This window comes from Amphimedon queenslandica, unplaced genomic scaffold (genome assembly GCF_000090795.2).
Source record: "Amphimedon queenslandica unplaced genomic scaffold, v1.1 AMPQUscaffold_13393, whole genome shotgun sequence".
NCBI lineage: Eukaryota > Metazoa > Porifera > Demospongiae > Haplosclerida > Niphatidae > Amphimedon > Amphimedon queenslandica.
The window spans coordinates 105,845-164,295 of record NW_003546371.1 but is presented as its reverse complement, the minus strand read 5'-3'; the positions used below and the strand labels follow the sequence as shown (position 1 = coordinate 164,295).

The 58,451-nt window shown below is 36.1% G+C and overlaps 2 protein-coding genes and 1 long non-coding RNA gene across 3 annotated transcripts; 2 read left to right on the top strand and 1 right to left on the bottom strand.

Annotated features, from left to right (window-relative positions):
* Window positions 1-11,142: 11,142 nt before the first annotated feature.
* On the top strand, window positions 11,143-11,472 carry LOC109582271 (uncharacterized). The gene is made up of 3 exons (XR_002185005.1): window positions 11,143-11,210; window positions 11,257-11,372; window positions 11,424-11,472. It is a non-coding gene; the product is annotated as an uncharacterized LOC109582271 (long non-coding RNA).
* A 5,201-nt stretch (window positions 11,473-16,673) lies between these two features.
* Window positions 16,674-39,311, bottom strand: LOC105312870 (WW domain-binding protein 11-like). Its single transcript, XM_019996917.1, has 5 exons — window positions 39,017-39,311; window positions 21,464-21,608; window positions 21,240-21,383; window positions 16,723-17,008; window positions 16,674-16,679 (listed from the first exon to the last, which is right to left on the bottom strand). Exons 1-5 carry the CDS (start codon window positions 39,309-39,311, stop codon window positions 16,674-16,676), a joined length of 876 nt encoding a protein of 291 aa, XP_019852476.1.
* A 17,203-nt stretch (window positions 39,312-56,514) lies between these two features.
* On the top strand, window positions 56,515-57,219 carry LOC105312869 (glycine-rich protein 5-like). Its single transcript, XM_011405836.1, has 2 exons — window positions 56,515-56,559; window positions 56,614-57,219. Exons 1-2 carry the CDS (start codon window positions 56,515-56,517, stop codon window positions 57,217-57,219), a joined length of 651 nt encoding a protein of 216 aa, XP_011404138.1.
* Window positions 57,220-58,451: the final 1,232 nt, after the last annotated feature.

Genomic DNA, 58,451 nt, shown 5'->3' with positions numbered 1-58,451 from the left:
CTAAAAAGCTGCTGGAGTCGTCTCTGTTCCGAAGCAGTTGTCCTCTTAATCAGGTCTTTGAAGGAATTGTAGGGACTAGTGCCAGCAGGCTTCAATATCAGATCACGCACTTCCATAGCATACTCGGGAGAAAGGGACGCGATGACGTGCTTGAACTTAGTCTTCTGAACAGTGGTTCCACGGGTAGCAAACTGTGCCTCTATTTGAGCGAACCAAAGTTTGGGGTCCGCTGGCCAAAAGGGTGGGATCATAAGGACAACAGAGGAGACAGTGGCGGTAGTGGGAGCTGGGGAAGTCGATCTAGTTGAGACGGGTCACCAATGTGGTACTGCCAAAGTTGTTGGTAATACCAACTAACAAAGTAGCTAAAATGAGAAGGCTATAGATCAACTCCAGCCTGTTTACCGTGAGGAATAGCACTAAGGCGATAAGATTCTCTTTGATAACAAAAACTAAAGACACAACTGTTACAAAGAAAATATGCTAACACGAGAGAGAAATCTGAGAAAGGATAATGTGTTATGCGCATGTGCACACAAGTTATAATAACAATAACTGTATTTGTAATAATGATAATAATAATAATCGTAACAATAGTAACAGTAATAATAGTTAAATCATCCACTACACTACTTGCCTGCCTTTCACTGTAGCTACCTCTCCAACTGCTACTTCTACAAATATCACTTCATCTACTGAGGCCTTCATTTCATGAACAATTGGCTCATCTGAATGTAAGAAATTATTATTACAGATCAAAAATAATAACTACTAAATACAAATACAAAATACAGTAAAAGATAATGTTGACAGTAATACTTAGAAGACGTCATCCAACGACACAGCCTCACTTATTTCAAGTAAGAAATAATAATTCTAAATTAAGGTCACAAAAGCAATAATAATAATAGTCATAGTAATAAAAGCAATAATAATAACAAGAATAACAGCAAAGATAATAATAGTAATAATAATAGTATTAAATAAGAACAACAACAATAATGACGATAATAATCACTATAATAATAACAATAATCTAAATTTGTTACAGGTCATACCTCTGCAACATCAACATGTAATCCCATCTCCACTACTACTTTTAACTCTTCAACAGCTGCATCATCTGCAAGTAATAATAATAATAAAATTAATAATAATAGTAATAAAACTCATGTCCACAGATCATACTTCTGTTACTGGTACATATAATTCCTCCAATGCCACCTCCTCTGTTACAACTTAGTCTTGAACAACTTGCTCCTATGCAAGTGAGGAAATAGATGTTACTTAAAAATAAGATATTTGTACAGGTCACACCTTTACTGCTACTCCTGAAATTAAATGTGGTACTATTGCTAGTGATTATCCAGTAGATTTTTTAAATTATTTTTTTGATGGAAATTGAAAAAAATACATGAGGAGACTGTACGATATGCTGATTCCTCTATTGAGTCTGACAAGACTCACCTTGATACACACAAGCATGCAAGAGGTAATAAGTGGAGGAGTAATCCCGTAAAAGCTGAGAAGGTCAACCCATTGCTAGTGATGGGAGTTGTTGGCTATCCAACGCAAAGGTAAGACAACAATACAAAAAATATATTACAATGCTGCAATATGTAAACAAAAATGTAACGTAAAATTTCCAATTTTCTAGATCATTCTTGAGTAAAATGTAGCCATTCAAATGTAACATTTTGAATGGCATAATGTCTGGAAGGAGGTTTGAGTTGTTGATGTCACCTGAATGACTCAAAGAAAATGCCAGACAGGGACAGCTCAAACTATGACAAGCTCTATAAAATCCATCCCCTCCTGGATAGAGTAGTCAATGCTTTTAGAAACACCTGGACACCAAGACAAAACTTGTCGGTTGATGAAAGCATTATTGCTGTCAAAGGGAGGCTAAGCTGGGTTCAGCACATGCCTAAATAAACCACATGAAAGGGGAATTATGGCATGGGTATTAGCTAATTCCGGCAATGGATATGTCAGTAACTTCAAGATATACACAGGTAAATTTTCCAAAACAAACTGTAAATTCATAATTGCAGTTAGGAAAGACAGAAGGTACAAGAAAGGGACTTGGTTACAAAGTTGTCAATGATGTTGTATCCTCTTACCACCACATGGGCTACAACAATTACATGGACAACCTTTATAGCTCACCTCAACTTTTTCAGGGGTTAGATAGATAAAGTTTCCAGGCTTGTGGAACTATTAGGATTGATAGGAGAGGACTCAGCAAAATGTTCAAAAAACAAGAAGTTGACTACAGGTATAATTATATAGGCGGTAGCCTATATGTAGGGTTGAGGTTGATTTTTCAAGATGGCGACCAAATTTTTAATTTTCCAATGATTATAACTCTTTTATCTTACTCTGTACGGCCTTATAAATGGCTTAGATGAGTTCTCCTTCACTGAGCGATTCTCCTGGTACCAATAAAGTGTACCGCAATGTAGCGGGAGCAATTCTAGATAACAGGCCCAAATTGAAATTTCTGCAAAATTCTTCAGATTTTTCTTCTTCTTTCATCTTTCTTCTATCAACACTGAAATCTTTTAAACTAGAGAACAGCTTACAATGGCTTTTACACAATTCCTTAGAGCTTGGGTCAATGGACAAGACAAGTGCTTTTATTATCATACTGACTGTAAGTTTAAAAACTAATTATTTGGGCGTGATCTATCACACCCCTTTTTTTCTCAGACGCCATTTTGAAATTAAATGCGCATGCGCAAAGTTGCTATAGCTACATTACTGTTTGCAGTGTGTAGTGACTGTTCGCTCTATACTTCTCTTGGACTTTGTTGAGGCTATCTTATTTGCAAAGAGTGCCCACTACTCAGACTAAGAGATCACCGGTTCTTTTAAGAACTAATAACAGGTAAATAAATCATTAACTTAACTGTAAAATTTAAGATTCATTTTAAAATTAGAGTGAAACTAAGGTTACAGCTGCTCAGTATAAGTTATTTAGTGAGCTGCTTCTGAAGTACTATGTTGTATTCTTGGTACTGCAACAAATTAAGATCAGTGTTTTACAATGATAAGTAACAGCAGAGTTTATGGTGATAATAATGTGCATCCTGCATACTTGGTCTTATGGTACATTTACTTATTTTTAGTTTTAATGTTAGGAGTGATTTTGGTTGCGATAATTGTACAAAAAGGAAGTAAAAAGGGAAGAGTAACTTAACTGGGAATAAAACTAAAAAAAGAAATTCAAAAAATTATGATGATAGAAAGCAAATGGAAGAATTCATAGATAAAAATAGATCAAGCGCCAGAGCATACTATATAAGACAATGTAACAGGGTCAAAAGCAAAGCAAGAATTCCTTATAAAATCAGTAACAAGTATAAGATTGCTTCTGCAAAGGCCTATTCTAAGTAGTTTCATGCATTGAAACCAGGGTATATATTGCAAAAATGTAAAAATTGGTACAATAAAAACAAGGATAGCAAAATTTTAAAATCAACATGCTATTCAAAAACAAATAATTTTATCAATCCAGACCATAAAAAAGAAGCCTCTAAAAAGCATTATCAAAAAAATCCACAAGCAAAGAAAGAAGCCTCTAGAGATCAGTATCAAAAGAATCCTAACTCTCAAAAAAGGAAATCAAAGGAACACTATGAAAAAAATCTGGACCCACAAAGACAAAAATCTTTGAAACGGTATTATGAAAATAGAAATGCAATATTAAGTGCTACGAAAGATAAATTTCTGAGATATAAATACGAAATGGATAAATTAAAGATGGCACTAAATAAAGAAAATAAGAAGTGTTTAAATAAAGATTATTATGAACGTAATTATAGTCACATATTGTATAGATTACGTTCTAATTACTCATTACCTGCACCAAACAGTGAAGCAAAGGAATATTATTTTATGAAAATTATGGAAGCATTATATTACAGCCCTGAAATAGTTGATGCTTTATTACCATCAAGTATGAAAGGGGTAGACTTTAAAAACATATCATATGACAGTAAATGTAATGCTGCATCAAGTATATTGTTAGAATCAGTTTTGAAAAACAGATCCCACAAAGTAGGCGTATTGATACGTGCAGCAAATAGCATTAGGAAATTGAAGTTAAATAGCTTTAGTGATTTTGGTGAGCAATGTAACACAAAAAATAGTGAGCCTTATTTTAATGAATTAGCATATTTGTATCCTAATGATGATTTTGATAGTCAATTAGATAGTCCAATTGCAATCCCTGTTGATACAAATGGCATCAGTTACATAGCAGGGGTTGTTGATGTATCATGTATTGATAGAGTAGAAGAATTTAATGATGATAATGACTCTGAAGATGACAATTTTGATAATAACAATAGAATGTATACTGAAAGCCTACCCTCAAATGCACTGCACAGACAAGTGCAAGCCTTTATTAGAAAGTGACATTAGTTCTATTATTGAAGTTAGACGATAATTTGAGGAACCCATTAAAGAATTGAGGAAGCATTTAGATGCATGTGATAATTGTCCAAATAATTATTATATTTGTCCTTTGTTGAGATGCCTTTTGAAACACTTTTATGTTGCTAGAAATGCCCATTTAACAGCAGATATTATTGATTCTTCCCTTGCTGATGGCAAAATAGCACAACTGATAAATTTTAAAATTAATGAAGCCGATAAGACTGATTTTGATAATGTGTATTACGCTATCAATAATGGCGAAGATGACTCATTTAGAATACCAAACTTAGATAGTGTACTTTATTTTCAGTATTCAGATGCTATTGATGAATTTAAGGAAGCTTTGTCTGATCAGGCAGTTAATGCATGTTGTAGCTGTGAGAGGCTTTTAAGAAAAAATTCTGTCATTGAAGCTAAAAATTTAGATAGCGATGTTTGGAATATCCTATTAGATTACATTAGAGAGAATGATCCTACAGCATTAAATAAAGTTATGTACATTTCTAATCATTGTAAACTTATTATTAGGAAAAATGAAGTTCCAGCACGTTGTGTGCTCAATGGGCTAAAGTGTGAGCCACTACCCAAAGTATTGGAAAATTTGGATCCTTTAAGTTGCCAGTTAATACAGAGGGCCAAGTGTTTTCAGACAATTGTTAGGCTAGGGACACACCTTAAAAAGTGCCTGCCTATAATTCTTTGAAGGCACTTAAAGGTGCAATGTTTTACTTACCCCTTCCATTAGAAAAAACCATGGAAACTTTAAATGAGGTTGGTATAGATTCTAATCATTTGCCTAATCCAGAACTTTATATTATCATTAATGGACAGCCTACTAAATCAAATAATGTCTGGCGTAATTTAGTTGATGTAAATAAAATTAAGAAAACTAAAGAAATAAATTGGCTTTATAGAAACGTAGACGATGATTCAATTGATGAATCGTCTAAAAATGTTATACAAGTAGTTAGCAATACTACTTGTAAAATGCTTGAAAAAGCAAATGATCAAGATTTAGAAGGCCTGCGGCAACACTTACAAATCTTGACAGTAAAATTGTAACTGGTTCTGATATAAGTCAATATAAATTAATGAATGCACCTATTGACAATAGGCAAGAGCATCTTGATATGTTATGCTTTCCTACTTTATTTCCAACTGGACAATATGGAGAGCATCAATCCAGACAGAGCTTTCCAGCACAGACTTTATCATTTAGTGAATACATAAAATCAAGACTTTTAAACAAAGATTTCCGATTTTGTAGAAATCATTCATATTGTTTGCACTATTACAGATTAAAAATTAACAAGGCCTTAAAAACTGGCATATATAATTTATTAAAAACAACAAGAGGCAACGTTGGTCAAACTGTTGCTGAAATAATAGAAAAATAAATGTGTTAGATGAAGAATTTGAGGGCAATTTAAGTACCATGTTTGGCTCCAATACGGGGCACAAATCAATATTGGTTTTGTGTGAATGGTGAAGTCAAAGCAATGATTGCTGAATATGGCTCACGGACACTTTTCCTAACATTAAGTTGTGCTGAATACGATTCAGCTGATATAGCGCAATATTTAAGAAAAGTGAATAATGCACCACAATCATATAGTATTTCTAGATTATGTACTGAGGACCCTGTTTCAGTATGGCGACAATTTTTATACAAGTTCAAGGATTTCTTTAATATAGTCATTCTCCAGAGAGGTGTTTTAGGTAAAGTAGAGCAATATTATGTTAAAAAAGAATACCAAATGCGTGGAGTGCCTCATTATCACATAATCCTATGGATTGAAAATGCTCCTGTTGTTGGTATTGATCGTCCAGAAGAAGTCTGTTCTTTCATACAAGATAGGATAACGTGTCATATACCAGATAGTAATATGTCGCCTGATTTAAATTTCTTGGTAACAAAATACCAAATGCACAAGTGCAGCAAATACTGCAAGCGAAATATTAAAGTCGGCAAGACCTATGTATCTAGATGCCGATTTGATTTTCCTAGACAAGTACGAGATAGTATTTGCATCAATGATGTTGGAAATAGCTTGAAATCATGCAATAAAATATATTATCTCAAATGAAATGAAAAAAGAAGTTTGAGTCAATGACTACAAACCTTTACTGTGAAATTGTGGTGTGCAAATATGGACTTGCAATACATAGCAGAGAGGTGTCGTTCCTTAACAGAGTATGTAACTGGATATGTCACTAAAGCAGAAAAGAGTCATGCACAGGACGTATGGGATGAAGTCAGCAGCTGTGACATCATATATAGTAGGCTTTGGAAAATTGGACAAACATTACTTCGAGCTAAAGAAGTAGGACTATATGAAGCTAGCGATGTTCTTCTCGGTGAAAGTTTATACATGAAATCAGTAACCATACAGTACATTAATGTGTACTTGCCTCATAAGAGGAGCAGAAAAATCAAAACGTATTCATATTTAACTGAAATGGATCGATCTTCTAAATACATTTTTAATCCTAGCATAATTAAAGACTTTTATCCAACAAGACCAAATAACATGGAAGATGTATCTCTTTATGAATTTGTTGCTAATTACAAATTTGATAAAATAGGAGAAAATGGAGAAAGAGAATACAAACTTCGATCAAAGCCAGTCCTTCCAAACCATAGGAAATTTAATTCCATGCAAGAAGCGGAATGAGACGATTTTTATTACATGCTAATTTTTTAATTTGTGCCTTATAGAGATGAGAGCACACTTGTAATGGAAAGAGAAACAATGGATGAAGCTTTTATGCATCTCAGAGAAGCATCTATACGTGGCATTAAAAATCATTTTAACAAACTACAGAAATTATTACAAGCTGAACGTAATTGAAAGAAAATAGTCGATGCAAGAAATAAAGCCAGTTTTACTTAAGAACTTCCTGATAACAAGGAAGATGATGAGCCTGAATTACTGGGTAAAATAATGGAAGCAGTAGCTGATATTGCTGACATGCATATAAATGTACCTAATCTAACATTAGAGCAAAGAGAGACAATGCTTAATGTAGATCAAAAAAGAATTTTTGATAAAATTAAGAGTCATTTTATAAGTCAAAAAGAACATGAAGACCTATTAGAGAATGAGTCTTCAAGACTACTTAGATTAGATAATATGAAACCTCTAAGAATGTTTATTAGTGGTGAAGGTGGAACTGGTAAATCATTTTTAATAGAGGTAATAAAATGGCTAGTGGATGACACATGGCATCCAAAAAGTGGTAAAATTATGTGTGCTATAGTAGCACCTACAGGTATAGCCGCATTTAATGTAGGTGGACATAGATTATTTCAGCTACCAATAGAGCATGAGGGAAAGACAGCTGGATATTGGGCTTTGAATAAAGAAGCTCAGAAAAGACATTTAAAAATTTAAAAATTATAATAGTAGATGAGGTATCTATGGTTTTCAATCTAAATCTAGCATACTTACACATGCGCTTAGAAGATATATTTGGAACTGATGAATGGTTTGGATCAAAGAATGTTTTATTTGTAGGTGACCTCTTACAATTGCCACCAATTAATGGTAGACCAGTATTAAAAAAAAATAGCAACAAATTAGTAAAAACTAGACTTGGAGCAGCAAATGCAGTTAAAATATAAAAAGAAACAGTAGAATATGATGAACTAACAATCAATGAGCGACAAAAAGGAGATGAAACTTTCTTTAAAATGCTTGATTCTGTTAGGCATGGCTGTCTGACTGATGAAACTATTGATATGCTTAAGAGTCGCGGATTTAAGGTTTCAATACAAGAAAAATATTAAGAATTGGAAAGTGAAGGAACAAATCCTCCAATTTGCCTATTTTCTAAGGTAGATGCCAGCCAAAAAATCAATGAACTAATGTTAGGAAGTCTAGAAACTGAGAAAATAGAAATACCATGTGTTGACGTTGATGAAAGTGGCAGCACAGCAAAATTTGACAAAAACAAGAAAAAAAATTAGAGAAACTAAAAGATCAACCAAGCAAAACAGCTGGTTTAGAAACTGTATTGTCTTTAGCATTAGGCTGTAGAGTAATGCTAAGACATAATATTGATGTGACAGTAGGATTAGTTAATGGTGCCATTGGTACAGTAATGTGTATTTATGATACACGTATATCAATCAAATTTGATCATATTGATGTACCGTGTGACATAGAAAGGGTTACATCTAGATTTATGCTATCTAAGAATTTGTATATACATAGAAAACAGTTTCCCTTTATACTTTCATATGCTATTACTATACATAAATGTCTGGGCCTCTCACTAGATACAGCCATCATTGATTTATCGACTGTTGTTTTTGGGGATGGTATGGCATATGGTGCATTGTCTCGTGTACATACATTAAATGGATTACATTTATTATCATTTGATCTTCTCTCTGTTAAAGTTAGTAGTCCGTGCATTAATGAAATTAACAGGCTGAGAAGTAAATTTCGAAATGACTTAACTCAAATCAAGAAAAGTAAAGGAAAGAAGAGAAAGATTCAAGTGACTGGTATAATTGATGATAGTGAACCTTGTAGTAAGAATTCCAAAGTGTCTGTAAGTCATGTACAAAGTACTAGTAACAGTACTGTCAGTAGCAATAAATGTAAGAGTACTGATTTACAAAAGTCTAATCGCCCCAAAAAGAGTAAAATTTGTGACGATAATGCTTTAAAATGATAAATTAATTGTTTCAATTAATTTGAAAGGCCTAAAAACCAAATTTAGTGTCCAAGATGATGATAAATGTAGTAGTCTCATTGTATCTATAAAACTCTCAAACATTAAATGTAAACCAAAAGATGATAAAACCAAGTGTGTTGTAAAAAAATGACCATTGTAGTAGTAGTCTGATTGTATCTATAAAACTCTCAAGCATTAAAAAGATGATGATGTCATCTTTACTTATGAAGAGCCTCCCAACCCAGATATTGTGAGGAGACAATGGGATTATGTTTATTACCCTGGTAATGAAGAATTTCAAAGAAGGTGGATTGAGATTTTGAATCTCAAATTTGTCACAGCTGCTAGAATCCTACCTGGTAGTCCAACAACACCATTGTCAGATGTAAGAGTTCGTAATAGTACTCTTGATGTCCCTGGTGATGGGAACTGTTTATTTTATGCCCTTTCATATCTCATTACTGGGTCAATTTCTCAGTATTACAAATTACATAAAGCAATTGTTAGTAATATGCCAAACTTTGAAGAAGAATTGTTTAATAGTACATTAAGTGCAACAAGATATTCAAGCATATATGATTACATAAATAAGTCCAAAATGTATAGAAATTGTGTGTGGGCCACTGACACAGAGATTATTACATTATCTGCAATATTAAGTACAACCATATATTCATATTCACTAACTCCTACTTTTGTTGGCTGGGCTAGATATGGAACCCAAACTTTATATGGCATTTCTTGTGATACTAATACACCTGCTTTGTATTTGAAGCATGTTGTTACTAATCATTTCCAAGCAGTTAAGTCTAGTAATATTTCTTAAGCATTGATTGTTGATGGAAAGTGAGTATGGTGTATAGGAGGTCCATCATCTTAACACATAGGTTGTTTAATGTGACTTATATTTCACTGCATGTGCAATGTGAATGATGTGTGAGTGTGAAAACCATTGGTGCATATCCACCTAGTATTGCTCAGTATGAAGGGATCAAACTGCATTAAGGATGTGGGATAAATCAATGTATAACAGTGAATATTGATTACTTGTTGCTATAATGGACAGGGAGAGGGTGTGAAAGAGGTTTGGTGTTCATTAGAGTTTTGCGTTGACTCAAATTTGTGTGACTATCATTTATGTAGGACAGGGTTAGAAAGGGAGGAAGATGTCATTATCAAATCTGGATCTTGTTTGTGGCTTGTACTACATGTTTATTACAAATAACAGGTGCTTATGGATCTGGGCTCTGCTAAAAAATTTTGAAGTCCTGACAAGAAAAATTTTTGACTAACATTAAAATTTGTTATTATACATGTAGTATTATTCAAGCAGTCATTCTGTACATATAATAATGATCATCATGCATGTTAATGCTGCCATCAATGCTGTGCCCATTACATATATGTAAATGCTTGCCAGCTGATGTTGCGCATAATGCTGCCATCAATGCTGTGTGCATTATTAAAGGGTAACTGAAATGATTTTTTGACCCCCTCTTTTTATTGCCCCAATACAAAGTATTGTATTTTTTACTCCTTATTCTTGAGTTTCATTTGCAAAATTCGAATCAGTGCTGAGATATAATGCTTCAAAGTCAAGCTTTTTACTTCCTGCCATTTTACTTCCTGTTTGTGGGCGTGGTCACGTGTGACATCATTTGGGGCATATGCAATTGCAGCAGTGCATGCAGTGTACAGCAACTTTTAGTCTTTTACTTTCTTGAACATGCCTAAGAGATGTGTAGCAGCTGGATGCAACAACACTGTGGAAAATGGTGTTAGTGTTTATACTTTTCCTAAAGATGAGGCATTGAAGAAGAAGTGGATAGACCAGGTCAAAAGAACAAGGGATTGCTGGACAGTCTGCTACAGTAAACTCAGTTCTCTGCAGTGAGCATTTTACTGAAGATTCTTTCGAGGAGAGCTATAATTTACATAAGTCTTTTGGTCTGAAAAAGTACAAAATGCTTAAAAAGGGCGCAGTACCAACTATTTTTAAAAGAAAGGCAGAAGAAAATGTTGGAAGTGTGCCAGTGTCCAAGAGACCAAGATCAGCTTATAAGAAAAGGGAACAAAAGAGAGTAAGTCAAAAGAATTTAAGTTTAGAAATGATTCAAATTTCATTAGATTATAGCGAACTTGATGACAAAAGACAATACAGAGCCAGAAGCCCTCATGGACACAATCACTGTTTCTTCAGATACTTGTGATGTAGGAACTGAACCGGAGCCGATTTTAACACAGTAAAATACAACTGCATAGTAAATATAAGTTATAAATACCTGAAATTGTAGATGTGCCAGCACTCAAATAGAAATTTTGCATAGAAATGCAAAAACTCAGACTACTCCTAAGTTAACAAAATCGAAAGGTATTGCAGCATTTCAATATACAAATTACTGTATTATCATTGCATCTAGGCTGTCAAACAACAACTACTTTCTACAAAGATGTTGGTATACAGTGTAGTTTGTTAATGCCAGAGCCTTGTGAGAGCTTTGACAGTGATGTATATGAATCCCTTGATGATGATGATGATGTTCAAGATAAAAGTATTAATTATGAAGGCATAAATCATGTAAAAGAAATGGATGCCAATGATAAAAGGCATGTAAAAGACTAAACAGTTAACACTTTATCGTTATAATTATCTTTCAGCTTTAAGAACCAGATAAAGTACATAGTTTTCGAATGTGCTCTGCTCACTCTTTTCCAGTTTTGTATCAAATGCCAACTGCCCACTCCATCAATTACTAAACTGGTCAATGGGACGTTCATAAGAATAAAGCAGTGGTGTCAGAACTGTGAGGCTGAAAGGATTTGGGACAGTCAGCCTTTTATTAATAATATTCCTGCTGGTAATTTGCTGTTGTCTTCAGCCATTCTGCTAACTGGTTCTCTTCCTGAACAGTCACTTCGTGTATTGCAAACAGTTGGGTGTGCATCCATTACTTCTAGAACTTACTTTAATCATCAACGCTGGTTTTTATTCCCAGCAATTTCCAAGACATGGAACATGTATCATGAAGCTCTTGTGGCAATGCTGCAGTCAGACAACGCTACACTTGTACTTGGAGGTGATGGGAGAGCTGACAGTCCCGGTCATTCAGCCAAGTATGGGACATATACACTGATGGAGCTATCCCATAACATTATTCTTGACTTACAACTTGTACAGGTAGTAGTAACTCTGAAAATTTTAATATATTTCCAATTTTCTATTCATACAGAGTAATGAAGTAGGTGGGAGTTACTATATGGAACTGGAAGGGCTGAAGCGAGGAATTAGGGAATTAGAACAATATGGATTGACAATAGGAACATTAGTAACTGATCGGCATGTACAAATTGCTAAATGGGTTAGGGATGAGTTACCATCAACAATGCATCATTTTGACGTGTGGCATTTGGCAAAAGGTTAGTTATATATATACACATGTACACAACCAATTATAGAGATTCATTACTTTTTAAAGGGTTACGTAAAAAATTAAATGCAATTGCTAAGTTAAAAGATTGTGAAATAGTAGGAGAATGGACACAGAGCATAGTGAATCATTTTTACTGGTGTGCTATGTCAAGCAGTGGTTCTAGCTCAAATGAAGAAATGATTCGGTCAAAATGGTTATCACTATCTAACCATATTCATAACAAACACACACATAAAGGCATTTTTAAAAAGTGTGCTCATAAATCTTTAAATCAAAACAGGAGAAAGAAGAAGTGGTTCAAACTAGGTATATATTATGTTTTCTACAAATGAATATAATGTGTTAAAATATTGATACATCTTTGTAGGCACTAAAAGCAGTGAGAAAGTAACTGATCTTATCACTAATGCCAGATTTTGCAATGCTGTCTGTAAAATGTCTCCTTCATATCAAACTTCATGTCTGGAGGCTTTCCACAGTGTTGTCAATCAATTTGCACCCAAATCAGTTGCCTTTTCATATGAAGGAATGCTTGCAAGGTTGGTAAAAATTTAGAATTACACCAACTATTTTTTATCGACTTAATATTAAGATTGCAGTTGGCTGCACTTCACTTCAATGAGAATTGCAATAAGAAACAAGCAAGAGACAAACAAGGAACTCTTAGGTACTCATTGTCTTATCCCAAGTACAAGAAAGGCGGGCACTTTATCAGGCAGATTAAAGCATCTTCTGCATATGGTAATAATATTATATAATTTAAAAAGTACAATGTTGACTTGAAATATTTATTCCTACAGATTACGTTAGTGAATTGATTGATAGTATAATAAAAGAAGCTATTGAAGGAAACCAGAATCAGTCAAAGAAAGTACATGTACCTCCACCTCTATGTCATTCATATGAGCGCCCTCTGAAATCAAAGGCTATTACTGATCATAAGAGTAGATTTTCTTTAATGTCACTTAAAAAAAGGAAATAAATAGTATTAATTCATTAAGGGGGTTCAAGAAATCCAGTATATGGTACATTTGTATCATTAGGAAATGCTTTGCGTATTGCAGTTACAACACCAACGTGTGAATTGTCGATAGGCTATGTACCTTAGTTTTCTAATATAACGATAATTTTGACAGATTTAATTTATACACTACTTACTGATTTTGCCCATGTTGTAGTCCATACTGTTGGCGATACTGAAAATATGCTGTTTGTAAAACCCAAACATCTAAACAAACTGTATTAAATCCAGGATGCTCTGTGATGCATTGCATTGCTACTGTGGTCATCCTAATTTTATTTACAACTTGAGCTACTTCTTGGCAGCAAAGGCACTCCTGAGATGTTGGCATGATAATACAACAAGAACATTGGCACCTAAGAATTATAAAACCTGAAAGGTGTCATATATGGTATGCATGCCTGATGTACCAAGCAGTATCTTGCAGCCTTGTTTCATCATCATCTTCACTAGAGTCAGAAGACTCACTTGTGGATGGCTGAAACTGGTATGGCTGTATTCCATAATCATCTTGTTCATCTGACAATGATTCATCCTCATGAGATGCTGCTTGTAGACTTGCCATGCTTTGCCCCAAATGATGTCACACGTGACCGCGCCCACAAACAGGAAGTAAAATGGCAGGAAGTAAAAAACTTGACTTTGAAGCATTATATCTCAGCACTGATTCGAATTTTGCAAATGAAACTTGAGAATAAGCAGTAAAAAATGCAATACTTTGTATTGAGGCAATAAAAAAGGGGGGGGTCAAAAATCATTTCAGTTACCCTTTAAGTTAATGCTTGCCGGCTGATGTAGCACATTGGAATGATGCTGCCATCAATGCTGTGCGCATAATAAATGCTTGCCAGCTGATGTTGCGCATATTTTATTGATGATTGTTGTAACATGTGCATGTTCTCATTAACAAAAACATATTGTTTACACATTGGAAATTCTTCATGTACACAATGTTATTATTTATTAAGCAGGTCAAGAAAGTATCTTAACTGAGGATAGCATTAGTAAGCAATATTACATGTATGTCTAAAATACATGCATGCACATATATGTATCATCCAATCAGGAACATTGTAGATGCTACCATTATCATTATTAGTTAGTACATGTATGTCACATTCACAATTTATACAGGTACATGTACTTACTTGGCACAAGGACTACAATGTGGTGCTAAAGAGTGAGATCAGACTTAGAATGAGACTGAAAAGTGAAGCAGATGTTCCTCTATGTGAGCACCTGTATCTTGTTGGTAGTTTGTTATGTATGATTGTGACAAAAATAAGGTATATCACGCATATATACATGTATATGTTTAGAATAGTGTACATGTAGTGGATTATTGATGCATTTATTGTGCTTGTAGTGTTTGATGATTATCATGCATGAATTGCATCCTTTTATAGTTTGTTGTATAATCGAGTTACAAGGAATACAAAAGTTTTATGTGATTGGTAATAAAGTTTGTTCACCATTACTGTTTGTACTATTGTTATTATTAGCCCGTGTGTTTATATTGCTTGCGTTTGATGTGTTTCTGTTACTATGCTTTACAGGTATTGACAGCTGGAAAGGATTTGATTTAAAAAGATTGCTTGACATACTTAATTTGAACTGTAATTGAAGTTATTTTAGATTGTCTTGTTGTGAGATGACGGCCAAAAGATTCTTTAGCTGTTTGCTAACGGGGAATACAAAAGTTCCATGTGATTGGTAATAAAGTTTGTTCACCATTATTGTTTGTACTATTGTTATGATTAGCCCGTGTGTTTACATTGCTTGCATTTGATGTGTTTCTGTTACTATGCTTTACAGGTATCCTTCTTGTGTCTTTCATTCAGTGTAATCAACTGATCTTCAAGAATTTCTTTAAGATAACAAGGAGCAGGGAATCCCACTTTAATGTATTGAAGTAATGGATGAATAAATATTGAATTATAGAAACAGTGTGCTGCTTGACTCCATGAAGGCTGGAATGAATTATTAAGAGACAAACAATTTATATCCAATAGCTTGATTGTTTTATGTACCTGAAGCATGTTTGTAACATCAGGAAGTAGGTGTTCAAAAAATAGTGCTGTCATTTTTGTTTTCTTTTCTTCTTGAGCAGCTTGACTCCATCGATTGCTTGACATACTTAATTTGAACTGTAATTGAAGTTCTTTTAGATTGTCTTTTTGTGAGATGACGGCAAAAAGATTCTTTAGCTGTTTGCTAACATAAAGTTTGTTTACCATTTCTGTTTGTACTATTGTTATTATTAGCCTGTGTGTTTACATTGCTTGTGTTTGATGTGTTTCTGTTACTATGCTTTACAGCTTTACAGGTATTGACAGCTGGAAAGGATTTGATGAGTCAGCAATACTTTTACTTGATATTGGAATGTGCAATTACTGCAATATAATTAAAGGCTATTCTGGTTTTAGATTCATGTAACTAAATTAATTTCTTTTTACATGTAGCTAAATTTTTTGTTGTAGGTCCTTGATCATTAGTTTATCACATTGCAGGAGGCAACAGTTTTTAGCCTTATTGGTTTCACATCATTGTAGTCTCAGCAATGGATTATGTAGCAAGATTGTATATTGTGTGATTACAAAGTGTCTTATGTATTTTGTAATAGGTAATGGTTCAATGTTACATCTATATTCTTTTAATGGTTATGTCATGAACTGTGGCCACCGTAAGTAGTGTAAATGATGTATTATTAATATGTATGTATCTATTATTGTAGGAAGGTGGAATCTAAAGGTATTAAAGCAGTTTGCCTTGCTGAGCAATTCATCATTTTGAATATTTTACTATTGTATTTTTGATTTTGCTTTTTGCGCTGTAAAATAATTGACTTTTTTGTTATTAAAATACTATTTATAATAGAAAAGTTTAAGTTAATAAAAGTTATTGTTTTTGGTAATGTTTCCTCCACCCCTTCTGCCACTGCCAGCGCCACGGCCTCTTGGTCCTCTGGGTAAGTTCATGTACTAAAATGGAAAGAGATTATATATATAATAAAGTATTGTCAAACCTTACGATTTGCCTATTGAAGCTCCTGAGTTGCCTCAGAACAAGCAGCCTCTGCTGCTGTAGAGCACCTATGGCTACAGGTGCATGAGGTGGTGGAGCACCTCCAAAACCACCAGCCAATGGTTGTGGTGGTGGACCTCCACCACCACCAGCAACTGGTGGTGATTGAGGACCTCCAAGACCACCTGCAACTGGCGGTGGTGGTGGTGGAGGACCTCCATGCCCGCCGGCTACAACCGGTGTGACTGGTGGTGGTGGTGGTGGAGGAGGATCATGACCACCAGCAACATGTCCTGGTGGTGGTGGTGGAGGACCTCCATGACCTCCACCGGCTGCAACTGGTGGTAGTAGTGGAGGAGGACCTCCATGACCATCAATTACTGGTGCAGTAACATCCATATTCCTACAAAAAGAGAAATGAGGTAGCTATAGCTACAAGTTTTCAAACTAACTTTATACAAAAATAAACTTTCCTGAAAGAGAGAGAGAATGAGAGAGTGAGAGGCTGAGAGGGAAGATATTAGAGAGAGCGGATTTAAATTTGTAATGAGAAAAAAATTAAGGAACTTAAATAGGTTTTGATGTCTCAGTAATGAATAATAATTAGTGTAGTTATAACTAATAATTAATGATTCAAATTTTTAAAATTGTAATTATAAAATTGTTTTTATGGTTCTTATGGCTTTTATTTCAAAAATTCTTTTCTTCCAATAATGAACTAATGAACATTTAAACCTATAAATGAATGTCAAATTTATTATTATCAATAAAATGAATTATTAATAATTAATAAATACAATTTTATGAAAAGGATGGAAACAAGTAAATAAAAAAAAATTCTATTAAATAAGACAAAGTAGGGTTGTCAAAAAAATGAAAGAAACAAGGGGTTGAGTTCAACCATAATAATAATAATAGTTCAATTAATAATAATAAACGTTAATTAATAAAAAATAATAATTCATAAAAATAGTACAAAGATTTCAAAACCCTACTTTGCAGAATTTTATGAATGAGTATTGTTTCCTTTAAAATGAATAAATTTAATGAAAGAATGATAACCAAACTGCTTAGTTCTGCCTACACAACTGTGGCGAGTCCAATTACAATTCTTATACATTAATCTTTTAATTTTTAGATATTGTACTGAATCACAAACATTAAAAAATGCAAAAGCCAAATAATTATCTATAATTTAGATGTTTTAATTGTAATGACAGTAATTTATTCAATCAATACTAGCTGAAAAGTTTAATTTATACTTAACTTACATCATAGAAATGTAGTAGAGCAATCAATAGGTACAAAGGCATAATTATTATTGAAATTATTTCTTCCTATTATCATTTTCTGCAAAGTAAGGTTTGAAATCTTTGTACTATTTTTATGAATTATTATTTTTATTAATTAACGTTTATTATTATTAATTGAACTATTATTATTATTGTGGTTGAACTCAACCCCCTTGTTTCTTTTATTTTTTGACAACCCTACATTTTATTAATAGAAATTTTTTTAATTAACTTGTACATTAACATATCACATAACCACCTTTAGAACAGAAGTATAAAGTGAAACAATTGATGGCCATCTACTTTGCCTAAAATGGAAAGATAAAAGGGAAGTCAATCTGATATCTACTTTCCATGGCACAGAAATGATAGACAAGAAAAGGAGAAAGGACGTAGCAGGTACTGAAATCATTAAGGCAAGAGTAGTGGAAGAATACAACCAATGGATGAATGGTGTTGATCGATCTGACCAAATGGTACTATATTATGGATATGGGAATAGGTAAATCAACAAGAAATTATTACAGTAACATTTATTTATTATTAGAGCGATAAAATGGTGGAAAAAAATTTTCTACCACTGACTAAATCTCTCTTTGGTAAATGCTAATATCCTGTACAATGGGGATTCAGTGAAACCAATGAATCACAAGGATTTCAGGATAGCTGTAGCAAAAGGATTATTACAGGGGCACATATCTATATCCCAGCAAAGAGTCACACTTAGTCACTTACCAACACGGCTTACCGGAATGTGCTTCTTAGAACTGATTCCAAAGAAGACACAATATGCTGGTCTTCATCAATGTGTTGTATGTAGCTCTAAAGGCAAAAGAAGCCAAACAAGATATTGATGCAAATATTGCCTAGTAGCACTTCATGTAGTAGAGTGCTTTGAAAGTTACCACACAAAACTAGATTATTCAAAGTAACTATAGTGTAAACTATCTATGTATAATCTACTTAAAATGCTATACAGGTAATAGGTTAAGAATTAAAAAATCCAGCAGCCAGGATCATAGACAGACAGATACCCCCAGTTTGGCAGATTCAATGTTGAAAGTAGCACCAATAAGAAGTAGTTTGAAAGCATATTTGAAGATTGATATAGATGATCTTGCTAACTTAGTGCAATATGTAGTGACATTTAGTTTGTGCACTACATAGGGTTGCAAGCAAATTGGGAAAGCCATGAGTACTTCAACAACTGCTGTTTTGGGAGGACTCACTCTTTTTCTGAGTCATTCTACAGTTTCAACGGAAAAAATGATAAGACTGCACCAGTGATTTTTTGGGTATCTGTTGGTATGCCTACCGGTAGTGGGATGTCAGCCTTGATTAAACTGTTGACTTGTATTGTGGCTGACACCTGTCATAAATTAAAATTGATAGAAATAAGCAATGAATCTTCGACAATGGATGAAGCTTTGTTCAAAAAATGAGTGCTATGATGGCAGAAACTGATGGCAGGCTATCACGAGTCTATGACAAGCTCACTACATTCCCCAAGCAAATCAATCTTTTCAAAGGAAAAGGCATATCTGAATCTCATAATTTTGCCTTGTTTTTGCAATTATAAAATGGATTTGGATAGTCAAGGAAAACAGGTAATGTCATAATTTGTCACAATTATAAGTGTCAGTTGCACCTTATGTAACAACACTACCTCAACACCCAACTTGTCACACTCCTTGCTAGTAACATGTTCATTATTAGTACACAAAGACTACTTCATATCTAATTATAATCAATAATGCTATGGAAGTGCAAGGTGAGTGCTTCGTTCGCTGCTGTAAATGTTAAAAAGTGAAACTGTTGCGCTGGAAAACTTTCTCGGTATTGTCATTAGTCCAACAAACAACAGCGTAATGATTTAAAATAGTGGTTACTTTGCTTGTACTTCTTAATGCAACCATCTGTCAACATACATGAACTAATTTGATTCTGTATTAACTTTTCTTTGTAATGCTAATTTTTTTATGGAATGTACTTCACCTACAGTAGGTGCAATCGCACAGCAATGTGTTGCAATGCCACTTTTTGAACAAGCAAGTACTGACTAAGGGCTCACTCAACACTGCCTATCGATTATTTCTGAACCTTCATTTAGTGATGAGACAACTCTTGAACCTGTTGACAGGAATTTTAAAATGACACTGGTAAGTTTTGGTGTTTTAAAATAGGAGAGCTAAAAACAACCAATCTCCCAACAATTATGCAAAAGCCAACTTATCTGAAAAATATTCTCATTTTTTGTATGGTTGTCCTCTGACTGCAACTGGCTCCTTATTTTTGGTCAATTAATCTTTCTGCTATTGGTTAACCTATATTACTTATGTGTGTTGAGATAACAACAAAGACATAGCCTGTACAACATGAGTCATTTAACATTTTATTTGTTTTAGTAAATTTATTCGCTCAGTTATTGAAGAACTAGAGTAATACATGTTGAAATCTACAGAAAAGGTTGGAATCTACAGAAAAAGTGCCTATTATTTGTTAAAAAGGTCAATTGCATCCAAGGCCAGTAAAAAAGTATGTGAGGCCATTATGATTTTTTGATAGGCCTGTTAAGGAAGCAAAAGGGTCATATATTACGTGTCTGCTGTATACAACATGCTTTTCACCTTTGATTCTGGAGAAGGAATTGAATGTGACATAAGTGAAGCGCAAGCTGCAATAAGCTTTACTAGCATTTGAGACACACTATGAGAAAACGAGGCTATCTGCGAGATTTTGGCAAAATCAGTTTTTGGTACTCACAGATAGAGAAAAAAAATCCTTTCCACCAGTATCCCGTTTATGACAGTGTGCAATAAAATTTGAAAGTTAGAGACGCTGCTTAGAAGATTGCTCTGGAATACAAATACAGAGTATTTTAAGTTATTTTCAACGTTTCCGTGTCATGCCCTTTTACGTAGTAAATGAAACCATGCCCACCATGTAAAACCACACCCAAATCAAGTAATAAAGGAAGAATGAAAAAAGATGCACTTTATCTTGCTTTTGACAGCATTGCAACTATCTTTTCTAGTATAATGGACATCTCAAGAGTTGTGTAAAGCCCTGCCATTCATGGTGACTTTCAAATACTAGTAAGTTTTTATTAGCAATTTATAGTGTTAATATTACGTCTTCTAGTGTTGAAAGTCATTTTTATGGACTATTTAAACACGAATCATACACATTTTTCAAATCCAGCCATCACTTCTCTTTGAGTTTATAGGTAATAAATGTATATTAATTTTTTTAGAAGAATAATTCTGTTCTATACAAATAGTTGCAGTATCCTATGAAAGATATGTTGTTATTGTTATGCTTAACTGTGTTTCTTTCACTTACTGTTGTAGCAGGGCCTCCTCCTCTTTGGCCCCTTTTTCCTTACTGGCGTCTTCCTTGGCCACCTCCACTTTTTTGGCCACCTTTTCCTTCTTCTCTCCCACCACCTCGTACCTCTTTCCCTTTACCCCTATGTTGCCTCCTCTTCTAACAAAAGAAAAAGAAAAAGTTATTATTATTTACACTAATGCCCTATTGTTACTTTGAATTTCTTTCCCTTCTCTAACCTGTCTCCCCTCCCATGCCTGTGTCTTCTCCCGTCTCTGTTTCTTCTGTCCCCCATGTTTCGCTTCCTGCCCGTTTCTTCCCCACCATCACTGTCCTTTATTTCTCCTCTATTCCTCCTTCCTTCTTCTATTAGTTCTATCTGTCCTTATTTACAATGGCATTAAGTCTTTAATTTACACTTAAATTTTGTTTACTTTAAGAGCTGGCCAAAACTGTTCCAAGTCTTTCAGTTAATAAGTGTGAAATGAAACCACAAGTAATTCCACTATTATTTGATTACCTAAGGGCCTTCTTTCTTTTTGACTAATGTTTGTAATTAAAACTAACCGAAATACAATGCAAAGTTACCTTTTAGTACAATGGTCCTTCTTACATCTGCTTGACAGCAAAAAGTATTAGATTGCAATGATAAAAGTAAGCTTACTTAAGCCGTTTCATTGATTTAAGAACAGTGTCATGTATAGTTGTACGCTTCACCTTTCAATCTTACAATTCTCCTTAGTACTGTCTCCTCTCTCCACTTTGTCTGTATCCCCTTTCTCCTCTGTCCTTTCCTGTGCCTCCTTTCTTGTCTTTGTCCCAGACTTTTTCTGCTATAACTAAAGTTATTTTTTGCTTCTTAATGTACAACACAAGCATACAAACCATTTAATAAGTTCATTTACAAAAATAAAAGGCATTATAGTTATCACAATAAGAGCATAAAATATTTTAAAAAAAGATTAATTAGGATTCCAAACGGCTAACAAAAATAAGAATTGAAAATCCAACTCGTGACACAACTTCTACTCTACATTGTACTTTCAATGTTATTATGTAAAAATTATGGATCACCTTGCATTGTAGAGTAAAATTTGCGTCACAAGTAGGATTCTTCCTTGGCTGTTCGGAATCCTACTTAATTAAAAAAAATTTTTTATGCTCTTCTTTGTGTTAATTTTTTTATTATATTTATAATATTTCTTTAGTTGCCATTGTAGTGCTTGTTAATTTTACACAAACAATAATTTTCTTTATTATTATTATCATTGTCATGACTTTACATCATTTATGAGAGACAGCATTGAATAGACATGCTGAAGTATCAGTATCCTGATGACAAGTGATATTAATACTAGTCTCGACACAAGTCCTTGTTCAATAAGCTGTCAGCTGAAAGTGTTCATCTTCCCTGCAATGTTGCAGCAGAATGCAGCTATTCCTGTTCTTCCAAGCTGTTGTCATTTAAATTATCATTGCATATCATACATTAATAAACACATGCTTCTTTTATTAACAAAATGGTGGCATGCAGCTAAGATGGCTCTATCTAGCAGTCACAGTATCACTTTTTCTTTATGATCTAATGGGACAGGACCTGCACATTGACTGTTGAAGTAGATTTGTGCAAGAATTATCCTTGTAGCACCAACTGATACTGAGATACACACCGACAACTGGATTGACAGGACAAATGACTTGATGATGATGAAGATGAAAAAAGGTGGCTGAACAAAACGGCAGGTTCTCCGAATTTTGGCTTTTCTCCTAGACAAGGTCTAGAGCCATGCTATGGGTACCAATGGAGTCCTCTGGTCAAGATAAGGTCCTCTATAAAGTCTGGTCAGCATAGGAGCTCGTTTTCCAGTATAGCAAGTATGCAGAAGTCATGGGAGCCATTTTTTTGGGGGTGAATCCTACTCAGTAACGCTACTGCATTACTGATACGGTTACACATTCCTAACTTACCATCAGATAGATGGAACTCAAGAGGACATCCTCTATTGGGGCAGCCATTACTTTTTGATTTTTAACTTACAGTTTCAGGTGTCTTGTTTTATATCCTAAAGGTCATGTCGACACTTGGTGTTCTTTGATTGGCTTTCACTGACGCAATGACTTCTATTTCGGCATTCTTCTCCCACACATTTTTATTAGTCCTCTCACCTGTAAAAGTAAACGAATCACCTGCATGATAACTTTGTGACTAACTTTCTCTCGGCCTTCTCTTTTGAGTTAGTAAAATTTAAACAAAATTGAGTGTTTGTGTTTATGTTGACGTCCAATGCACATACTAGTTCCACATCTTTGTTTTCAAAAAGGGGATCCATAGTTTGTATGTCATAGCATTACAAAACAAGTTCGTCTCCTTTAGGGGATCAATAGTTTGAATATTATGGCATTCAAACTAGTTTCACTTCTGTTTCAGGGGATCAATAGTTTGAATGTTTGGAATTCAAACTAGTTCCAATTCTGTTTGAGAGCATCAATAATCTGTTTGTTGTAAACAAACTAGTTCCTCTCTTGTTGAAAGGGGATCAATAGTATTTGCATTACACAAACTTATTTCTGTTATTCACTTACTGATCGCATCGACAAGTTCTTCTACTATGACCAAATTGACCACAATTACTACATTTTTTTTCTGTTGCTGGTGGTTCTAGAGATTGCCTAGGAGAATGTGGTACTTTGATCTCCATTGGTGGATTATCTACACCTGGAGTTGATTGTCGAGTTGATCCTGTTGGTCGAGGTGCATCAGGAAGTGGGTAAGTTATATCTTTACATTTGTATCTGCAAAGCGATCATATCTTTTTGTAAAGGTACCATTTTTGTTCACTTGACATACCCTTTGGTGGTAGTACATTAGGTAGTTCATCTTGTATTATTTGAGCATCCTCTTTCAGAATATTAAATGTGACCATAATTGACAAAAGGTACCTTATGGCGGGTAGTGAAATTTGTCTTTCTAGCCTAAGAAATCCAACTTCCTGAGCCCCAGTTATCATAAAATTACTCCACAGGATGCAAAAAGTTACCATGAAACTTTTAGAAACAATTATTGTCTAACAAAGCACTCACAGGTTGATATTTTCCATTATAACTATCAATTTTAAAATCCGCCATAAGGGCCCTTTTGTCAATTATGGTCACAAATTGTGTGACAGGGCCATCCACAACATGTCTGGCTGCAACTAAACCAGGTGAAGTTGCATTTACAGCAAAGTGTTGATTGCTTTTGATGCCTTTTATTTTCTTAAATAATATAGCAAAGAAACTTAACAAGTCAAATGTTTCTACAATGAGTTCACCATTGCTACTTCCTACAGGTTGGGCTTTGTTTACAGAAAATGATTGTTCTACAACTTTGACGAAGTCATTCACCTCTGCTTTACCGGACTTTTGCTTTATAAGTCAAAAGCACCAGTCTGGAGAAAATTTTGTGTCTAACAGGCAGAAAGGAAATCAAAATGGACACATCAAGTCTTGTCATGACTCTCCATAACAGGTACTAAAGGTAAACGTAAAAAGAATTATATTTAAAGTAGTACATTATTGTGCATGCGTTATACTCACTTAAATAACTTATTAATTTTTTTATTTGTCCTCTGCAATTGTCAGCATTGAAATGGATATTCACTGAATCAAGGCCATGGTTCTTCAAACAAAAATGTACCATGCTTATGACAGGATTGGCCCCTTTACCAGTGTCAAATCATTTGTCAATCTAACCTGCTGAGGGATAGCTTTACAGCACAGTACAAAGATACCACAATTCCTGAGAGTAAGAAAGTAAATTGGACCTGCTTGCAGTGGACTTGAAGGATAGCGAACCTTAGAAAAGTGAGTAAGCTAGATAGAAACACATTAACATCATAAAATGTTACCTGTAGAGTATAATCCAAGCTATTATGTGCTACAATATTTGGCATAGCATGTGACCTTGTCAGTGGAGGATTGTAATTGTCTAAGGCCTCAGTATGCAGCCCCTTTAACCCTTTCACGGTCAATACTGCATTAATGCGTCTGGGGTGGGTCTTTGAAAGTGACAGTAATGCATTAATGCATTGAGATGCATACTGCTGCTTAAAACTATTTATGAAATAGTCTGCTGCCGAAAGTAATAGTATTGTAGGCTATAGCAAACCTTCTCTTTCTTTACTTTTAAGTTATAAGCTGGTAGCTAGTTGTTTTGCTGTGTTACAGATGAAGAAACGATCGTCATCATTTATGACTGCTAAAAAGGCCTGCTATCTCACTCACACTTGATACGCTCAAAGAATAGCCAGCATATGTTTTGTCCATGATGTGTGAAGAGTCCAAAAAGCTATTACAAGTAGCTATAAGGTTTATGAAGCACCTAGAAAAAGAAGAAACTGTTCTACCTTTCTTCCGCTGTACAAACCAATGGAGAAATAAAATGGGCGTAGTCTCGAAGTAACTGAAAGACGGAGTGCGTTTCTTCCCATATCTTGCTTGCTTTCGGGAGAACAAGCTTAAAACTTATGTGATATCTAAAATAGAACCTACAGGAGACATTTATGACGTTAAGATGATACGTTAATGTTTTGAAGCCTTTCTTTGGCACTTTGGTCAGTGGGCGTAGTCTCCAGGCTGTTCTAGTAGGCTCTTTTTCTAGTCTTGTTTCTTGACTTTTGAAGAATAGAAAGCTACATATTAGTTGCAACATATTGTGTACAGACATGCTTTAGTATGAATTAGCACAATTACAAATTATTTGTTTATTCATGTTTGTAACAAGAGTTATAAAATACTGTTCTGCATTTTGACCAAAAGTTAACATGTACTATAAAGCTTAGCAATAGAACAGGCACTTCAAGTGTCCCTTTTTTCCATCAGAAAATATACTTATTATGTATGCTTGTACTGTTCTTATAATTGCAACTGCACTTGCAGCTTTCTTAACGTCTGACCATGAGATGATTTATCTATTTTTAACCCCAACCACGAAAGGGTTATTAATAATAAATGTGCCTCTTTTAATACATCATTATAGGTACTCCCTTTCCTTTTTAATGAGACTTCTATGATCTAGTGCCTTTTGCATTGCCTGAGAATGCCTGAGAATGATAAGTATAATACTTCTGTTATTACAGTACTAACTTACCTCAGTTATTCTTTCATCTGATTGCATGTTAGCACTCATTATAATCAGTCCACTTATCTCTTTACAAGTTGTACACAAGTCAGACATAAGCTTCATTTTTTTAATATAAGGCATGTAGCGTCGCCACAACATGTTGAATGTTGCTTCAGCACATGCTTGGACATGAAGCCATTCACATGATTCCGCATACTCTAAGTATACCTGCCTTTCAGATGTACTGCATGGTTAAAACTTCTTATTCTCACAACTTTTCATTCCAGTTATTCTCAAGGAAGACTGATTCCATGGGCTTCAGTGTAAATTCTGATGAACATAAGAACCCTGAGAATATCATCATAAGTCAAAGCGTGGTTTCGTGTCTTTCCATGAACTCTATTAAAATTAAGTACATAACATTTGTTTAATTGTAAGTCTCATACCTTGGTATTAATCCATTCATTTTGTAGATTTTTATGATTTCCTCAAACCTGCTTTTGCCACATCCATGTAGCTTCAAAAATGATACTCTACGCATCTAGTTGAAAAATACAATTAATTTTGTGTTGTCACTCATAAATACAAATGTTATGACCTTGATGCACGAACGTAAAAAATTGCCTCTGTCTGTCTCCTGTGGTTGCCAGTCGACAATCAAAGAAATAATGAAAAGATTTCTTCTCAAGGGTACTAGTAGAATGTTGGAACATGTTGCTACTTCCACTCCTATTAGGATTTGTTTGGTAAGAAATGCATGAATTTTGACAGTTTTAACTTCTGTTGATCTGCCAAGAATCAGAACATTCATTGTAGAGCTGAAACGGATGGGGCATTTCGCTATCTGGATATCCTGTTTGCCATTAATAAAAGTTAATTAGTTGGTGACTGCAGACATCAGAAAAGCAGTTTCTTTTCCCCAGGATGCTATTCTTGTTGGACTCGCGACGCTTGCAGAGGCTGGTAATAAGCAGTTGCGTTGTCATTCTGTCCACACAGTTTATATAATTGATTTGTAAAAATATATCTTTTTGTCTGAGCAGTCTAGTGCTTATTTGTTCTTCTAGCAACAGATGAAGTTGCTTTCTTTCATCTAGTTATGCTCTTGTAGCATCCCGTGGCACGAAAACCTGTGAACTGCTAAACCAGGGGACATTTCTCCAAATGAGAACTTGTGTTTTGCTCTACAGGCCCGAGATTTGCTTTAGAGGTAGAAAATCCCATCTAACAAAAAACTAAAGTAACGATTTTGTCTCAACTTTTTTTTGTGACTTACAGTTGCTCAAAGTTTGTGATTTAGCCTTTTTGAGAATTTTTCAGGCGGAACTAGGGAATGCAAGATTAACCAAACTCTCTCAGTTTCTTTTAAATGTCTAGAAAAATTTTTGTGCCAACTCTTTCTTTGAATAGAGCTTCAGTTGCTAAAATAAATTTCAGCTTTTCTTTTTTCTCCTACCCATGTGCCATGATTTAGGTAGTTGTTGACCACACCCATAGCTTATTTTAATTATCTTATTTATGCAGTCAATAATAATTTTTTTTCAAATTGCTTAAAATACAACAGTACAAGTGACATACATTATTCAGGTAAATTCCTGCAGGTGAGTCCATTGTACCAGTGCTACATATATTTCAGGTAGTTAAGAAGCTTAAAAAAATTAAGAGGCTGAGAAAGTTTGTACCTTCAAGAACCTACTCCTTTATTGCAAGTCATTACCAGACGCAAATGCATTAATTAATTATAAATTCTAGTTAATAAGTTGAATTATCCTATTTGCCAAAAAAAACATCAACAATCCCGAGCACCTGCTTGCTTTTGCATTTTCTTTATCTTCAATCATGGATTTTTGTCATGGATGGGTACAAAGTATGTTACACGAATACGGGTCAATGCATGCACACTTGGATAAACGCAATCTTAAATTTGAACTTGGTTATCAGTTTGTCTTCTATTTGAAGCTACAGTGGTTAGTAAGATCATGGATTATCTGTCTGCCATTTTTAATATTTGTTTCCCATGATGCCATCTTTTCAAAATCCCTTGTACTTAGCTATATCTTAGTACCAGGAATTTGCTGAAGTAGTTGTGCGAAAGTAATGTGACAATGATGCAAAAGTCCTACATTAAGTAATCCTGCCTTGTCTAGAACTGAAGGGCATCAGGACATTATTAGTCTTTTATAGTCAGCCATTTTTAAATAGATACTTTCTCAGGCTCAGATGAAACACTATCGGACTCGATAATTAAATTTGGTTTTCAGGCAGAGGCTCATCAGCCCTAAGTGTACTTTTTGTTGGAGCAGATTCAATTTCTGTAGCAACTGCAAAGCATACTGTGATTTTGGGACGTGTTTCCATAACTTTTTACCTTTTCCATGTCCTCTGCTGTTCCATTAAAAGTTAAGAAACATGGAACCTTCAATTCTAAATCAGTTGAATATCTGCTGTTACCAGTTAAGACAAACGCAATAGTACCTCATCTGAAAAAATACTGCATACTAAAACCTTTCTAGACACATGGTTCACTGTCACCCTATCACTTATATGGATCATTAATATTGTCGGGTTCAGCGTTGCAAGCAAGACTCTCGTAGAAAAAGAGAAAGACATAATGCATCGTTTATCAGAAGATTAAGCACATGTCAACTTAATTACATGTACACCCATGTGCTAACCACACCCTTTCGTGTCCCCACAATATAATTTTTATTTTACTGCAGCAACAACTTGAAGTTTTTTTCACAAATAACTTTTTCAGGCTCACTTGTGAAACTTAATTCCTGGGAAATATTTCCTGTATACAGTGACCTTGTAAAATATTACTTTGCTGGTCATTGAAAGTATCGTTCAGAATAGTGAATACCCGTTTGGCTGCCCCTGAAGTACCACCAAAACCATTTTTGCTGCTGCTGCCAAAGCAGGTAGATCCTTTTCATGACCTTTTCACCACTCAATAAAATCAAATGTGACATCAGAAACACCTTTACCTAGAGCTATTGTAATTTTTGCAGCACTAAACTTCCCTACAGGGCAGTAGACATAAATAGATCAAAAGCAGCCCCTCCTAATAACAAGATATCAATATGGAGTCTGGCAGGCATTATGGTTATTCTCTATTGAGTTTGCTCCAAAATTTTCACTAAGTTTCTAAGAGAACTCTAGTCATCCTACTACTTTATATCAGAGTCTACATAATTCACATCAGCTTACTTAGGTGACAGAAGCTGTGCAACCATTGTACACTTGCAGCACTACTTCCCTACATGGCAGTAGACATCATTAGATCAAAAGCAGCCCCTCCCAATAACAAGATATCAATATGGATTCTGGCAGTCATTATGGTTATTCTCTATTGAGTTTGCTCTATAATTTTCACTAAGTTTCTAACAGAACTTTAATTATCCTACTACTTTATATCAGTCTACATTATTCACTTCAGCTTACTTAGGTGACAGAATCTGTGCAACCATTGTACACTTGCAGCACTACTTCCCTACATGGCAGTAGACATAATTAGATCAAAAGCAGCCCCTCGCAATAACAAGATATCAATATGGAGTCTGGCAGGCATTATGATTATTCTCTATTAAGTTTGCTCTATAATTTTCACTAAGTTTCTAACAGAACTTTACTCATCCTACCACTTTATATCAGAGTCTATATAATTTACTTCAGCTTACACAGGTGACAGAAGCTGTGCAACCATTGTACACTTGCAGTAATGTTAGCATCATTAACCTCAAAGAGAAGATTGATTTTGTAGTGTGGATATGGCATAATGTGCTTGTTGTATCCAATCTCCAAGTACACTAAAGGCGAGACTTCAAGAACCATTCCCTAATGATGTGCCAAAAGAAGTTGACTTTCGTTCCAGGTAAATTCATGGCAACAGTAAGCAATCTATTATTGAGGAGAATGACTCAAAGACCATGTACAAGTTCTTTTCTTCTGACTCTACTATAACAGGTTAGTGTGATGCTTTTGTACTTGATGTAGCCCAAGCAATCTTCAAAAAAGAGGAAGTGTGACAGTGACTCATTCAATGATAAAATATTTACAAATCAGAAATGGTTACACATCCTGAGATAACTAGTGCAAAGTTAAAATTATGGGCGAAGTTACTTAAACGCCAAGCATATCTTGAAGATTTTAAGTTGTCAAGGGTAATGGCGTACTTTTGGATGAAAAGTGTGTAGATAAGAAAAATACTCTGCTTTCATCTCTTTGTCTCTTAATTAGACAAACCGTTTCCTAATACTTAATCAATTCACAGTCTACATTTATCAATTCAGCAAGTTGTTTCATTCATTTCAATTAATTTACGAATAATAATTAATAAGAATAACATCAACTAAAGCAGCATAATTACACATACACATAACCAGCATGCCTAATCCAATTCATATATATACTATGTCCAAACTGAGTTTGGACTAAGAAAAACTGGAATAACTTTTTATAGGAATTTGAAATAAGGATGAGAATTTTACAGGTACTTAGTCGCCAAATGCTGCTTCAGGATCTCAGGTCTTGGGTCTCCTAGCCATTGGAAAGCCTGACAACCGAGTTCTGCCTGTAAACCCATTGGCATACAAAGCTAAACGCAATGATGTTTTATGATGTCACAGTTTACATTAGCACATGTGGTTGAGCGCCTGAACTGATAATTCTTCTTTTAAAAGCTAACAGCAAGATTTTCTGATAATGATGGCCTTTGTGAAGACTAGTTGACTTCAGTAGCTATTGTACTGCTTATCAGGAAGAGCAAGATATTATGTGAGTGAAACAAGATTGCCAAAATATCAGCCATGTCTCTATGAATATCATTATGATACATCGTTATTGACGCAGCTACAATTTTCAAAAACCAGCTGCTGCCACTTCCAGTACATACTCAGTTGCGACATAGTATATTAGAGTATAAAGGGATTGGAAACTGCTTGGGAAGCCTGTAGAAACCAATGGAGGGTGAAGTCATCAGTTCCCACATCCCAGTTTGTGCTTAGCAATGGGACAGGTCCAATTTTCTCTGTTCATAACTTAGTCCCAGTTGTAGCAAAAAATCAACAATAATATGCATAAATTACCATATAACTTTATTTATAAATCCAAATTTCATACTTACTTAAAAGTAATAAACTTTTTCATTTAATACTGACAGCAGGTGTGAAGTGCGACCTCTTTTCTAATGTTCTGTACCTTTTACTAAAATGTGACCATAATTGACAAAAGGTACCTTATGGCGGGTATATAGTGAAATTTGTCTTTATAGCCAAAAAATCTAACTTTCTGACCTCCATTTATCATACAATTACTTCACATGATGCAAAAAGTTACTATGTAACTTTTAGAAACAATGGTTGTCCAACAGAGCTTACATAGGTTGATATTTTTCATTATCATGATGATTTTGAAAATCCACCATAAGGTACCTTTTGTCAATTATGGTCACAAATGTCTCTTCTTTTACAACAAATTAGCCAGTATAGAACAATCAAGCACATTGAGTTTCATTAAACTTTTGGAGCGCCATTAAGGACAAAAATAATATAAAATAAATGATATCCCTTCCTTGATTCAGTAGTATTTGTTACAGTACCATTATATTACCACTATATCTTTCACATGGCTTCTTTTACACCATAATCATTTGTAAAACTTTGAACTAACTGAGTGATCGTGAAGTTACACCTAGAAGTGGAGCTACAGGTAATGATGCTGAGCATTGTGCAGCTGCTGATGTGCTATTTCTATGAGATTAAATGGAGGAAAGCATTGTGAGAATAGCTTCATTGGAAGTTGAAGGGGGCGTGTATTATGGAGAAGAGCTTCTGGAGGCACAGATACTTTTGCAAGATGTTCTTATAGTCTCAGATCAGCTTGCCATAGAAGATTGTTAAACTTTATTAATGGCAGTTGTTGAGGTTTATAATTGGATTAAACATCAAAGTAGGCAGTTTATTGTCAAAAGGGGTTGTCCACAAATTCATATTGATGAGAACCAACTGTCATTGTTGCTATCATTTGGCTTCTCTTCCGTTGATATTCCTAATATGCTAAAAGTTGCATGAAGAACTATCCATTAAAGAATCATTCAGTACAGAATAGAAGATTCGGCTTCATACTCATCTATATTTCATACTAAATTACATGATATTACAGCGGAGTTTGTCACACATATCCTAATGGAGGCCAGAGGACTTTTGAAGAATACTTACAAGAAAGGGGGCTTAACCATCAGTGTATAAGGATTAGGGAAGCTCTATAACAAGTTGTTCCAAGTGGTGTTAAACAGCGTCTGAGGAAAGCATTACATAGGAGACAGTATTCTGTTCCAACGCCCAACAGCTTGTGCTGTATTGATAGATACCACAAATTAGTTCAGTGGTGGATGGTAATCTATGGTGGCATGTTGGCTTGTCAAGACTTCCAGTCTACTGAAATATTTCCTCCAATAATTCATCTGCAACTGTTCTTTTGTGTTTTCTTCAAGCAGTTACTGCATATGGTCTTTCGTCTAGAGTGTAATGTGATAGAGGTAGGCAGAATGTACAGGTATCCGAGTACATGCTTACCCATCCTTTGAAGTGACCTAATCGTGGGAGTTGTGTTACTGGCAGAAGTGTCCACAACCAGTGGATTGAGAGGCTCTGCATAGATGTGTTTGAAGGTTGTGTATCTCTATTTCATTATCTTTTATAAGGATTTGATGATGAGGGATTGCTTGATCCTTATAGTGACATTGATAGAACTGCTGTTTACCACGTATTTTTGTCATGGATACAAAGAAAATTGGATACATTTCGCGAAGCTTATAGTCATCCCAGGATCAGAGGTCAAAGTAATCTTAGTCGTTACCAGTTATGGATTCAGGGTATGGCCCTTTTAAGAAGAGATGAAGCAGCTGCAAGTGGTGCTATTCATGATGCCTTTAAAATTGATTGAAATGCTCCCATTGTTTCACAAGTACTAGAGGAAGTTAGGCGGTACCAGTTACTCGCTGCCCAATACAGGATGAAGAACAAGAAAAATTAAAGACATTAGTAAAGCCAATGGTGATTAGGGTGTTGTTTTATATGTTGCAGCAATGGAATATGTGTGAAATAACATAGGTGATTGATTTTAATTTAATATTATCTTTTCTATCCATCTCTCCGTTTAATTTTTAGTATGCTTTAGTTTGTTAATTGCCAGTATTTGTGTATTTTTAATTATTGATAATAGAAGTGATACAAAGAGAAATACATGTCCACAAAGGATTATCAACTATTATTAAGGACAAACACCAGTTTGATGAATCTTTTTATTAGCTTAGTCAAAATCCACCATGATTCAATATACCATTTATCATATCTTTTAAATGCTTACTCATCATCATGATACTTTGTGGGGATGTCAATTGTAGGGCACATGTAGATGCTGTGGGATGCATTAGACTACAAGTAAATCGCAAGCTTGCAGTGCATTTAAAATCCCAAGGCAGGTATTGTTTCAATGCCAGTAAAGAATGAAAAAATTTTTGTGAAACCAACATTACCTGCACATTTACGAAAGAATCACAATCAATGCATAATAAGTATAACCTGGCTTTCAGAGTTGGTTTCACAACTGTTTAGGAAATCAGTGAACAGTATTTACGTATCCTCTTCCTTCTGTCGTTAAGAACAAATAGCTGGAGAATAATAAAAATTTTCAAATAATTGCCGAAATTATTAATATTATGGACTTTCTAGCAGTGAGTTGAGTCTTGAAGTGAATAGAGGAGTAATATGTACTGGATCGTTACGTATTGCGTCTTTAATACCCAATAATAGATGAGCCATGAACCAGTTGATCTAACTCAGCTTTTTTGTCAAATCCTCTTAATTGCTGAGCTCAAGATTGTTGATAGGTTTATTCAAGCTTGCATCAATAATCAAGATGTTCCATGCAGATAGCTCTCAATGCATTGCTGTCTCCTACAGTATCAATCTAAATAAACAACAACTGAAAAATTAGCTTAACTAAACAAAAACATGTATACCTTATCAAAGAAAACTTAGGCTTCCAATTGCGGAACTTTGTCCTTACTAATAGTTATAGATGAAAGAGGAACATTACACAAAATTAATAATCATATGTTGACTTTCCTAGGAACAAAGAGCCACAGCCACCATGTAAGACCAATAAAGCCATTAATTGTCTAATCTAAGAAAGTTTTTTCCTGCCAAAAGTAATAGAAATTAAAATGACACTTATAGGAAATTACACATACATTAACCACTTACCAACCTTATTTAGAGCAGGATGCTCAACCTAAAGTATAGAATATTAAAGGGATGCCACCCTGCTTGTGGATAATGAGAAGGGTGTGGCGTTGCACATTGCTTCCCTGAACACGCCCCGCAAAGAGGGATACCCCTGCAAATTACCTCAAAGGCAATTAAGGGAGGCCCCGCCCAGGATAGTGGTTTCCAGGCCATTAAAACGGGGGCATAGCTAATCAACCCTAATGCGTGGTCAGCAGGGGACTTTGCGGGGGTGAAAAGGTAATGACACGCATCACATTGGGCAGGCCCAGTGAAGAGAACTGTGTCAGAGGGGGGAGGTGGGTAGAAAAGTACTTGAACTTAGAGAGCTCTGGCTTAAAAGGCAGGGTGCTGTGAATTGCTAAGAGTGATAGAGAGGCCTTCTTCCTAAATTCAATTGCTTGGCCACTACGATGAGCAGGAGAACACGTGCATTGTTCCAGCCTAAAACTGTGGCTTCAGTTGGGCTAGTAAACCCCGCTTAAACCTTGTCTAACCGGAAATTAACCACTGACCAACCTTATTTTGAGCAGGAGCTCGACCTAAAGTATAGAATATTAAAGTTATGCCACTCCTGCTCGTGGATAACAAGAAGGGTGTGGCATTGAGCGTGGCTTCCCTGAACACACCCCGCAAAAAGGGATATCCCTGCAAATTACCTCTAAGGCATTAAGGGAGGCCCCAGCAAGGGGAGTTGTTTTCACGCCATTAACACAGGGCCGTGCCTACTCCACCCCAAGGCAAGGTCAGCAGGGGACTTTGAGGGGTGAAAATGTGCCTAAACCACCACGCTCAAACTAGGAAATTCTCAAAACTCAAACTTCTTCAAAAGAAAAGTAAGTATAAGGAAAAAAAGGAATATAGACAGGCTCAAAAGTGAATAATTGACCTCATTGGCAAAAAAAGTGGTCTGTCTATTGAGAGCTGTGAGAACTGGGGCCGCTGGGGGTGGAGGCTGACCTTGCCAGGGAGGCTGAGACAGTGGTGAGGGATAATGGGGGCGTCTTGATGTAAGTCTGGTACACCTCTGACTACCATCTCCCTAATGCCTTGATTAGGTAGTCTGGGACTCCAGCTGGTGCAGCTGAGGTAGCTGCGCCTATTCTAAAGCTGTGCCCCAAGTACCGCCTTTGGTCAATTCCTCTGACTGCTAGAGTGTCCTTCAGGTGCTTCACGAAAACGTCCCTGGTTTGTGGTGACTGGTTTGGGAGGATTAGTAGCGGGCCCTGATTCAAGGAGGGGTGAACCCTGAGATATTTCAGGATGGCCCTTACTGGGAAAAGGCCCGCAGCCCCTGTCTTTTCTGGAAAGACTGTGGTTCCTGTCCTAAGGGGTCAGTCTTTGTGTGACCAAGAGATAACCTGATAATGCCCCGGTCTGAATGTGAGTCGATGGATGCCCGATTTTAGAATAGGTAGAGTGGCTTCCGGGCCTGCTACCGTCACTCCCCTAGCCTCAGGAAGCCAAAGAAGGCAATACACGCTGTTGGCCAAAGTAGAGCATTGAGAGGGAGTGGCGGGTCCGTAGGGCTGGCCCTGAAGACGCATGATATCGCAGGAAATGGGGAATCTCTTCAAAGTCCCTTGGGAGCTACTCAATTAGCACTTCACTCCTTTCGGCACGTATTGTAAGTAGCGCCACTGGTAACGGAGAAAGGACGTGGCTCTCGCTTCAATCTTCATGTGACGTAGGGCTGACAAGTAAGACGACACTGATCGGGCCGCGAGCCCCTGCCGTGAGAGGAACGAGGCAAAAAGGCATAGCGTGATCTGTTGTTGGGGAGGGGGCGGAGGTTAGCCCTTCGACAGAACTCCAGGTAGGGGTTCCTGGCTGAGCGATAAGATCGGTGGGAGGATGCTGCTAGACCTTCCTTGAACAGGGACCGAACAGTTGCGCCCAGAGGAGGGAGGTCAACCGCTGACATTGGTCCAAGAGGGGTGACAGCACGGCCGGGGAAACTGGGGAGGCTTGAGTGTGGGTTTGTGGATTTAGAGAAAGAAATAAGTCTAGCCTGTTGCGGGAAAGGCATCAGCAGATGCATTGAGTCTGTGTTTTGCCACGTGCAAGAAGCCATGTTTGGCTTCCCAAAAGAAGAGGCAGCGGAGGTGGGCGAGTGGTGAATGGTGAGCCAACCTAGAGTTGAGGGCACTCACTGCTGCAGTGTTGTCAGACACGAAAAGGACCCGCTTTCCCTTCCAGTGGTTGCCCCAAATTGCTGCAGCAATCACGATGGGGAGGAGTTCCTTGGCTGCTATATAAACCTCCGTCCACCAGGCCGGCCAAGCCACCTGGAACCATTCCCCAAAGCAGCGGATAGTGCCCCACAACCCCAGGAGCCTGAGGCGTCCGATACCACGTGACAATGGGGGCATAGGGCGGGAGGATGGAGACCCCATTCAAGACGCCACGAACAGATGCCACCACAGAATGTCTGCCCTGCAATTGGCATCCAAGCAAGTTAGTAGGTCCTTCAGTCGAGGGAGTTTCATGGCCTCTATCATAGACCTGACAAACAATCTGCCTGGGCTGACCACGGCTGCCGCATGGTTGAGGTAGCCTATCAGTTCCTGGAGCTCCCGTTTGGAGGCTGCACTTCTGCTCGTCCAGTGGGCCAGCTTTGCCTTCAGAGCTGTCAGTTTGGGCAAAGGGAGCAATAGGGACATGTTGACTGAGTTGATGTCAATGCCCAGAAATGTGAAGGTGGTGGCGAGGCCATGATGGAGGAAGGGGTGCCATGGAGGAAACCAGACACTGGGAAGGGAGGAGGATGCTTGGGCTGGCTGGACACTGCTTCTAGCTGTAGCAGCTGATCCATGTATGTGTATTTGCCTAATAAGGGGAAGTAAAGTGAGCTAGAAGCCAACGAACTGAATAGAGAGCGTAGCAGCTGTGTATGCTGAGGCAGCAGAGTAATCATAACTGTAGTCATGGGGCATGCCCTACCATTAAGTCTTCCCCTGCAACCGCTATTCATTACTGCTTTTTTTAATTTTTAACTTTATTATTTTTCATTTTAAACAAACAAAATTGGTTCTTTTGATTATTGTAGGGTACAAGACCTTGATCAGTCATGACTACAGTCCAGGGAGGAATTCTTCCTATGCTAAGGGAGAGTTTTTCATCTTGGCTGCCTGAGTCCCTGGCTGCTTGCAGTACACTGCTGAATGGTCCTGGCTCCCACATTTGCTGCATGTGTTCAAAACGGCAGCACGTATGAGTGCAGCGGCCACTATTGAACGTGCAACAAAGCTCGTTAGTCTGGGGCTGCCAGTATGGGTGTTGCCTTGTCGGGTTGGCTGGAGTCCCTGAATTGGGAGGCTGTTGGGGCTTTTAGGATACTGAGGCCAGGGCACATTCACTGGCCTTGTGGTCAGATTTGAAACACCATGGGCATAAATTATCTGCTGCTTGGGAGTGTATCACTGAGGTGGCCACGAGGGATGGTTCAACTTTAACCCAATGGAGAGGAATGCCAGCTGTTATTTGTTGGCGAAACCTCGAGTCATAGGTTCTCCAGCCATGGCCACCGTGTTTTCAGGCCAGTGGAATAATTTCTAGGCATAGGCCACGAGTTGTTTAGTGGGCTCATGATCTGCCCTAATGGCAATAAAAAACAAAAAGCAAAATACTCAGGTGAGAGGATCTGGGATGTCCGTCATGTGGGTTTGGGGAAAGATGCTGTGAGCTGAATAACGTAACTCATAGAGTCGGTCCAGGAGAGTACAGTTATCTACTAGCAGCTCTTTCAGGTCTACGTAGGTGCCGCCTTTGATCTTTTCTATTATCTTCCCTGGAATTGGGGAGAGACGTGGACAGAAAAACAGCAAATGACTTCAATGGTGGGCGTGGTTGCAGCAATAGCAAATTGAATGGGTTTATGTGGCCACCGCATGTTGTCCCACTGAACAGCGGTAGTGAGTTGGCTACAGAGCTAAGTGCCTTGGCTACCTCGGCAGAATCAAAAGGTTGAGAACAGAGGGGGGAAAGGGAAGGAGATGGGGGGACGGAAAGAAGGGTAGAGGAGGGAGGGAGATAGTAAGGAATGCAATTTGAAGGGCCTGGGTGCAATGGCTGGCCCTTAGCTGTCCGCTTGCTGCAGGGGGGGGGCGCACTTGGGGATTAAATGTGGCCTTCCACCATTCATAGGGAGGGGTAAGGCCTTTTAGCATGTTATGACATCCTAGCATGGGGAGGCATGGCCTTGCTCTAAGGCATCTTCCTGTGGTTTGGAAGCCAAGCCACAAGGTCAGTTGCACAAGAGTAAAATAAATCAATTACTAGAGAGTAGGTAACTCCTCTGCAAAGAACAGTAGCAACAAAGGGAGGCCTTCGCAGAGTGTCTTGCAAATAAACTCGAAAGCCTACTACGGTGGTGGTGTGTGCAAAATAGCATGTGAACATACCTGACAGGGGTAGCTCCAGTGGTGGGTCCCCAGAACCAGATGTTCGAGCCGTGGGGACAGTCGTAGAGCTCGCGGGGGCATTGTTGAGCCACGCCTGGACTGTCATAGTTATGATCCCTGCAAGCACACTGGCTCCAACTGGAGTCTCTGAGGCTGAGGTAGTTGGGAGGATGACCTCTGGCCTGTGTGTACCGGTCGGGTCAGTGCAAACACCAAGTGTCGGGTCAGTGTGAGTAGTGCTCCCATCCCCCGCTGGGTCTTCTGGGATGATTACGGGAGGGGTTGGGTCCACCATTTATTACAGCGTAACTACAATAGAGAAAGGCTTGAGACTAGAAATTGACGGAGTCACCAGAAGCTCAGATCAGAACAGAGTAATGGTGGGCGCAACAGTAAGTACTTGAACTTAAGGAGCTCTGGCTTGAAAGGTAGGGTGCTGTGAACTGCTAAAAGTGATAAAGAGGCCTTCTTTCTGAATTCGATTGCTTGGCCGCTACAATGAGCATCAGAAAATGTGCAGTGTTCCGGCCTAAAACTGCGGCTTCGGTTGGGCTGGTTAAGCCCGCCTAAACCTTGTCTAACCGGAAATGTAAAGCAACAGGATCATGCCTTAGCAGTTTATTTACACTATTTCCATCACAATATTGCTCAATATCTTTAGCCAATCAACGCTAAAATTCCTGACCAGGTCAACCTCCCTTTTCATTTAAGAACTCAACCTATTATACTTAAGCAGTTGCATTAATTTACTGTCACTTGATGGGATTCCAATAACAGAAGGATGAATGCTTCACATTTATTAATGCAACCCTTAGTACATGCCCTCTACTAACAGGAATAATTGTCACTGTATCAGTTAGTTGTTCAGCAGGGTTTGTCACAATGCTTTTCAGAGCGGGTACTGTTGTACTGCATGGTAAAGAACGCAGAACACATCAATGTTGAATATGAATAAAAGTAATAAACATGCAAGGTTTGATATTAAATTAAGGCAGAAATGCATTGAAAATGACCAAATACCAATGTCACAGTTTGAGCATGGTACAATACATTTTACACTCAAGACGTATTTAGTGACTAAGATCAGTGGTGACATTATTTTAAGCAAATCCTCTCTGACTTAAAATATACATGACAGTACACATTACAGGTGAAACTTGTTTGATTAGTGTTCTTTGCTGAGGTCTTGTATAATGAAGTACAATAAAAAATTGTACTGTAATAATTAGAAAATGCACATCATTTAACTGTACGTTTTAAATTCAAAGTCTATGTTAGTTCTTACATCTATAGCATGCGTCACCATAATGGATTTTATTCTACATACATCAGCTATCTATTGTAATAGAATGATTAATTATTAGTGATTATTGCATGTCATTATTGTTTAACCATAAACTAGTATATGCATTTTTGATTAATACACAGCTAGTTGCATAGACCTTGCAAATGCCAATTGGGTGGGCTGTTTGCTTAACAAGACCACACAATGCAAGACACACCTCAGTTTATACAGTCCCCCTGAAATTCATAATTGGTTTATGAAGTGACTTGCAAGGTCGGTGCAATTTGCTGTACCATTTGTGTTCATGTTATTTTGAATCTCTACTTCTCAGTATTACAATACAACATCCAACACTATCTTCACTACCTCATTCAGGTTTGTTACAAGTGACTGAAAGTAATCACATCTATTCAATATTTTCGAGAATGACTGTACATCCTCATCATCTTTAGGCAATTGAAAACTGCTCTTCTTCGGCTCAGAACTTCCAAAGTCACAATTATCATGAATATTAATCGTATGAACTTGCCTCTTATTAAATATAGGTACAGTAATGTGAAATAGTTTGCTTACTTCTTTTTTTAACAGTCTTGAGAATGCTGTTGAAGTAAATTCAGCTTGAAACTCTGATCACAATAAATGCACTAAACCTATTGTTAGTACGGTAGATATGCTCAGTATGTAACTGGCCACTTACAAAAATTCCACTGAATCATCTGTTGATACCATATCTTCAACAACTCATCTAGATTTTTCAGGAGAGGTCTAATGAAGATATTTCCATTGCAGAGCACTGATTTTAGGAACTGAGGTGACTTGGCAACCGATCTTGATTTAGGCTGAAGCTCCCAGCTTTGACTCATACCACAAAGTAAGTCAAAGCCCCCACAATTAAAGAGCTTTCGATAAGTTGAAGTGATAACAGACCAAAATTTATCTCGTGAGCATGAAGAGTCTGGTATAGTTACAGTTTTCGCTCCTAAACTAGCTTTAAGGTACAACTGGCTGAACGCACAATGTAGATTTCGGAACACAAATTGTTTTCTTTATACTTTTTCTACAATATATAATTTTTTCAATTTTTTTCTCAATAGTGAGATGCAATAAACTTTACTAAACTTTGTAAAATGGATGAAAACTGAGGTAAGAATTCTTGAACATGATGAGAATACTTTAATTTTTAGTATATAGCATTGTGTTTATAATATTATTTTCTTTTGATGTATGTTGCATCATTTGGCAAAAGTTTTTCAAGTTTTGCAGAATGGGCTACAATCTCTCAAAGTTTTGTTGACTTTCAAACATCAGTGTATCACAAAAGCATTTACTGCATACAAACTTGATTGAGTGTTTGCCTTCATTATGCCACGATTGCAAGCTTTAAAGCTTCGTAGAGCCTGCAATCACCAGATGAAACAGCTAAATAAACGATAGTCAGGAAATACATATTGGTGGCCATTTTTATTAATGGTTTGACTAATATGACGTCATAACTTAAGCCCACCATGCAATTAATTTTTCCTGCCAGTTTTATAATATACAGCGGTATCCAGGAATGACAAGATCAAAGATGGCGTATAAAGTATGAAAAGTTATGCAGGAATTTCTTTTAATATTTGAAGTTAAATGATCTATAACTTCTAAATAGTGCATAGTAAAAATTTAAAAATAGCACAAGTTGTACAACTTTTCTTTACTTTAAAAGGGCAGCAATTAAAAAAATATTAAAATTTCATCAAAAAGTACCTTAAAGGTGTTTCTTTATACGAAACAAGTTGGTACGTGAGTATCAAGTGAAATATTTAATTATTTTAAAAGAAGTATGAGAAGGCCCCTTCCTTTTTTTCTTCCACTTGTGTAAGGAGAAAAATCTCTTCTCTGCTCGTGAATTGCGATATTTCTTCTCTACTTGTCAAGGCGTCCTTTCTTCTCTGCTCTTCAATCACATCCTTTCTTCTTTCCTCATCGAAATGCTGCCTGACAGACCTTAAAGAATGAAGGGCATGGCTTTAAGCTTGACACTGATTAGTACAACCCTCGGAATGAAAATCAGAGTTGGAACGACCGTAAAAGAAAGCATATATAACAGCTATTATGATATTAACAACACATGAATAATTCCCTTTCACGCTTAGCTCACTAAAGAGGACTTATAATTTTGTAAATCCTGGAGAGGGAAGCCATAATTTCAACATGAATGGATTATACGAATAAAGTGAGAACAAATGATAGAAGTGATAATAAATGATACAAGTGACAACACAAAATACAAGTGAGAATAAATGATACAAGTGAGAATAGTTTATCAAGCAATCAGTTATAATTGATATAAACTAAAATTGTGCTCACTGCCTATTTTGACTTTCTTCAACTCTATGTCAGTCTCATGAGAGACTGGAGGTCTCAGGTGTAGCTGCTGTCTCTGACAATGATCTTTATTTGGTCTCTTCTGTATTTTATTACTAAGATTGGCTGTCACTGAGCTCCTTGTAAGCCAGTACACCTCCAGCACTTCTATGGCCTATAATAGACATAATCTTATCTTCTACTCCTTCATGGAACAATCTCGTGACAGAGGTTCTCCTTATTGCCCTAAAACTCCTACTTTCTCAGTCAGCTTCTGAACTGTTGTGTTGTGTCTGAGAGGCCTAGTTTGATACCAGCATGAAGGAGTTGGTTTCTGCATTGGTTGTAAGTAAAAGATGTCATTCAGTGCCAATGGTGGTCTCAATTCCATATAATTCTTGAAAAGTTTCACTATGCATCGAGAAGGATTTTATAAATTTTGAAAAGCCTTTACAAATTTATTTCTCAATTTTTGGTCATTAAGACCTCCGAGATTATTTTTCAAACCTCAATCAATATATTGCAAAAAGGATGGCTCGTCTTCCTTTTGAATAAGTTGTATCATATTAGGTCTAAGGCTCCGGTTATCTTTACCACTACGTAAAGCAAAATTAAGTCCAATCAAATAAACTAGTGTATCTAACAAGTTACGAGGGTCTGAATCGCCCAGGACTCCATTTGACCATAGCTCTTCCTCTACAGCTCCTGCTCCCTTTGAATGTTGATCTTTAAGAACTAAATCAAATGTGCATCGAAACAAAGTGAACTGTTGATCTTTATATATGTCAAGGGTTTCATTGTTTTTTATAGCAAGCGGTTTTTGCCAATATACTGTTGAATGCTGGAACAAATACTATAGAGAGTCCCTCTATTGTCACATGACCCATCTCGCTTTTTAACCTTATTATAAACTTGGAAAGTCAGTGATTGAGCTCGTTATTGATTTGCTCTAAAAAAGGAGGTATTATAGTGGAAGTAGCACCTTGCTGACTATACTTCCACTCATTCCAGATCCTTACAGCCCACTGGGTAACTAGCTTTGTTGAACGTGGTACATGACCATTGACTTTTTTCAAAACTTCTTGATCAGTTACTGGGGCAGCAAAGCGACTCACCACAGATGCTAGTTTCACATCTGTGCTGAAGTCTACGGTCCGCTTTTTGTCAGCTGATAAGGTCTCTTCATCATTGTCATTTTTGTCTTCTGAGCTACAGGTATGCTTACTATGACTGCCAGCATCGCTACCAGTACAGTCTCATGGTCAGTGTCATCTTGACGCAATTGCTTTCATCCCGCGTTCAATTGTCTAGTAAGAAATCATCTTCTGACATGTCGCTTAAGAGTGTAGCCAAGTCTTGCTCAGTCAGGTCATACCCGATTTCATCTGCATGTGTTTATGGTACAGAGGTAGGAAGGCGCAACACAGCTTTGTGATGCAATTGGCGCAGCAGGGGGCTCAGCTGGAGGCACTCTCAGATTACATAACTGCATTGTGTACTGGCCGCATGTTATGGGCCAGACCAGATATGGTAGGATGGCTTATGATTGCATTTGTTATTTATATAGGTTTACCACCTCCTCGTCAGGATTACAAAATTTTAAACCCTCGGGCATCGCCCTCAGATTTAACATTTTGTAATTCCTCCTTGTTGGTGTTAAACCTACAAATAATCATAGACGGAGGGGCTATATATACAAGAAAGAGCAAAAGCCACCAGTAGCTTCCAGTACCGTTTCAACACTATCAGAATGTATTACCACACACCTATAGTAACATACACTTTTACTTTTAAAATTATTACAGTTGAAAACGTCAAACAACTCAGTACAGTAAAAACTCTAATTACCTGGCATTAATTTGGAATCTTCTTCAACTTTTCTTCTTCATAATGACAGAAAATTCAATGCCACAAATAATACTCAATGATAATCAAACACAATTTAACCTGCTCCCTTAGCATTAATTTTATAGAAAACCATTTCAAGGAAACAGGTAGGTATAATAATAATTGTAAAGTGTATGTATCATTGATAGACAGGGGCTTCTCTAAGGGAGTCCTTGGCCCTCAATCAATTTTTGTTGCTAATGATTTATATTGTTTGTTTTATTACCAACTACCTTATAATAAAAATTAATCACCTTGTCATGTTTTACAGTACATTGCACAGCAGCAAATGTGCAACAAATGAGTAGTAGGCAAAGAAACGCTCATTTTATCTTTGATGCAAATGTAAGAATTTGATGCCTTAAAATACGTTAAAATGTTATTTTAATGCACTATACGACCTCCGAAAATGGGTGTGTCCAAACTTTTGGCACTGCGCACCACTTTTTTCTTTTCTTCCCAGCTATGCCCTTATATATGGATGACACATTACATACAATTAGAAGCATAAATTGTACCTTCTTAATTACGATTTCAGGGAAATCAAACAGGTGCAATGCATGTCAATTTTTTTTGAAAAAATCTGACTGGCCTCCTCCATAAAAGAACAAATAAACAAAAAATCCAGCGCCTTCCTCATCTTCAGCTCCTGAATCATCTTCCGCCCCCACGACAGCTTCAGCTCCATAATCATCTTCTGCCCCCATGACATCTTCAGCTCCAGGATCATCTTCCGCCCCAGTGACATCTTCAGCTCTTGAATCATCTTCTGCCCATCATCATCTTCAACTCCTGAATCATCAATCGCCACCACATCTTTTTTAGCTTTTGCATCTTAATTTTCTCCCTCTTGTTTTCTCACCATCTTCAACATCTCAATTATAAACAGATATACACAATCCCTACATTACATTAAAGAATAAAATGTACTCTACATTAATCATCATTTTTGAAGAAAACAAAGATGATGCTATTAAGAAATTTGGCCAAATCTTTTGGCAGGAACAATAGAAGAACCAAAGTTCAGTTGCTAATGGTAGATGGTGGCATCCACTTATTAAATGGTGCTTATACATGCATCATCTATCTTCATGGTCATATCACCTTATTCGCAATATTGGTTACATCTTACTCTCATCTGGCAGAACCCTCAGAGACTATACTCAATATATCGAAAAAGCCAGGATTTCAAACTCATGTTGACTGACTACAAAGACATTTGATTCGATATCACAATCAAAAGAATCATGAAGAGTACATATGCATAAGTGCAAATGAAATGAAAATAAATAAGGGCTTAGTTTTTAACAAAGGAAGTTGTGATTTGATTGGTTTCAGTCACCTAGGAAACGTTAACAATATTGTTGAACAACTTCACCCAAAAGAAATTGAGCTTGCTTCTTGCATGTTCCTTTTCATGGTCCATGGTATCACAGAAGGCTTAAATTTTCCTTTTGCCAGTTTTCTGTCAGCCATGTGACGGGAGAAAAACTTGCATCCATTCTAATTGAAGCAACTTTTCAACTTGAGAGAATGGGAGTAAAGGTAATATTATGGTGCACACATTAGAAGCATGCTTCAACAGTAGCAACTTTTCAACTTGAGAGAATGGGTGTAAAGGTAATATTATGGTGCACACATTAGAAGCATGCTTCAACAGTAAATAATGTTTTTGCCTCATGTCCATTGACAAATGAAGCCCCTATAAGACAAAAACGCCATTTACGTCACAAAACGGGTATACATACTTTATAATTTGATCCACCATATATTTTGAAAGCAACAAGAAATTGCCTTTAGCAACGATGATGAAAGTTAGACGTAAGATTTATTAAACTATTTTAAATTATCTTGTAATTAATATAGTTTAATGGTCAATCAATCTTTTGGGACCATATAAAAAAGCTGTACATCAGAGCAAACCAAAATGCCAATTTAACAACAATGCGGAAGCTTCATTTCTAACACTTAAGTTTGACTAAGTGCCAGGTCACTTGGTGCCACTGGTAAACAAAATGTTTATAACATTTTACATGTTTGTACATTTATCACAGGTTGTAAGTGAAAGAGTATTGAAAGGATTGAAAGCTCATCTTGTCAGAGAAGCAACACAACCTGCTTACTTTGTCAAGATATTTTGTAATGACCTTAATAAAAGCCATTCAAGTATCCCTACAGAGGAAAAAATGACTTTTGATTAAAAGTACATCCAATAGAATAATAATGATAATTATAAATAAATAAAAAAATTTCTATTAAATAAGAAAAAGTAGGGTTGTCAAAAAATAAATGAAACAAGGGGTTGAGTTCAACCATAATAATAATTTATAGTTCAATTAATAATAATAAACGTTAATTAATAAAAAATAATTTATTCATAAAAATAATACAAAAATTTCAAACCCTACTTTGCAGAAAATGATAATAGGCAGACTACATTATAAATAGATAATTATATCTTTGTACCTATTGATTGCTCTACTACATTATAATGTAAATTTAATATGAATTACTGTCATCACAATTAAAAAATATAAGTTACAAAAAATTGTTTGTCTATTAGTAACGCTGTAGCGTTACTAAGTAGCATTCACCCCCAAACAAAATGGCTGCCACGACTTTTGCAGCCTTGCTATATCAGGAAAACGAGCTCCTATGCTTACCAGACTTTATAGAGGACCTTATCTTGACCAGAGGACTGCAATGGTACCACTAGCGTGGCTCTAGACCTCGTGTAAGTGAAAAGTCAAAAATCAGGGAACCGGCCGTTTTGTTCAGCCACCTTTTTTCATCTTCATCATCTTCATCATCAAGTCCTGTCAATCCAGTTGTCGGTGTGTACTCAGTATCAGTTGGTGCTACAAGGATAATTCTTACACCAATCTACTCCAACAGTCTATGCGCAGGTCCATGTCCCATCAGATCATTCTTCAAGTAAGGAAAAAGTGATACTGTGACTGCTGGATCGAGCCATCTTAGCTACATGCCGCCATTTTGTTAATTAAAGAAGCTTGCCATGTGCTCAAAAATTGGGTGTGGTCGCGCATGCTCTGGTGCAGATCTGCAGCTCTGGAAGAGGCAATTTATTTTTTACCAAGCTATGCTTGGAATCAACTTACTGCAATACCTTAGTGGAGGTTTCCAGCTAAAAGAAGGTATTGATTTTACATGTTACTGTTTTATCAAGTGTGTTATTTTATTTTATTTAAAAAACAAGCAATTAATTAATGTTATGACTTATGATATGCAAAAATAATTATGAACTTGACAACAGCCTGGAAGAACAGGCATAGCAGGGAAGATGGACACTCTTAGCTCACAGATTCTTGAACAAGGATGTGTGTTAAGACTAGTATTAGTTTCACTTGTCATCAGTATAGTTGATATTCCTTCAGCATGTCTATTCAATGCTGTCTCTCATAAATGTTATAACAATGATAATAATAATAAAGAAAATTATTGTTTGTGTAAAATCAACAAGTATCACAATTGCAACTAAAAAAATACTATATATATTATTTTAAAAATCAACACAAACAAGAACATAAAAAATTAAAAAAAACAAGATGAAGTAGGATTCCGAACAACCAACAAAAAAAGGAAATATTATAAAAAAATCAACACAAACAAGAACATAAAAAATTTAAAAAAACAAGATGAAGTAGGATTCCGAACGATCAACGAAAATACGAAATGAAAATCCTACTCGTGACGCAAATTCTACTCTACATTGCAAGGTGATCCGTAATTCTTACATAATAACATTAAAAGTACAATGTAAAGTAGAATTTGCATCACAAGTAGGATTTTCATTTCGTATTTCGTTGATCGTTTGGAATCCTACTTCATCTTGTTTTTTTAAATTTTTTTAAAATTTTTAATTTTTGTGATTCATTAAAATATTAATGCATATTCTTGTTAGGAATTTTAGCTGGACTTGCCACACTTGTGTAGGCTGGAACTAAGCATTTTTTTCATTCTTTTGTCATTTTAAAGGACACTTCATAAAACTCTGCAAAGTAGGGTTTGAAATTTTTGTATTATTTTTATGAATAATTTTTTTTTATTAATTAACGTTTATTATTATTAATTGAACTATTAATTCTTATTATGGTTGAACTCAACCCCCTTGTTTCTTTTACTTTTTGACAACCCTACATTTTCTTATTTAATAAATTTTTTTTATTTACTTGTTTCAATACTTTTTATAAAATTATTTTATTAATTATTAATAATTCTTTTCATTGATAATAAATTTGGCATTCATTTATAGGTTTAAAAGTTCATCAGTTCATTATTTGAAGAAAAGAATTTTTGAAATAAAAGCCATTAGAGCCATAAAAACAATATTATAATTACTATTTTAAAAATTTGAATCATTAATTATAATTTATAACTAGGCTAATTATTATTCATTACTGAGACTTCAAAACCTATTTAAGTTCTTTAATTTTTTTCTCATTACAAATTTAAATCCGCTCTCTGGAATATATTACCTCTCTCGCTCTCTCATTCTCTCTCTCTCTTGCAAATAAAATTTATTTTTGCATAAAGTTAGTTTGCAAACTTGTAGCTATAGCTACCTCATTTCTCCTTTTGTAGGAATATCGATGTTCCTACACCAGTAGGTGATGATCATGGAGGTCCTACTCCACCGCTACCACCAGTTGCAGCCGGTGGAGGTCATGGAGGTCCTCCATCACCACCACCAGTACATGTTGCTGGTGGTCATGGTCCTCCTCCAACACCACCACCAGTCGCACTGGTTGTAGCCGGCGGTCATGGAGGTCCTCCACCACCACCAGTTCTGGCACCTGCAGGCCATGGAGGTCTTCCACCACCACCACCGCCAGTTGCTGGTGGTCTTGGAGGTCCTCCACCACCACCAGTTGCTGGTGGTCTTGGAGGTCCACTAGCACCACCAGTTGCTGGTGGTGGTGGAGGTCCACCACCACCACCATTGGCTGGTGGTTTTGGAGGTGCTCCACCACCTCATGCACCTGTAGCCATAGGTGCTCTGCAGCAGCAGAGGCTGCTCGTCCTGAGGCAACTCAGGAGCCTCAATAGGCAAATTGTAAGGTTTTACAATACCTTATTATATATATAATCTCTTTCCATTTTAGTACATGAACTTACCCAGAGGACCACGAGGCCATGGCGCTGGCAGGGGCAGAAGGGGTGGAGGAAACGTTACAAAAAACTATAACTTTTATTAACTTAAACTTTTTTATTATGAATAGTATTTTAAAAACAAAAAAGTCAATTATTTTACAGCGCAATAAGCAAAATCTAAAATACAATAGTAAAATATTCAAAATGATGAATTGCTCAGCAAGGCAAACTGCTTTAATACCTTTAGATTCCACCTTCCTACAATAATAGATACATACATGTTAATAATACATCATTTACACTACTTACGGTGGCCACAGTTCATGACATAACCATTAAAAGAATATAGATGTAACATTGAACCATTACCTATTACAAAATACATAAGACACTTTGTAATCACACAATATACAATCTTGCTACATAATCCATTGCTGAGACTACAATGATGTGAAACCAATAAGGCTAAAAACTGTTGCCTCCTGCAATGTGATAAACTAATGATCAAGGACCTACAACAAAAAATTTAGCTACATGTAAAAAGAAATTAATTTAGTTACATGAATCTAAAACCAGAATAGCCTTTAATTATATTGCAGTAATTGCACATTCCAATATCAAGTAAAAGTATTGCTGACTCATCAAATCCTTTCCAGCTGTCAATAGCGTGTAAAGCTTAGTAACAGAAACACATCAAACGCAAGCAATGTAAACACACGGGCTAATAATAACAATAGTGCAAACAGTAATGGTGAAAAAACTTTATTACTAATCACATGGAACTTTTGTATTCCTTGTAACTCCATTATACAACAAACTATAAAAGGATGAAATTCATGCATGATAATCATCAAACAATACAAGCACAATAAATGCATCAATAATCCACTACATGTACACTATTCTAAACATATACAGGTATATATGCATGATATACCTTATGTTTGTCACAAACATACATTACAAACCACCATCAAGATACAGGTGCTCACATAGAGGAACATCCCCTTACCTTTGGAGTCTCATTCTAAGTTTGACCTCACTCTTTAGCACCACATTGTAGTCCTTGTGCCAAGTAAGTACATGTACCTGTATAAATTATGAATGTGACATACATGTACTAACTAATAATGATAATGGTAGCATCTACAATGTTTCTGATTGGATCATACATGTATGTGCTTGCATGTATTTTAGACATACATTTAATAATGTTTACTAATGCTATCCTCAGTTAAAATACTTTCATGACCTACTTAATATAAAATATCATTGTGTGCATAAAGTATTTCCAATGTGCAAACAATATTTTTTTGTTAATGAGAACATGCACATGTTACAACAATCATCAATAAAAGATGCGCAACATCAGCTGGCAAGCATTTATTATGCACACAGCTTTGATGGCAGCATCATTCAAATGCGCAACATCAGCCGGCAAGCATTAACTTAATAATGTGCACAGCATTGATGGCAGCATTATGCGCAAAATCAGCTGGCAAGCATTTACATATATGTAATGCGCACAGCATTGATGGCAGCATTAACATGCATGATGATCATTATTTATTGTATGTACAGAATCACTGCTTGAATAATACTACATGTATTATAACAAATTTTAATGTTACTCAACTATTTTTTTTGTGAGGACTACAAAATTTTTCAGCAGAGCCCTGATCCAAAGTACCTGTTATTAGTAATAAACATGTAGTACAAGCCACAAACAAGATCCAGAGTTGATAATGACAGCTTCCTCCCTTCCTAACCCTCTGTCCTACATAAATGATAGTCACACAAATTTGAATCAATGCAAAACTCTAATGAACACTAAACCTCTTTCACACCCTCTCCCTGTCCATTATAACAGCATTAAGTATTCAATATTTACTATTATACATTGATTTATCTCACTTCATGCATGCAGTTAGATTAAATTCATACTGAGCAATACTATATGGATATACACCAATGGTTTTCAGACACACACACATTACTCAGATTGCAAATGCAGTGAAATACAAGTCACATCAAAAAACCAATGTTTTTAAGATGATGGACCTCCCATTCACCATACCCACTTTCCATCAACAATCAATGCTTAAGAAATATTAATAGACTTAACTGTTTGGAAATGATTAGTACCAACATGCGTCAAATACAAAGCAGATGTACTAGTATCACAAGGAATGCCATATAACTCCTGGGTACCATATCTAGCCCAGCCAACAAAAGTAGGAGTAAGTGAATATGAATACATGGTTGTACCTAATATTGCAGATAATGTAATAATCTCTGTCTCAGTAGCCCACACATAATTTCTATACATTTTGGACTTATTTATGTAATCATATATGCTTGAATATCTGGTTGCACTTAATGTACTATTAAACAATACTTCTTCAAAGTTTGGCATATTACTAACAATTGCTTTACGTAATTCATAATGCTGACAAATTGACCCAGTAATGAGATATGAAAGGGCATAAAATAAACAGTTCCCATCACCAGAGACATCAAGAGTACTATTAGGAACTCTTTCATCTGACAATGGTGTTGTTGGACTACCAGGTAAGATTCTAGCAGCTGTGACAAATTTGAGATTTAAAATCTCACACCACCGTCTTTGAAATTCTTCATTACCAGGGTAATAAACATAATCCCTTTGTCTCCTTCTCACAATATCTGGGTTGGGAGGCTCTTCAGAAGTAATGATGACATTATCTTTTTTAGATTAATCGTCTTTAATTTAATGCTTGAGAGTTTTATAGATACAATGAGACTACTACTACAATGGTCATTTTTTACAACACACTTGGTTTTATCATCTTTTGGTTTACATTTAATGTTTGAGAGTTTTAAAGATACAATCAGACTACTAAAACTATCATCATCTTTGTCATTAAATTTGGTTTTTAGGTCTTTTAAATTAATTGACACAATTAATTTATCATCTTTTTTTTGAGCGAGGCAATACCAAAGCAGTATTGTCAGTACTACTGTCTATATCAACTTTTCTTTTTTTGGGGCAAGGCTTACTTAAAGCATTATCATTATATACTTTACTCATTTTAGGACAATTAGACTTTTGTAAATCAGTACTGTTACGTTTATTGCTACTAACAGTACTCTTACTAGTACTTTGTACATGACTTACATACACCTTGGCATTCTTACTACAAGGTTCACCATCATCAATTATACCAGTCACTTGAATCTTTCTCTTCTTTCCTTTACCTTTCCTGATTTGAGGTAAGTCATTCCAAAAATTAGTTCTCAGTCTGTTAATTTCATTAATGCACGGATTACTAACTTCAACAGAGAGAAGATCAAATGATAATAAATGTAAACCATTTAATGTATGTACACAAGACAATGCAACATATGCCATACCATCCCCAAAAACATCAGTTGATAAATCAATTATGGCTGCATCTAGTGAGAGGCCCTGACATTTATGTATAGTAATAGCATAAAAAAGTATGAGGGGAAACTGTTTCCTATGTATATACAAATTCTTAGATAGCATAAATCTAGATGTAACCCTTTCTATGTCACAAGGTACATCAATATGATCAAATATACGTGTAGCGTAAATACCCATTACTGTACCAATGACACCATTAACTAATCCTACAGTCACATCAATATTACGTCTTAGCATTACTCTACAGCCTTAATGCTAAAGAGAAAATTGTTTCTAAACCAGCCATTTTGCTTGATTAATCTTTTAGTTTATCTAATTTTTTTTCTTGTTTTTTGTCAAATTTTGCTTTGCTGCCACTTTCATCAACAACATCAACACATGCTATTTCTATTTTCTCAGTTTCTAGATTTTCTAACATTAATTCATTGATTTTTTGGCAGGCATCTATCTTAAAAATAGGCAAATTGGAGGATTTGTTCCTTCACTTTCCAATTCCTTACAATTTTCTTGTATTGAAACATTAAATACACGACTTCTAAGCGTATCAATAGTTTCATCAGTCAAACAGCCATGCCTTACAGAATCAAGCATTTTAAAGAAAGTTTCATCTCCTTTTTGTCGCTCATTGATTGTTTATCATATTCTACTGTTTCTTTCCATATGTTAACTGCATTTGCTGCTCCAAGTCTAGTTTTCACTAGCTTGTTGCTAATTTTATTAAATACTGGCCTACCATTAACTGGTGGCAATTGTAAGAGGTCACCTACAAATAAAATATTTTTGGATCCAAACCATTCATCAGTTCCAAATATATCTTCTATGAGCATGTGTAAGAATGTTAGATTTAGATTGGATACCATAAATACCTCGTCTACTATTATAATTTTTAAATTTTTAAGTGTCATTTTTATCCTTTTCTGAGCTTCTTTATTCAAAGCTCAATATCCAGCTGTTTTTCCCTCATGCTCTATTGGTAGCTGAAATAACCAATGTATTGTCAGTCTGCCTACACTAAATGCGGCTATTCCTGTTGGTGCTACTATAGCACACATAATTTCACCACTTTTTGGATGCCATATGTCATCCACTAAGCATTTTATTGCCTCTATTAAAAAAGATTTACCAGTTCCACCTTCACCACTAATAAAAATTCTTAGAGGTTTGATATTATCTAATCTAAGTAGTCTTGAAGACTCATTCTCTAATAGGTCTTCATGTTCTTTTTGACTTAATAAGATGACTCTTAATATTATCAAAAATTCTTTTTTGATCTACATTAAGCATTGCCTCTCTGTGCTCTAATGTTAAATTAGGTACATTTATGTGCATGTCAGCAATATCAGCCACTGCTTCTATTATTTCACCTAGTAATTGAGGCTCATCATCTTCCTTGTTATCAGGAAGTTCTTCAGTGAAACCGGCTTTATTTCTTGCATCGACTATTTTCTTTCAATTACGTTCAGCTTCTAATAATTTCTGCAGTTTGTTAAAATGATTTTCAATGCCACGTATAGATGCTTCTCTGTGACGCCTAAAAGCTTCTTCCTTTGTTTCCCCTTCCATTACGAGTGTCTCTCGTCTCTAAAAGGCACAAATAAAAATATTAGCGAGTAATAAAAATTGTCTCTTTCTGCTTCTTGCATAGGATTAAATTTCCTATGGTTTGGAAGGACTGGCTTTGATCGAAGTTTGTATTCTCTTTCTCCATTTTCTATTTTATGAAATTTGTAATTAGCAACAAAATCGTAAAGAGATACATCTTCCATGTTATTTGGTCTTGTTGGATAAAAGTCTTCAATTATGCTAGGATTAAAAATGTTTTTGAAGATCAGTCCATTTTAGTTAAAAATGAATACCGTAGGTCGGGTTATATTCGCGGCTGCTAATATTCGCGGTGATAAAAACTAATAAAGAAGTTCAATTAAATACCATGGAAACTGTTAGATAGTTGCTATGACAATTGACCACGTGTTTACATTAGGAGGGAAGTTATCTCAGCTGCCAAAATCACTATGGTTGAAGTATCTAGCTGTATTCGTGGTCTTCATGTTTACAAAGAAATATGGGAGCCTTGTATAGGTGAGGAGCTGGTGTGTAGCCCACAAAGGAACAATCTTCATGACTGCTATGCTGTGGCTGTATGCAAGTCAGGTACCATAGTGGGACATGTCCCAAAAATAATATCAAGACTATGCTGGTTGTTTTTAAACAAATCTGGCACAGTAATAAAATGTTTTGTCACGGGTACTAGAAGGTACTCCAGTGATTTGGTTCAAGGTGGTCTTGAGGTACCTTGCAGGTTTAAGTTTATAGGAGGAACTCATGAACAAATTGCCAAAGTTGCAGCTCTTTTCAGAAGCACTGATAGCAGTGTCTGCTCTAATGTCACAGAAGAATAATAAAATAAGTGTAATTAAGTGCCAGTAATATATGTATGTGTGTGTGTGTTTGTACGTATGTATATTCTTTCTCTATCTCTCTGAACAATGTCTCTCTCTTTGGAGTGATGACAAAAGATCAATAGAATCTCGCTCTTCGGAGTGATGATAAAAGATCAATAGAATCTCGCTCTTCGGAGTGTTGATAAAAGATCAATAGAATCTCACTCTTCAGAGTGTTGATAAAAGATCAATAGAATCTCGCTCTTCGGAGTGATGATAAAAGATCAATAGAATCGTTGATAAAAGATCAATAGAATCTCGCTCTTCGGAGTGTTGATAAAAGATCAATAGAATCTCGCTCTTCAGAGTGTTGATAAAAGATCAATAGAATCTCGCTCTTCGGAGTGATGACAAAAGATCAATAGAATCTCGCTCTTCGGAGTGTTGATAAAAGATCAATAGAATCTCGCTCTTCGGAGTGTTGATAAAAGATCAATAGAATCTCGCTCTTCGGAGTGTTGATAAAAGATCAATAGAATCTCGCTCTTCTGAGTGTTGATAAAAGATCAATAGAATCTCGCTCTTCGGAGTGATGATAAAAGATCAATAGAATCTCGCTCTTCGGAGTGTTGATAAAAGATCAATAGAATCTCACTCTTCAGAGTGTTGATAAAAGATCAATAGAATCTCGCTCTTCTGAGTGTTGATAAAAGATCAATAGAATCTCGCTCTTCGGAGTGATGAAATTATGTATGTCAATTATACACATACAAACATCATTAAAATAATATTATTTGTTAAATCTATACAATCACTGTATATAATTTCATTTGATAAAATAATTATTTTAATTAATAATAAACAATTACTACTTTTTTATTAATTGTATTTTGGGTGTCAGGACTGTCCCTAAACAAGGTTTTGTTCTCCACTCTTTTGCTCCTTAGTTCACCTGTCTATTGCTCTTTATAGTAACGGTGTACTTTTAGTCCTGTAATAATAATAATCAATTATTAATAATAATAATGTTTTAATTTTTGGCGCCACAATATTAATAAAAATGGCTGAAGGTTTGGGGGAAAGAGAGATAGATCTCCTTTTGGATGTAAGTATTTCTATTAAAGCTTACTTCTCATGTTACATTTCCTAACTTGTACAGGATGAGATGGAGGATTCTCCACAAAGAGATGGCAATTCTGCCAATTTGACACCGCCACCTGCTCCTCGTGGTCAAGGTGGTTCTCCTCCCCGGGGTGGTGGAGATACAGGAAGAGGAGGTGAAGTGGACATGGGTCGTCATCACAATGATGTAGGTGGGGACGAATCTGGTGTACGTGATGACGACCGAGATAATGCTTATGGAGCCGGAGGAGCTGTAGAGCCACACCAGGGATGGGGAAGAGGCAGGGGAGTTGGAGAAGGTAGGGGAGATGGAAGAGGAGAAAACAGGGGAGGTGGAAGATCTAGAGGAGGAAGCAGGGGAGGTGGACAAGGCAGGGGAGGTGGACGAGGCAGGGGAGGTGGACGAGGCAGGGGAGGTGGACGAGGCAGGGGAGGTGGACGAGGCAGGGGAGGTGGACGAGGCAGGGGAGGTGGACGAGGACTAGGTCATGGTGGTGGAAGATGGAGAGGAAGAGGACAAGGAAGAGGGAGGGGATTTTACAGCCAACATAGCCAGTGGAGAGGAGACACCACAGTTACTGAATTGGAACTGCTACTGCAAATACTTAGTTATATTATAAATAATAGTAATAGACGTAGTTAGATATCGATATTAAGTTAAAAATAGGCCTATTTATTTTATTTATTACTACTGTACATGTACATTATTATTATTATCATTATTTTAAACCATATTTTTAAGCCATATTTTTAGTTCTGTACTATAGTATAATTATTTTTAATGACATTTATTATTATTTATTAAACAAAAAAGAACTAGTTTAACAAAGGCATGTCAAATTGAGGTCCATTGCTTAGCTATACAGTACAACTCAAACTCATCATATATGTACATATAAAACATAATACACAAAATAAGTTGATCTTATCATCACTCCGAAGATCGTGATTAATATTGATCTTATCATCACTCCGAAGAGCGTGATTAATATTGATCTTATCATCACTCCGAAGAGCGTGATTAATATTGATCTTATCATCACTCCGAAGAGCGTGATTAATATTGATCTTATTATCACTCCGAAGAGCGTGATTAATATCGATCTTATCATCACTCCGAAGAGCGTGATTAATATTGATCTTATCATCACTCCGAAGAGCGTGATTAATATTGATCTTATCATCACTCCGAAGAGCATGATTTATTCAAAGAGAGAGAGAGAGAGGAATACATGTACATATATTGCACACACATAAAACTCTAAGACATTCATACAAACACGTAATACAATCCCATCACACATAACAAGCAATCACACATTATAAACACATAATAATTACATGTACTGTACATAAATACATTAAATTTATATGCTATTAGCAATCTCCACTAATGAGTGAGATTTTACTTCTGGGCCCACCTTCCATCCCCAATCTCCATTCCATTATTATAAATAGAGTCAAGAGTTTTATAATCATAATATCTACCACAAAACTTTTGTGGTTTTAATTATCTACTGTAATATCTCTTTGACTATCCCAGAAGACACATCATGATCAAGTACATGTACAGATTTGTATGCTTGTACATGTATAATCACGTAACACTTACATCTGTTATTCCTGCTGATCTGAACCCATTCTTAATTATATCAGGATTGGCTTGCATGTAGTCATAAAACAATTTAAGCCATTGTGCCCCAAGAGGCTTCATTGTAGAAAGCCTAAGGTCTATTGTAGGGCTAGGGTTTTGAGTGTTTTCAAGGGCTTCACATACTTTAAGTGAGTACCACTCAATGAACTTGTTCCTCATGAAGTCCTTGCAAGGTTTGTTCACCGATATGTCCAATGGCAGTAGCCTATCAGTGCAATTTG

What these genes read in the sequence shown, in the direction of transcription:
- LOC105312870 (XM_019996917.1), bottom strand. Translation starts at nt 39,311, where the DNA reads ATGGTGGACCCAACCCCTCCCGTAATCATCCCAGAAGACCCAGCGGGG. An exon ending in ACTGGAGCTACCCCTGTCAG is followed by an intron (nt 21,609 to 39,016) that starts GTATGTTCACAT and finishes ATTGTAAATAAG; the next exon opens with GACAGATAGAACTAATAGAA. An exon ending in GAGGAGGCCCTGCTACAACA is followed by an intron (nt 17,009 to 21,239) that starts GTAAGTGAAAGA and finishes CTCTTTTTGTAG; the next exon opens with GAATATGGATGTTACTGCAC.
- LOC105312869 (XM_011405836.1), top strand. Translation starts at nt 56,515, where the DNA reads ATGGCTGAAGGTTTGGGGGAAAGAGAGATAGATCTCCTTTTGGAT. An exon ending in AGATAGATCTCCTTTTGGAT is followed by an intron (nt 56,560 to 56,613) that starts GTAAGTATTTCT and finishes TAACTTGTACAG; the next exon opens with GATGAGATGGAGGATTCTCC.